This window comes from Xenopus tropicalis, chromosome 2 (genome assembly GCF_000004195.4).
Source record: "Xenopus tropicalis strain Nigerian chromosome 2, UCB_Xtro_10.0, whole genome shotgun sequence".
In the NCBI taxonomy this organism is placed as follows: Eukaryota; Metazoa; Chordata; class Amphibia; order Anura; family Pipidae; genus Xenopus; species Xenopus tropicalis.
The window spans coordinates 154201045-154273133 of record NC_030678.2 but is presented as its reverse complement, the minus strand read 5'-3'; the positions used below and the strand labels follow the sequence as shown (position 1 = coordinate 154273133).

At 40.5% G+C, this 72089-nt stretch overlaps 1 protein-coding gene across 2 annotated transcripts; it reads right to left on the bottom strand.

The window, feature by feature from the left end:
- Nucleotides 1–16332: 16332 nt before the first annotated feature.
- katnal1 (katanin p60 subunit A-like 1) lies at nucleotides 16333–50412 on the bottom strand. Of its 2 annotated transcripts, none has more exons than XM_002934015.5 (11): nucleotides 50245–50412; nucleotides 47699–47870; nucleotides 42731–42891; nucleotides 41610–41769; nucleotides 38286–38413; nucleotides 37471–37576; nucleotides 35337–35495; nucleotides 26845–26971; nucleotides 26085–26219; nucleotides 19591–19717; nucleotides 16333–18263 (listed from the first exon to the last, which is right to left on the bottom strand). In XM_002934015.5, exons 2-11 carry the CDS (start codon nucleotides 47858–47860, stop codon nucleotides 18065–18067), a joined length of 1464 nt encoding a protein of 487 aa, XP_002934061.1. In that variant the 5' UTR covers nucleotides 47861–47870; nucleotides 50245–50412; the 3' UTR covers nucleotides 16333–18064. The 2 variants fall into 2 exon arrangements, with proteins under 2 accessions (XP_002934061.1, XP_004912098.2); XM_004912041.3 differs by lacking the exon at nucleotides 50245–50412 and adding an exon at nucleotides 49975–50238.
- Between the last annotated feature and the right edge of the window lie 21677 nt (nucleotides 50413–72089).

The window sequence follows — 72089 nt, the reverse complement described above, 5'->3', positions numbered from 1 at the left end:
ATTTGAAAATGAAAGTGACTGTGGCTAAAAAAACTACAATTGTAAACGGTAAATGTTGGGATGCTTCATATAGTCCATATGTACAACAGTAAAGCTTCCCATATAACATTAGCACTCGCCCGAGGCTGAGTAAATATAGTGAGAAACTAAATTAGAAATCACAATTTACAAATATCTGACCTAAATAATAAATCAGCATCCTGCAATGCTTTCTGGAGGACGCTGCCAAATGCACCAGCCATTTATAAACATAATGTGGAAGGAATTATCAAATGATTGCTATTTACTCCCACATTCTAAGAATACTTGCTGGGGACTGAGTGCTGCCTGGCTGCCATCCACCTCCATCAGTATGCCAGTCTGTCATGTGGGTAGTGGAGCTGGGTGAGGAGCAGCTGGGCCTGGGTGTGGATTTCCTGAGTGCAAGAAAGCCATGCTGCTGACTAGATATACATATATATATATGTTATTATACATGCCAGCTTCTAGGAATACCCTCTGCTGGAACTGCTTTGTGCATTCCCATATTTCCCTGTTGGAAGGTGCCAAAGACATTTCTGCCACATCTGTGTTTATGCTATAAGGAAACCTGGTTTTGATAAACTGTCATTTCTTCTGTGGCATCATCGCCACTTTATTTATGGAGAATACTGAAATGTTACCATAGCTGGTAAAGAAGAACAGGAACAGCACCTCTTGTTTCAGGTCACAAGACCTTTTATCAAGCTTGATAAAAGGTCTTGTGACCTGAAACGTTGCTGCTATTGTTGTTTGCCCCCAAAAAATGTTGCAATAAAGGCATTTTAATCTACAAAGACAAGAGGTGCTGTTCCTGTTCTTCTGTACCAGCATATGTCGATGGAAAGTGGCCATTGGGGAACCTGCACTACTTCTAACTAATCACAAGGCTTGGTGCTGACTACTACTCTCCAAACCATAGCTGGTAAATGCATATAAACTCAGAGGAGCTTAGAATTGTATTAAGAAGCAGGTGCAAGTGGGGGCCACTGCCCCATGCCATAGACATAATAATACAATAAGGTTTCTTCTTGACTGTTTCATGCAGTGCCTGCTGAGCTATCCAGTGTTAGACTGGGGAAGGTGGGGCCCACTGCGCCAAGCACTCTGGTCTCCCAGCTAAGGAAGCCCCCCCCCCCCCAAGATTCCTACTGCTGATTCCAACGCATGAAGATTACCAGTGTTGGCCCCCTTTGCGCTGCACTGTAAAGGCTGTCAATGTGTCAGTGAGGTCCAACCTGGGGCCCACCTGGTTTTCTCCCAGTGCCCTGACCCTGAGCTATCAAGGGGAGAGGGGTCACTTCCCTGAAGAATTTGCTTGATACTTGCATGATCTTCATGACCCATCCCAACCCTCCCAAATGGCACTATTTCTGAGTCCCTCTCCTCCCTATTCTCCTCCAGTGGTTGCCTGACTGGTAGCCTTCACTTGGAATTCAAGAGGAATCTGTTTTGTGTGTAGCCCCTCCATATTAATATAGTAAAAAGTGAAGCTTACATGGTATACACATGGAAGGATTGAGAGGCTATTAGTGCCTAACATGAGATGGCCAAAAAATTATTTTGGTAAGAATTACAGATTATTACAGTGAACAAAATGTAAATAATTCAAAACCCACAAATAATAGAAAAGAAGCCCAATTTCAAATTGTCTCAACATACTTGAATTGAATAAACAATCCCTGTAGTGCTGGTATCGCTCAACAACATCCTAACTGCTGTGCTCATGACCAGGGCGGATGGAAACTAGTAGCCTAATATTAGGGGCCTGACTCTACCTTGCAAAAATGTCTGGGACCCCCATCCCCAGTGATCACAAGATTGCAAATCATCCATAAACCATGCTGCCGGGGTCTCTATATTTTATATTTAACATTAAGTTTAAAAACATGAAAATAGGCAGGAACATGAAAGGAAATCTTATGGCTTTATGCTGTCAGTTGCACTATAGTGACAGCCACACAGGGCACATTGCTATCGCCATTGAGCAGGCACTGGCTGCATGTTTTCCATGTAATATCCATTAGCTTATCCTTGACACGGAGTTGACATTTCTCTTTTGTACAGGCCAAGAGAGTCACACAGGGATTCATGAGCAGCTATTCTGCAGAAAATATTATTCCTTGGAGGACATGGCACTAGGGCACAATGCCTTTATTATTGAATTTACTGGGGAGGCATGTACAGTACATTTGGTATCTGAGCTCAGTTATCCAGTGCGGCTCATCTAGTATATACTGCTCCATCTTGTGGCTTTCATCTGTCAGTACTTGTAAAGGCCCTCAAATGCTTATACAAAAATCAATATATATTTATATGTTATTATTCTGTTGCCTTGGTGTGAGAGTGTAAAGGTTTAGTTCATAACATCCTTTATCTTTTTTAAGGTGTCCAAATAATAACCTTAATTTCCTAAAAAGATGGTGGGAAATCTCTTAAACAGGCAGCTCACTGTTGAGGGGAATATACATGTTAACATGTTAAGCTGGTTTGAGGTGCAGACTGCAGCATAGATGGCCACAAGGCAGCCCCCTGTCTTTAACACCTGCTATAGATTAATGCCCAGAGTGGATCATTATCACTAATAATATGGGGTTAGTTGACATGTCTGGAAAAGGCAGTACATTCATTCTATAATGTCTCACCCACCTTATGCCGAAAATAGGATTACCAACTTTCTGCCGAAATTGCCCAATGATGTAGGAGAGGGGGTGGAGCTGAGGGGGTAGGCAAATTACATCATAGAGACGGGTTAGGACCTAATTCATCCACCAAGATGGAATGCAAGTGTCTCTGACATTTAATCAGATAAGTCCATGAGTAAATAATTCAGGTGATTCTTGGCCCCACGGAAGGGACTTTGGGTATGGCCCCACGGAAGGGACTTTGGGTATGGCCCCACGGAAGGGACTTTGGGTATGGCCCCACGGAAGGGACTTTGGGTATGGCCCCTCGAGTGACTAAGCCCATGAACATTTTCTCTCTCTACTGTAGCAATGACACTGAACAAGCTACAACATGGCTTCTCTGTGGTTCTGACTGAAGTGAAAATAGATGAAAGAACCAATAAGGCAGTAATACTAAATAAAAACACAATAGAGACAAGTGCCTTGGGAGAACATGACATAGATACCAGAATTGGAGTTTTGCAGAAATGTTATTAAGCGCCAGTGAAACAAAGAAGCCATAAAAGCCGAGAGAACAATGACAGGAGAACAAACAGAGTTTGGTTCTGTTATATTGCAGACAGAAAGACATGCTTTGTAAAAAGCAAGCTAGAGAATGAAGAAGAAATATAAAAAAAAAGATCAATTTGGGGGAAACTCAAAGTAAACCATGGAATGTTTAGTTTCCTAATTCAGCAAGTAGCCGTGACACTGTCCCTCTCACAGGTGTGATCTGTGGCCATGGATCTCTGTGTGGGCAGCTTATAGTGTGTAACAATTGCTTGACATTTCTGTATATACAATGTGGGGGGTTAAACCTGCAGTTTTCTGTCTTTTTCTGTACAATCACTGCTCTCAGCACCTACAGAATAGCTGTGGGAATCAGGAATATCCTTCCCTGATATACACGTTGGACTGGGCCGCTACCTTTGTGCATTACTTGCATTACTTGCCTTTATGGCTAAAATGTCTCAGAATGTTCTGCAACCAATACTTTGTAGGCACCCTATAATGGGAAAATGAATGGCACCAATGATTCCCAATGCATGAGGCATAATGTACCAGCCCAGGAGAATATGGGCGCTCACATGCCGCTGGCGTGACTGTTAGTGCATTGATAACACTAAGTGGATGAGAGCGGATTGGCCTTTTCTCCGCCTGTGGTTCTACTCAGGAACAGAAAACACCTGGTGTACCACTGGTCTACATCATATTTAACAGGGAAAAGTGTAAATGCAACTTTGACAATGAAACTGTGCATAGAGTGCTGAAATTATTGCATTCATCTCTAACACAACCTGACATTATTCTCACTCTTTTTATATTGCAAAGCATGCACTTTATTAAGGGAGGAGAGATTGAGTGCACCATGAGATGTCAAGTAACCACATGTTGTGAGGCTTATAATGGGCCACTCACTGTGAGCAATTCTGAGACCTTATTTCATGTTTATGAAGAGGAATATGGTTTAAATAAAATCCAGGACTGGCTCATTATCTCCCAAATGACATACGGTTAGCTGGCCTATCTGGATATACTATTTTAAAGGAGATGGTTTGGAAGTTGTGCATTGGTATATTATATAATTATCTTCCAAAGGTTGCTAGCAGCCCACAGAGACTCTATTCTGCATTAGCATAGTCAGAAACACAAACATAATGCCAAACAGCCTATTGCATGTGCACTCCTTCCACTTCCTAACAGAGGCAACTAGAATTCATTCAGTACCCATTGAGATGCATTTGTGTGTAGACAGGTCTGCTGACAAAGTTAATAACTGCTTTAGAAGAAGCTACCCAGATGAGTTGGTGAAATGTTTTCAAGAAAACTCCAGTTGTTTTAGAGTTAAATCTTCTAGATACTGTATATCATAACCTGGATAAATGAGAACCTTAATAGACATAATGCTTTAAAAGTACAGAATGTGCACACCGAATCAGAATCTCAGCAGTAAAATATAACTCATAGGTTATGCACGGACCTGGATCCTAATTATACACCTTACGCTTGCCTTACCCTTAGCCCACCCATGCTATCATAGACACAAGGCAATAGCATCCACACCCACTGCGCTCTCTCGTCTTAAACCTTTCTATCTCGCTGCTCCTTCCCTCTGGAACTCTATCCCTGAATCCCTCCGTAGGGAACACTCACCCACTCTCTTTAAGGTAAAGCTCACCTGTTACCTTCTGGAGCACTAAAACATTATTTTGCCCAGTCCTGCGCTTAAGGGCAAATGCCCATACCTGGTGCACTCTTACCTTCCAGTTTGTGCCTGTATGTTACCCAACCACTTAGATTGTAAGCTCTACGGGGCAGGGACCTCCTTCCTACTGTGTCTCATACCACATGGCACTTACTCCCTGTGTATTTATACTTATTTACTGTATTTATTATAACATTTGTCCTCCCTGTGTGTAATTTTATATATTGTAAGACTGTACAGCGCTGCGTACCCTTGTGGCGCTTTATAAATAAAGTTATACATACACACATACATACATACTGTACATCTGGTTGGATAATTGTAAAAATACTAAGCTTAATAATGTGATGCTTTTAGTGGAAATTGCTTCTTATTTTCCTTTTGCTATTTTATTTAGTCACCAATTTGATTTCAGTCAGCCCTGAACAAATATGCTCATTTTTAGCTTTCCCATGAACTGATATTGCTTTTCACTCGCAGCTTTCCTTTGGAGAATATATTAGTTAGTATAGCTGGCAGGTTTTTGGAATCATTTGAAGACAGATAAAAATGCACTGCCAGGATCTTGCTCGGGCTGCTGGGAGGTGAGGTTCCGTCAGCCTCAGGGGTCAATCATTTGTACAACATCAGAATGATGGATGAATGATATGAGCCCTGCATTCTCCAGTCAGCTCTTCTTCAGTGTTTCTGTCATTTTTATGAAGAAAACTCATTACAAGCTGTGTATTGCAGTACATAAAAGCAGCAGCAATTGTTGGCACAAGAATCAGCTTGATTGAAAGTGAGGGAACATCTTCCATACCTCTTCTTTCTCCTTATCAACTGGATAATTACAAATTCTGTTTGCTAAAAATGCTTTCAGGTTATTAGACAGGGAAAAATAATTCTTCCACAAACAGGGCTAAAAGTAAAATTGCTCAAACCATTCTCAGAAAAGTGCTTTGGGAAGGCTGGTTTGGGATCCAAGCGGATAAAAGAGATGGACAATAGAAAGAATTGGCTTTGACAGCTTCTCTCCACTTGTCTGCCATAGCGATAGCACTTGCACTGACCCTCAGCACAATATAAAGGGAATTAATCCACAAATGGCTATGTACCTGTAAGTCATCCATATTGTGAAATCAGCACAATAATTCTACTAGGAAGACTTTTCAGGTTTAATACCAATAATAATAATACAACAGTTGTGTGCTTTCTACTTTGTGGCAACAATTTTGGGAAGGCCCCTATGCTTTAAGCCTTAAAGGAGAAGGAAAGGTAAAAACTAAGTAAGCTTTATCAGAAAGGTCTATGTAAATACAGCCATAAGCACTATAGAAACACAGGATTTCTTGTCTGTTTGTTTTCCTGTGCCAGAGACACGCCGCTCTCTCCCCTCTCCTGCTCCCCCCTCCCTCAAGAATTCTAAGAACTCCCTCCCCCCCCCTTAGGAATGTGGATCTGAGCCAATCAGTAGGAAGCTTCCTCATAGTCTTACTAACTGAGCATGTACAGAAATCTCTAATAAATAGTCAGCTCTTCCGACTATGAACTTGGATTTACTTTAAATGGATACTGCCATGATTTTTATGGTGTACATTTTATTTCTAAATTACACTGTTTACATAGCAAATAATTCTCTCTGCCATTTAACATTTTATTCTTGAACCAACAAATATATATATTTTTTAGTTGTAATATTGGTGTGTAGGCTCCATCTCAATGCATTGTGCCGGAGTCTGAGCTTTCAGAAGGAGCCAGCGCTACACATTAGAACTGCTTTCAGCTAACCTACTGTTTCTCCTACTCCCATGTAACTGGAGGAGTCCCAAGCCGGACTTGGATTTCTTACTATTGAGTGCTATTCTGATACCTACTGGGAGCTGCTATCTTGCTCCCTTCCCATTGTTCTGCTGATCGGCTGGAGGGAGGGGGGATATCACTCCAACTTGCAGCGCAGCAGTAAAGTGAGACTGAAGTTTATCAGAGCACAGGTTACATGGCTGTGGCACCCTGGGAAATGAAGAACATGGCTAGTGAAATTTTAAAATTAAATAATGGAGAAGCTGGGGAAGCTCTATTAACTGATGGGTTTTGAAAAAAAAACATGTTTTCCATGACAGTGTTCCTTGAGGAGGACCAATTTCGATGCCTCCAGGACAATCTGTATTGGTCAATATAGGACTTCTATACTTTTTCCCTTTTATTTTTAAACTGTTTGTAATTATTTTACAGTATGTCCTTTTTGTAAAATCTTTTTGCACTACTGCACTGTTATACCTTTTATAATATTAAATATAAAATGTAATAAGTTTTGTCCTTGGTGCTCTAAGAGAACCCTAGCCTGAAAGTGTGTAACTGTGCGCCTTGTGCATGCTGTATGCTGATTGACCAATGGGCTGCAAGAGTGCTAGAGCGTTTGGCATCTCTCATTGACAGTGTAAAGTATAAGAGTAGTGGCAGCAAGTTTTGTGGGTGCTGGTTAATCTTTGGGGTACTGTGACGCTAGTGTGTGAGAGACGCTAGTGTGTGAGAGACCGGGCAAGTGACCCTATATAGCCACGCCTAAAGTCACGTGCTTCTGGAAGTGCTGTAATTGTGACACACTCTTTTCCTATAGTTCCAAGTCTAACACAGGTTAGTCGCCCAGGTATTAGACTGGGAACCAAGAATCTAAAAGAAAGTGTCAAGAACTCAGATATGGCTGGCAGCTTTTGCAGTAATGCCATTTGCCAAGGATCTTAAAAAAAAAAAAAAAAAGTCCTTGTTTGCTTTAACAGCATGCGCCACCTAGTGGCAGAATCTGTTAAAACAAGTATGTTATTAGTTGGTTGCAAAAATACAAATGTATGAAAGTAATGAACATAAAAAATGAGTGAAAAACAAATCTTACAGTTTTTATTAAAGTGTGGCGCAGACATGGGGGGCCCTTTATAATATACACAAATTGCAGAAAGGATATGTCATGGGAAAACATGTTTTTTTTTTCAAAACCCATGAGTTAATGGAGCTTCTCCAGCATAAATCTGTTTATAAAACACAATCAGATAATGTTTGTATTTAATTTTGAAATTTCATGTGGGGCTAGCCATGTTTTTCATTTCCCAGGGTGCCACAGCCATGTGACCTGTGCTCTGATAAACTTCAGTCACACTTTACTGCAGAGCTGCAAGTTGGAGTGATATCCACCCCCTACACATGAATAATACTAAAAAACTAAAAAAAAAATACATTTGTTGGTTCAAGAATATAATTTAGATGATAGAATGAATTATTTGCTATGTAAATAGTGTAATTTAAGAAAATGTATACCATAATGTAATAGGAAAACATGTTTTTTACAAAACGCATCAGTTAATAGAGCTTCTCCAGCAGAATCCTGCATTGTAATCCATTTTTCAAAAGAGCAAACAGATTTTTTTATATAAATTTATGAAATTTGATTTTGGGTTAGACATATTCTTAGTTTCCCAATTGCCCTCAGTCATGTATCTTGTGCACTGATTCACTTAATTCTCTTTTTACTGCTGAGCTGCAAGTTATATCACCTACCCCCTCCCAGCAGCCGATCAGCAGGACAATTGGAAGGTAACAAGGTAACAACTTCCTGACACCTGCATTGCTAAAAATGCTCCCATGCCCCACCTAGTGGTACATATGGCAATAGCACTAAAAAGCAAAAATCCAAGTCTGGCTTTTGGCAGTTCTAATGTGTAGCGCTGGCTCCTTCTGAAAGCTCAGACTCAGGCACAATGCACTGAGATGGCGCCTACACACCTATATTATAACTAAAAAATAGATTTTGTGGTTAAAGAATAAAATCGTAAAATTAAGTATATGCAGTGTACACAGTTTAATTTAGAAATGAAAACTACACCATAAAAATCACGAGAGAATGCCTTTCAGAATGTAATTATGTTTTTGTAGGCTAGTAATCTATATACATTTAAGAAAAAAATAGTTTATTACAAGTGACAGTATTTTTAAAGAAAAAAGAATAGTTGTTTATAAAATATTAGTTTTACTCTTTTTCATAGCTCTGTATAATTCTACATCTCTATCCAATTCTCTGACATTTTGAAGTATATTGTACACATACAGCGCTTCAGCAATCAGCAGTTTCCGTGCAAGCACATTAATGGGCTTACTGAATGTATCATATACTCTGTCCTATTGACTGTGGGAGCCCTGAAGCTTATAACCAACGGTATTGCTTAAATAGTTATTGATAAAGTGCCAGACACTGCTGACTGGGTCATTTGATACCTGCTGGCTGTTGTGAGATGCTGAATATACAGTGGAAAGGAATCACATTTAAGGCAATCATTATGCAATTCAGAAGAATCGTCTTTAAATCAGGAATGTAGTGCAGCCAAAATGTGGAATATAATATGCATTCTGGGTACACATTTATGGTATTATGTATTATATTTCCATCAAATTTAATGCAATAGCCAACAAACTCTCCTAAAGGGAAACTACCTACTGAAGCAGCAGCATTTACAGGCTTGTCCTATAAGGCAAGTGATCCCCAACCTTTTTTGTGCCAAGGACCAGCGGCAGGCACAAACATTTTTCCATGGACCGGGGTGCGCACATTCATTCACGCCTTTATACGTGCGGCGCGTTCAACTACATCTTTATACATACAGTGCTTTCCTACAAGCCTCTATATGTGATCGGTGCCTCTAAACCCCCATGTCTTTATAGGCGCGACGCTTTTATACGCGCATATTCGCCATGGCCAGGAACAGAGACGGGCCACTAGAAAGCAGCCCGCGGACCGGCGGTTGGGGACCCCTGCTATAAGGTCACTAGTAGCAGTGTAGAACTGGGAACTAGTAGTGTAGAACTGGGAACTAGTAGTGTAGTTGAGAATTGAGAACTCCTGACTGTATAACCAATGCCATGTGATAGGGTACAGGCAGGGATCCCCAACCTTTTATACCCATGAGCCATGTTTAAATGGAAAAAGTGTTGGGAAGCAACACAAACATGAAAAAGGTTCGTAAGGTTAGAAATAAGAGCTATGATTGGCTACTTAATAGCCCCTATGTGGACTGGCAGCCTACAGAAGGCTCTGTTTGGCCTTATACTTGGTTTTTATGCAACCAAAACTTGCCTCCTAACCAGAAGTTCAAAAATGAGCACCTGCTTTGAGGCCTCTGGGAGCAACATCCAAGGGGTTGGAGTCCAACATGTTGCTCACGAGCCATTGGTTGGGGAACACTGGGTATAGATCTTCAGATTTTGGGGATTAAGCCCTTGTGGCTCAAAAATTGGTCAAGCCACCTTTTACTCATAACAGGAAATGTGGACCCAAAAAAGTTGGACTTTAATTTGGACATTGGGTTATTATCCTGCTAAAACAGCCTAGAACCTTCTCCAAACCATTTCTTAGTAAGAAGTAAGAAGAATAAAAATGTCACTGTATGATGCAGAGGCACCTGTGTTGGCAATGATGGGTGTGGATTAAATAACCAATTAAGATAATAAAAGGTATTAAGGTAGTTTTGACCATTTAGTGTATATGTGTGTACAACAGCGGCTCACATGATGACATTCTCTGCAATAGCATGGCTGCATAAACCCACGAGGAGCAACTAAAGGCTTAGGAAAATATTACAATGATTTGATGCCAATATCTTATTTTAGTTGTGATGTATAATTAGCCCATATCGGAGTGAGATGGATGTAAGGGGCTGCTCTTTGTCTGTAACAATACAGCTATTATCCAATCAGTTCTTATGCAAGTAATGGCTATAATGATTCTCAGGCACACAACCACACTTATAACATTAAGACATGATAAAATGGGTACTTTCAACTGGTAACTCTATGTTATATAATGCTGCTCATGGGAACAAAATGTCAGCTTTTATGACAACTCAATATCTAGGCCAGGTATCATTGGTGACATTATACACCATAAAGAACTCTTATGATTATGACTCAATAGTTAAGCTCCAACTTAAACAGAAAAGTATTACTACCAGCGTCGCACTGGGCCGCCGGGGTACTAGGAAAAAACCCGGTGGGCCCCGGCCCTAGTGGGCCCTGTGGCCAAGATCCGATCCCCCCCAGGGCGCTCCCGCGATCCGCCTTCTCCCTCCCCCCAACGCGCAGCAGCTAAGTTTCTCTTAGGAGCACTGAGGGGAGGGGGTCAGAGGGTGTTGGTGGTAAGTGAAGGCTGTGGGGGCCATTGCGGGGTGCAGGGGCCCCTGAGGCAGAAGCTCTGGTGGACCCTGCACCCCCCCAGTGCGACCCTGATTACTACTAACTACCAGTACAAAGATGTGGGTACAGAAGGAGATGGGTGCTTTAAGGTCAACTAAAATCTCTCAACAGAAACAAAGACTAAATGATCTGCAGCCTAATCTATGCCTGTAATGTGTGCGCTGGTTCTTGGGCCAGCCTGGATCATGGTAGCCTCTCTGATGAAATACATGGATTTAACTGATTCTATATGTGAACAAAAAATTAACACTAAATGAGGTTTGTGTGTAGTTACTTATGATTATTTCAAAGCTGATTGGCTTATTATGAAACCCTGCAAGACAACAAAAATCTTGATGGAGAGGGGCCCAGGCATTCTTAGCAACAGTAAGCTTTAGCATTATATTATCTTCTATTTAAAGACAAGAGAATGGTCATTTTTACCATTTACAAAGCACCAGTAAAGCCTCATATAGACTTAATTGGACCATACACATATACATACAGTTTTGTATTATTTTTGGTACATGTATGTCCAAAAAACAATTAGAACAGAATCCTTGTATCATGGATACCAGCCATTTTGTTTATAGTCAATCTGACAGCAAAGATAGACTGATTGTGACAAAGGTAATGGGAAAATAGGCCACAGAAGGTGTCAGTTTTTTTCACATGCTTAAAGGAGAAGGAAAGGCTAATAAAGGGTTAATCTCAAGCTGCAGGCATACCTTCAGTTCTCTCAATAGTGCCCTTAGTCTCCCCATATTTCACCTGTTCAGATGATCAGAAGCCAAACAGGAAGAAAAAACGCTGAGCTGTGTAAAGAAAGTTCCCATAATGCCTCACTCCTGCATAGACACCCAGACCAAGTGAACATGCTCCGTTTGTAAGACTATGAGGAAGCTTCTTGCTGATTGGCTCAGATCCACAATCCTAAGGGGGAGGAGTGAGTTCTTAGCATTCTTGAGGGAGGGGGGAGCAGGAGAGGGGAGAAAGCAGAGAGCTTCGTGTCTCTGGTACATGAATTACAGACACAAGAAATCTTTTGACAGAGAATTCAGTGCAGCATTTCTGTGAGTGCTTATGGCTGTATTTACATAGACCTTTCTGATAAAGCTTACTTAGTTTTTACTTTTCTTTCTCCTTTAATTTTTGTCTCTGGAATCGTTCAAATGTAAACATGCAAACTGGGATTTGGTTGAATCCTTCTTTGATGATTCAGTATTCTATACATCCCTAATATTAAGCCTCTTGGTACAATGTCTACCCAGGACTGATCCTATTGCCAGTTTAGAGTCAGGAAAGACCAATAAGAGACAGTTACAGACAGTGTCTTTCACCTCAGATAAACTAGAATTTACAGGGTTTATTTGAGCAAAAGTTTGAACCTGAAACTTGTCATTTTTGAACCTCAATTATCATTCAACTATTTATCTATATATAATTCACTAACCAACACATTTTGTCATGTTCTTATCAGTAGCCATCCACCAAAACCAACTAAAGAGACTTAACCCCAGAATGGTGTAGTGCGCCAAGTCCACAAACAAACGGGTCCTTTCTACCTTTATATTCTGCTTCTATGCACAATTCAGATTCATTCAGGGTTAGGATAAGAGCAAGAATTTTTTCCCCTCTGTGGCAAATTAGAGAGGCTTCAGATGGGGTTTTTTGCCTTCCTCTGGATCAGCTAGCAGTTAGGCAGGTTATATAGAGGCATTATGGTTGAACAAGATGGACGTGTCTTTTTTCAACCTAACTTACTATGTTACTATGTTACTATGTAAGAGCAAAATTACTGAAGGCTGATGAATAATAAATAGGGGTCATTCCTTGGGAAACACTTTGGACAGGAAAGAGCAATGTATTGAAGCTCTGAAGGACCTGGTTATAGAGATAAATGTAACAAAATTAGGTTCCAGAGATAGTAAGGTCATTGGGAAAACTTCGCTTTCACCTCTATGACTGCCATTTACCTAAATGTCTGCATTTGGGCTTGTGAGTATACAATTGTGACTACAATCCTCCTCTTCTGTGGTGAAAGATCTAATTATCTGCTGCAATCCCTACAGCTAATAAGGGGGAGGGAAGCACAGGGCAAGACAATAACATGGCGAATGAGCCAAGGTGCATATTATATGGCATTACAGAGTTGCACAAAAAGATAATAAACAATAAAAGAGCTACAATAACAATCTTCATGCAGCGATAGCCCTTTGCCATCCTTACACATATCTAAATCATACAGAAGACTTTAATGGATGGAAATGGATGAACAAAAACAAGCTGTCCGGCAGTCCACAAGAGCAATTTAAAAAATGGGCCAAAAATCATTAAACCCTAACTTCAGTCATCGATCTGTAATCTAACAAATAATAGTTTAATGCCAGAGCGACGCAATGAAAGAGGGAGCGCTAGCCGGGGAAACAACAATGAATCGGCAGCCTCTGACGAGTAATTAAGTGTTCCTCCAAAGCATATCTGACAGCCTACACAACAGAACTCCTTTGCTTTAATGCAGCATTACAAATGGAACCTCATAATTGTGGCTGAGGTCATGGAAACCAGCTGCGATTGTCATGTTAAATTTGCAAGTCACTGAGCCACAGTACAATAAATAATGCTATATTTATGTTGTTCCTGTTACGCAGCAATTAGAGAGAATCTCTCTGTGACACTCGGTAAAACCTGCTACCTCTGTCTGATGTCTCTGACGCAGTGCCATAAAATGGCTTCATTAGATCATGAGAAACCTACACTGGCTTCCATCTTTCTGGCTCCCTGCAGCTAGCGAAAAAAAAAAGACATACGAGTCATTGGTAAATTCCAAATTATTTCTCAACACAAATGGCAAAGCTTACAAGATATCTAGGATGATCGGTATAACTATAAATTGCAAAATGCAATCATATTGTGCCTTTATTCTTTTCAACAATATTCTTAGCAACAGCCATTTATCCAAATTCCGGTTGTGCAATTTACTTAGTATAACTGAAGAACACCTCTTCACCAAGGTAGGCAGTCGCCACCACATGAGCAACGTCAGGGACTTGAAAAGAGCAAAAGACCAACCCGAAGAAGGGCTCCGCCCTAGAACATTCTGTGAGTTGGTTGTTGCCTCTCAATGAACACAAGAAGACCACATTCACACCTACCTTTGCAGTGTTGCTCTTCTGTCACTTTTACTTTATATAGACCACACGATACATACGGTAAACTTGGACCCAGGGCCAAAATGAGCACCTGTACCAAGTGGAAGGAAGTTTGAACACAAGGAGTGAATGTGCATACACTTGGGGGTTTTCTGGATAAGGGGTCTTTCCATAATTTTGATCCTCATACTTCCATGTCCACCAAAAAGCAACTTTTAATTTAAACATTAAGTAAACCCAATAGGATTGTATTACCACCAATGAGGATTAATTATCCCATACTTGTACATCTATTTATGAATTGATGTTTGTCTGGTTACTAGGGGTTGCGCTGGGTAGGCTCTAGCTTGCATGAACTAGACTACCTGTTGGAATGGATCAGCAGGCATGTCATACCACTTACTTATAAAAAATAAACCAACATTTATTCTATGCTTTACAGAGTGTTGTTCTTAAGGGCTATATATTGCAGCATATTTTTTCCATGCCATGCAATGACAGCCATTTTTAAAGCAGTTCTGGTTGCCTGTGGCTTGAATATTATATATCCAGTTATATGCTCTGTGAAGCCCTACGATTGGAGGTCTTGCTTGTGACACCACAACAAGGCAACTAATGAAAGGGAATGGCATTGACAGCTCATCTGTATGGGATAAACCCATCTTGTAGACCCTTTAACCCAGTGCTGTACAAGTTCTTAAGTACTTAGCTGCTGTAGGCACGTCTCCCAGCTGACAATGGACACTTTTCAAGCCGCAGTTCTTCCTCTGCTAGTCCCGTGTCTCTACTCTTCAACATTTTTCTTTTTATTCTCCTGTGCATTTTTCCCCTTCTTCCAACCTTTCCTCTTCTCCTGTGTTTCTCTAGCCTAGTTTTTCTCCTTGTAACAGTTTTCCCATTTCTTATCTTCTATTACTGAGCCACTATCTGCCACTTGACATGGGGTGGACTCAGGGCCCCTGTGCAGAAATAATTACACCCTTCTATTATTGAATATCAAAGTACTTTACTGATGCAAATCATCCTGGAGATGACCTGGTTGTGTGCGTTAGGTAAATAATTAATGAGAAGTAAATGAAAAAGATTATTTTTGCCTACAGTAAGTCTCCTATGCTGTCCTCTGAAACACCATGGTTTGTTCTTACTAAATTGCTTCCTGGAGCTGTGTAATGCTGAATTGTTTGCAACCAGGATTTGAAAGTCTCTGTTGGGCTTTGTCCATGATGTGCAGGCTTCCCACTCCTTCACTGGTTGCTCTGACCTGCCTCACATGGCATTTCTTACCTCCCAGTTAAATCAAATTACAGAGCAATTTTTACTAAACCTTTTCAATAAAGGATAATTGGGCCTTATTCTGAGTATATATTTTACTTCCCTGCCATAAAGCATCATAAGATTTTTGTTTTCCTGTTTTTGCCAAAAGGAAGCAGAGTATATTTATATACAGGCACCCAAGGGCTTGGGCCTAGCGTGGTAGCCCTAAGGAAGGTGGTCATTGGGTGTCTATATATTAAAAAAAAGAAGAAACACTAAAAATTGTAAAAAAAAATAAACTTTGAGGGGGGGGTACATAAATGTAGTCTGGAAACTCTACAAGCGCTAACAACTAGCCCTGCATATAATTAAAGATCCCCCTTAGAAAGTACAGGCTGGGTAGTGCAGAGCAGGGATTTTGCTTTGTTTTGCTTAAAGGGGAGGACATTTCCTAGTAGCTTATGCACAGAATGTCTTATGGGCTTAATTACCAATTTTCGAGTTTGTGAATTCGCGTTTGTTTTTCTAAATCGAATAAACTCCCTCCCAGACTAGGATCCTATGTTCCTCATAGGAAACAGGGTGACAAAGAACCAAAGAGGGATGTGCTTGTGTTGGAAAGAGGAGGAGCTCTTTTTTTCTGCCTCCTAGACAAAAGTCCACATTAACCCTTTGGTAGCTATGCTGCAGAGGAAAGCTTTGAGATGATACAGTTCAATTCCAGAAGGCAACTAAGGGATTTCAAATCAGCTCTGCTTTCCACAATGTTTTATGAGATGAATAAACACATTTTATTCTGCAGACAGTATCCCTTATTAAAACAACAACAACAAAAAACATTTTTTTAAATAAATCTGTTTAAATAAAGAAATAATCTGATGTTATAGTTTAACATTTAGAACATCCACACACTCAGCAACACAAAGCACTTGGTGTACAAGGTCATCTATTGTGTTCTATACTAAGCCTCTGTGCCAGTTCCCTGAGTGCCAGTCACCCACTTCACACCCACTGGAGAAGAAGTATGTTTATATTGGCGATGTGCTGGTTTGGGCTTTTGGCTCATGTTTTTAAACAGAATAGCACAGGGAGCAAAAAGCACTCTATATCCCCCTAGTGGATTCCAACCAAAGGAAAATGGCAGAGAGGAAGCCACAATCAGCCATTTTTGTACACTTTGCTCACTGCATAGGACATTGTGTGCTGTAGCATATACAAATAACAGCCTGGCATTTTTAAGGGCTCTGGCACACGGGGAGATTAGTCGCCCGCGACAAAACTCCCTGTTCGCGGGCGACTAATCTCCCCGGATTGCCATCCCACTAGCGTGGGATGGCATACGTGGCGGCGCGATTTCGGTGAAATCGCACAAGTTGCCTCGAGAAGAAACTTGCGCGATTTCACTGAAATTGTGCCGCCACGTATGCCATCCCACCGGCGATTTACATTTTCGCCGGTGGGATGGCATTTCGGGGAGATTAGTCACCCGAGACACAGGAGATTTGTCGCAGGCGACTAATCTCCCCGTGTGCCAAAGCCCTAAAAGGACATGTAAAGTTTACTGGGGGTGCCAAAAATTTTAGGGTTCCTCCCAGGGAAATAGATTGCTAAAACTGTCTAAGCGCAGCGATGGCATTTTAGTAACCTTCACAGGCATCCCTTGCGCCAACTTCTGTTCACACATGTACAGTACAGTAAAACCCAACAGGATTTACTTACATGAACGCCAAAGGAGCAAAGATCTTAAGGCAAGGAGATGCCAGTGTTTTTCCATGGGCTGGTGCAGTTCACTCATAACAGGAGCATTGGCCAATGGAAAAATTTAGCGATCTATTTCCCTGAAGAGATGCCTAACATTTTGGCACCCCCAGTGAAATAGATTTTACATGTCTTTAAAGGCTAAATACTGACTAAGCAAGGGTAGAAAATGATGTGGCTGCTATGAGACCTGGAATCTAGCAAGGACCCAGAATGATGTGCAATATATGCAATGTGTGTATTTGACATACAACAGTTAGAGGCACATCTATCTGATCAGAGAATGCTCCCTGAGCCAGGAAGGAGCCCCTGAATTAAAAACAGTCACCCCCAGTGTGATCCCTGTCGTTAGGCGTTTCTATCTGAAATATCCAAGTAGGCACTAAATGCTGATGTGCTAGCGTTTTGTACTTCCACTTAGCGTCTGTAATTATGAAATCTGTTAAAAGGTTATGCTTTGCTGGTCTTGTTAAGAATTAAGAAGTTTAGAGGCAATCTTCTCCGCTGACCTTACCTAATTATCCTTTCCTGTCTAACGTGATTAATTTAAGATCCACAGCCTTATGGTTATCATAGTGAAAGCTAATTTCTGCTCACAAGCCATTAACTTAAAGTGACATGAGTCCTTGTAATGAAAGAGACACAGTTATTCAGCAGCGGATGAGGAAGATAAAACGGTCTCTGAGTGCTGAGAAATGTAACTAACACACAAGTGCACATCGGCTTTGGGTTAAAATGGGGTTAATTCCAGTGCAAGCAGGACGACACTTCTTGTATGTTCACTCTGTAAAACACAGGACGAATATTGCAGCTTTTTAGGCAGAACCAAATTCAGCCATCCATTTTTCATACTTTTCCAAATCTGCAGCGGAGACCGACTTGGATACTTTTTTTAGCGCTAGTTCAAAGTCCATCACGGTCACGGGCATCTGCAACTCATCCTTGGACAGAGCCCGGATCTGTTCTGGGGTTAAACCCTGGATACGGCGTCTCATTGCCATCATGGATGCATCCCTGAAAGAAAGAGATGGATTTTGGTACCACAAAAGTAATAGAAAGGACAGTTCAAAAGGTTTAAGCTGCTGACCTATGGAAAATCCTCTTGGTCAACAATGACAACTACATCGGCTGGGTAATTTATATCCCCAACTGCATACCTGCATACCAACTGCATACCTTTTAGGCCTATGGCATACTCTCTATCAACATTTCCTAGCTGGTGGAGAAGCCCCCAAGCCATGGCCAGGCAACTTGTCATCCACTTGAGTGAAATCCAACACTGAAGCGCATCTCCAGGGGCTGAGATGTGGCAGTGGAGAATACACCATATGTGCCATTGGCCTGTGAGACCTGTGGGATCAACAAGCTTTGTGCAGTATTATAATCCCTGATGCTGCACTACGATATTTATATCATAGGCTATAGCTGCCAACTGCAGCTATAGCCTATAACTGGCAGCTAAAGCCTATGATATAAACAATGTACCCTAGCCATAAGGTCTTTGCACAATCTATAACAAACAGCATTAATGTATTTATGATTTTCCCTGTGTATGTCTGTTTATGTGTGTCTTACTCCTTGACATGTGCCCGGGGTATGCCTTTATTGCAGTATGTGCCAACTACAAACATCTAATTGCAGATAGGTACCTACACAAACAGCAGGGAATTGATTGGTGGGAAGGGGCTAAACAATAAGTGTAATGTGCTGTTGGTGTAGGTTAATGCATGCAGTTTTATTTAAAGGAGAACTAAAGCTTAACTAAAGAACTAGGTCAGATATGTGTACATTATGTGTTGGGCTTCAGTACCAGCCCAAGGCAACCACAGCCCTTTAGCAGGGAAGATCTGTGCCCCCAAAGATGCCCAGTAGCCCCCCATCTTCTTTTCTGCTGATTCCCTGCACATGTTCTGTGCTGCTGTCACTTACCTGAGCTTAGGGACCCACTCACAATTAGTAATTCATATAGATAACTACTACATGGCAGCTCTGAAACCAGTCCTGAAGAATCTGTTTATATTAAAGGCAAACCTCATTTTCTGCTGGATAATTTGTAAGAACCCCTAAGCTTAGCTTCCCAACAGCTGCTTAGAACACACTGAGCATGTTCAGTGTCACTGACACTCCTAACAAAATCCAAGATGGGGAGCTCCAGTGACAAGTTTAAGGGATTGGATCATTGCTACTATAAAGATGCTGAAACTTTAGGCTGGACAGTAAGTTCAGGATATAAAATATGGCTTTTATAGCCATATTCATTTTTAGGGCTTAGTTCTTAATTCTTTAAACTAGACTGAGAGGCTTTGTTGACATAGTCCCTTTCCCATTTCAGCCACTGTACCTGCAAACATTGGTTATATCTGCTCCGGAATAGCCTTCAATCTTCTGAGCAATAACTTCAAGGTCGACGCTCGGCTCCAACTCTACTTCCCGTAGATTTATTTTCAGCAGCTCTGCCCTTCCATTAGCTGGGAAAACACAGCCAGAATGTTACATGTCAACATATCCAACTAGAAGCCCAACAGTGTAACCAGATCAATCAGGGGACTGCCTGTCATTCTCTCAGCCAATCATCCCGTATTTGTGTATTGGAAACATAATTAAATTAAATGTTAGCTGGCATGTATCATCGGTGGAGAGCAATGTCAGGTTTTTAACACAAGCCAACTGACAGAGCAGAAGGGATTTTATCTGGAGCAATGAAAGGTAGCAGTGGTTAAATTCCTATGGCAGTATCAGCAATATAAACCCGGATTTATGGCTGCTCAATCAAATAACTACTCGTACAGTATTTCAATGCAGATGTCCCTTTTAAATCTGTGATTAATGTTATATACGGTTACAAGACAATGTCATCATAATTTCCTCGATACATTAGGTCCTTCAGAGGATATTGGTTACATTAAAGACACTTAAGAACAAGCCTGTGCGGCTCAGACACTCATTGGCCATGCAGTCTGTTCCCTGCATGTAATTGTCCCAGGTGGAGGAAAGTACATTGAGCTTCCATAATTTATACTTTTATTCCTGTCTGCTAGTAAATGTCCTTGAACTGCAGGAATATTATGGGAAGCAGAATTAATAATAACTGTCCTAATGACTTGCGTCTGGCCAGTTAAAAGTAATGTGCTGCCTATGGAAACCAGCGGTGTCCTACATCCCGCAGCTACTCGCGTGCTACCAATCCACCGAAAATGTCACTGTCAACTGAAAGGGAATGTGCTGAAATATTTATCTTTACCACATTTGTGTTTGTTTCAAAATCCAAAATGAAAATATAAATACTAAATATATTTTATTAAAAAAACAGATTCTCAATCTTGTCAATCAATAGGAAAAGGCTTGGTTAAAAGGGAGCCACCTGAAGAGTTAAGGCGGTGTCACAAGTGCCGCGTCTACGACAGCGGAGAAAAGGCTGATCCGCTACTGTCTTTCTGTGTATGCATGGGATCAGTCTGCCAGCACAAACACGGCCATATTGCTACATAAACACATCCTTTTGTGTTTCCATACATACGCTTGTGTGTGTGCTGACAAGGTAGAAAGGAGCTGACCAGCATTTTCTCCACCAGCATTATCTGTTCCAGCAGAGAAAATGCCAAAAGTGCCATTAAAAATAAAGGCCTGCTTTCAGCAGAACAACTAAATATATCTGTAGGTGCCAATAAACCTGCACAACAAATAGATAAGGGGATTACTGCTGGCGCTCAGCATTTACAGGGTTAAAGGTGGCTATACAGGGGCCGATTGCAGCTGCAATTTGAGTCATTTAGACCCATTCAGCAGCTTATCTGCCCATGTATGGGAACCCCTGACTACCCTGCCCAACCGATATCTGGCCAAAAATCAGCCAGTTATCGATCACACAGGTTTGATTTTTTTAGTCGGATCAGGGACCACATTTTGATGCGGTCCTCATGTGACTTTTCATATACCCTACAATGCGATTGTTTGGCCCTAGGTGGGCATATCGGGGGAAAGATTTTCCTGTTTGGGGACCTTGCCAAACGAGCGAATCTTACCATGTATGGCCACCTTAAGGCCTAAGGTGCATTCTTTATTCATGCGTTCTGCATTCTGCATGAAGGGAACTTTAGATGTTTTGCCACCTGTGCTGAAAAAGATTAAGGGGCAGATGCTTGAGCCCCTAAGTGCAAGGGGCAAAATACCCTGTGTGCCTCTGCCCTAAAGCAGGCCAAAGGTACAGGGTAAAAGAATGCAAATGTAGTGAGCCATTCTACCTATGGCACCTAGCACAGTATCTGTCTGTTTGGCCCAAGGGGACAATTAATCAGATACAGTACAGGATCGGCCAATGTATAGCAGCCTTCTGCTAGAGGGAGAGAATGCTATCAGATATGAATCCCTGAGCCTAGCCAGCTTAGAAACTGTTCTGGTACCTCCAGAAGCATGTAATAAACTTGCACACAATTAGACACACAAATACTACATATATCTATTAATGTACAGGTATGGGTTATATTACCTTGAAACCCATTTTCCAGAAAGTTGTGACATATACAATGCAGTATGAATGCCTATTTAAGCAAACATTGTTGCTGTCTAAGAACCTTGCAGCTGATGGAAACTAAGCTGAATCCATATTGGGTTTATCTAATATTGAAATTATATGGTATGGTATTTAAAATTATGGAAAGATCCCATATCTGGGTAACCCAGCTCCCAAGCATTACAGATAACAGATCCTATACCTGAACACTTAATTCAATTTAGAGCTTAAAGTGTTAAAATCATCACAATCAAGACAGATCTCTATTAACCAAGTTCTTATACGGCATTAAGCATGATCCTGGCAGGCTGCATTACATACTGGGTACAGGCATGGTGGCACACACACGTAACACAAGGGCTCAGGCTGTTGCATTCTGATGCAGCTGAAGTCTAGACAGTTTAGTCACAATGTCCGACTCTCAATGAATCACAATGATCCTGGCCTTTGAGTAAAAAATCACCAACTTATGTGCCTGGGGTTTTATCATTGCAACTTAATTGTCTTCGGTTGTTTCAGCTCATCTTGGATTGATGCTCTGCTTAACAGCCCATTGACGTGCCAGTAAATATGTCACTGAATCAGAATTGGATTCAATTATTTTAAAGCATCCGTAGTAAAACACAGCAAAATAGTAACAGAGATTCTCTTGGGGCGACAATTCCATTTCAATGTTTAATTTCACCTGCTTGGTCGTTTCCACTGTCGCACTGCAGTCTAAAAGTTTGTCAGGGGCGTGAGTACTTGTTGGGAATTGTTTTCATTTACTTGTTGTTTCCGTACGGCACTAATGTGGCAGTGGCCATTAGAATGTTAATAATCTAGAACTGGCAGCAGGAGCTTACAATTAACTTTAAATTAATATTATTTATATTACTTATTTATATTACTTCTCTTCCAGCCCTCTCCTATCAATCCTCCAGGTGGTCGTGCCAAACACCACCTAAGTGTGACCTTAAAGGACAAGGAAAGGCTAAGTCACTTGGGGGGTGCCAAAATTTTAGGCACCCCCAAGTGACTTTAATCGCTTACCTTGTCCCCCAGGCTGGTGCCCCTGTTAAGAGAAAACCACACCAGCCCGGGGTAGCTGTAGCGATGCGCTTCCTCCTTCCTGCTTGTTTTGCCGGCAAATTCCCGGGGCAATCACATGCGCAGTAGAGTGAAAAGCCGACTTTATAGTTTAAGTTCAGCTTTTTCACTCTACTGCGCATGAGCGCGAGCGAAGCAGGAAGGAGGAAGCGCATCGCTACAGGTGCCCCGGGCTGGTGCTGTTCTCTCGGAACAGAGGCACCAGCCCGGGGTAAAATGTAAGCGATTTAAGTGACTTGAGGGTGCCTAACATTTTGGGACCCCCAAGTGACTTCGCCTTTCCTTCTCCTTTAAAGGGGTGGCTCACCCCGTTTAGTTTGGTATAGAATGCCACATTCCTAGCGACATTGCATTTGGTTTTCTTTATTTACTTTTTACAGATTTTTGATTACCGTATTTGCCTTCCCCTTCTGACTCTTTCCAGCCTCAAATGGGGGTCACTGACCCCAGCATCTAAAAACTATTGCTCCATGATGTACAATGTTATTGCTATTGTTACTTTTTATCACTAATCTTTCTATGCAGACCCTCCTCTATTCATATGCCCAACTCTTGTACAAACCTCTGCCTGGTTGCTAGAGTAAATTGCTTGCACCCTAGCAATCAGATAGCTGCTTAAATACCAAACTGGAGAGTGGCTGCACAAAAAGCTAAACAACTGAAAAACCATAACAATAAAAAAATAAAGGCCAACTGCAAATGTAATATCAAAGTCTATGTCATACTAAAAGTTAATTTAAAGGTGAACTACCCCTTTAACATCCAGATAACAGTTCCACACAGGAGAGGTGAACCACGTAAAACTGACCAATACAAAAAAACGACTAACAACTGCATATTATATTAGGCCAACACTGAGTGCATTAGAGGCTAACACCTCTTTAATGAGTAAATTGACAACTACAGGTATGGGATCCGTTATTAGGAAACCCGTTATCCAGAAAGTTCCAAATTACGGAAAGGCCATCTCCCATAGACTCTATTATAAGCAAATAATTCTATTGTTTAAAAATGATTCCCTTTCTCTCTGTAATAATAAAACAGTACCTGTACTTGATCCCAACTAAGATATAATTACCCCTTATTGGGGGCAGAACAGCCCTATTGGGTTTATTTCATGGTTAAATGATTCCCTTTTCTCTGTAATAATAAAACAGTACCTGTACTTGATCCCAACTAAGATATAATTACCCCTTATTGGGGCAGAACAGCCCTATTGGGTTTATTTAATGGTTAAATGATTCCCTTTTCTCTGTAATAATAAAACAGTACCTGTACTTGATCCCAACTAAGATATAATTACCCCTTATTGGGGCAGAACAGTCCTATTGGGTATATTTAATATTTAAAGGATTTTATTTGGAGATCCAAATAACAGAAATACCCCTTATCTGGAAAACCCCCAGGTCCCGAGCATTCTGGATAACAGGTCCCATACCTGTACAAAAGGAATATCAGAGAAACTGAGACACACATACATATGAGAGGCATTTAAGTCTTCAAATTTAGTTAACATCCCCTATATCATTTGCCCAATAAATGTTGAAACCAGAAAAGAAACTTTTGTGCTGCAGTTAAGCTTCATATACGGGTGATAAAATCACTTGGTCTCCAAACATCTTTTTTAGACAAAAAGAAAACACATATGCTGGTCTCTTAAGGTGCCCATACACGTTAAGATTTGCTCGCTTGGCGAGGCCGCCAAGCGAGCAGATCTTCTCCCTATATCCCCACCTACAGGTGGCCGATATTGGGGAAAATGTAGGCTAATTCTAACGGTGGCAATGGCACAGTTGGTTCGGGGACCGCATCAGTGAGCCGATGCGGTCCCCAATCCGACTGAATCTTTTAACCTGCCCGATCATAATCTGGCCAATTTTAGGCCAGATATCCAAGGGACCGATATCGGTAGCTACAATCGGCCCGTGTATGGCCACCTTTAGACCCCACTATTCTGTGATAACTATGATAAACCAACATTTTCAGAATGAGAAGAAGCAAGCCTTATACATGGGGGCTTTGCCATCCTTTTCTCATCAACAGTGAAATTCTAAAGGTGATCTCTCAGAATGGCTTTGTATTGGATATCCTACACCAGAGCCTTAACTTTCAACTTTTTACTTCATCTATTCAAGACTATAGGCCTTATCAGACATATCTAGTCATGATAATTTGCCTTTTAAGGACAGGGTGGCTTATGTTTTAAGGTGGCCATACATGGTAAGATCCGCTCGTTTGGCAAGTTCTTCCAGTAAGCGGATCTTCTCCCGATATACCCACCTACGGGTGTCATAATTGTAGGGATTCAGTTTGGCTAGAGGCATGGATTCGGCTGAATCCAAATCCTGCTGAAAAAGGCTGAATCAGTGCATCCCTAGTTTTAGGTTGACCAATGACACTGTTCTTTGAAAAATGTAACTAGCAAAAATAATTTGAGGTGTAATACTGAATTTGTGGACTAAAGCCCAGTCATTGTATGTTACTCTGTGAAGATTTTAATAGACTGTACATGAAGACACTGCCTGCTGATTCATTCAGTGTTGCTTATCAGTTTAATTGGTAATGTGCACTTTCATACCATATTAAAGCCACTTAGTGTTGCCATATAGGTAAGTGTCATGAGAGGCACTTTCTGGGGTATGCTCCAAGTATGAACTCCCATGTGGCATGTGTTTGTAAAGTTCTCATATCCTGCTGCTGGCCTTTTGCAGATCTACATTGATATTAAAGACACTAGTACTGGACTGCACCAGGATACATGGTGGTTCAACCAATCTCAATGATCTAGTGAGTCCAGTGTACAAGCTGGTATTATGTCAGTACACTTGCCCTTTCAGGGTAATTACAGCTGCACTTCCAGTGGCATGCAATATTTCAAGGTGGCCCTATGGTGGACCCCAGGTACCCAAGTCTGGCAACAGTTTCTTTTGTGTAACTAGGCATTAAGACTGCGTTTGCTGCTGAAGATACATAAACTATCACCCATTTGTCTTTCTTTAAGAGAGTAAAATAAGAGGAGGTCAGAGGAGGATTCTGCTGTGTGAAAGCAGATGAGCCATCATTTTCTTGACTTTCTCAATATAAAAAGAGATTGCATTTTTTGGACATTATGTTCAGTCTGAAGAATGTTTCTAGTTAAATACAATTGCTAAGTGATGGTGCTGTAGTTTAGGTAAAAATGTTCTCTATTCATATACTAAGCTCTGCTAAGCAGGCAAGTCATTAGCTTGCAGTACCTGTAGGTAAGGGAATATAGATCCTTTTTTCTAATCTCCTTCGTAAAGCCTCATCAATGTCCCATGGGAAATTTGTGGCAGCCAACACCATAACCATTTTTGAAGGATCATCATTTTCTAGAGCGCCTCCAACACCTTGGGTATAGACACAAGAACAAGAATGAAAGGTAGAAAGTTGTTGACAGCGGTGCAAGACCATCTGTCATTTGCATTCAAAACACAGGAGAAATGTTATTTCCGACATTCAGAGCATCCCTCACACCGATCCGTCAATCTTTGCTTTCACAGCTTGGCTTTAATAAGACAAAGAAGAGAATTCCAGGCAATTTCTAGCCTCCCACTTGTTTCTTCAAATACAGGTATATCCAACAGGGAAAATATTGGTGCTGAATGTCCCCAAACAGAATAGCTAGTTTTGCAAACTTCTCCAGCATTTCTGGGCAGTAGCTTATTCCATAATTTAGTGTGACTCTAATGCAGTCACCATAAAGTTGTTTTCTTTAACTTAAAAATATGGAAATTCAGCCAAGAGTATAATTTTGGAATTCTGCAGACAAATAACTTTGTAAACTGTTATTAACCTCAAGATAGACTCTTGGTGTGTTATTTTTATTGAAAACCCTACAAGAGAATATAACTAACATAATCCAGACCGACATTCTAGCTGACAATTTTGCAGGGTGGGGGTCCTTTTTCTTTGGGAAGTCTAGAACTATAGCTATAACTAGTAGCCAATTTAACTTATTTCTTGTTAGCTTACCATCCATCTGAACGAGCAGTTCCGACTTGACCCGCCGACTTGCTTCGTGCTCATCAGACGTTCCTCTGCGGCTACAGATGGAATCAATTTCATCAATAAAAATTGTAGTTGGTGCATAAAATCTTGCCTTGAAAGCAATAAGGAGAAATGTATTACACATACATATTTAGGGGTTATAAAGAATACAGAGAGAGTTACTGTCCACCCGCAGTTATGAACTAAAACAACCCCAACATTCCCAACAGATGAAGGCTTTTTCCCCTTGCCTCTGCGTGCTTCTTTTTCTGCACTCAGGTCACAGCTACAGCCTTTCTCTAAAGGTGGAGCAATATTGTAGCTAAAGCCCAAATCTATTTTTGCTCAATGCCTAGAATATATCACTTTTCATCACTTTAAACTATATATGATACACATTTATGTTTTCTACGTTTTCTAAGATATTCAGTTAGACGTCACTACCATAGCTCCTTTTGCTTCTTCCTCACAAACCTTCCTTTTTGCAATAATTCTGATGTTATTCCAATTCCAGTTCCTATGGGCAAAGATACTTATGCAAAAAACAAATCTCTCCTTATTTTCTCTCTACTGATATGTAAAAATTCCAAGGGGGATGCAAACTTATTATTCATCAGTTGTAAGTACTGTATTGACCATGATGTTCTCCTTCTTATCTTTTAAGTTCTTGATTTATTTAAAATCCCAAACACCTCATCCTTTATCTCTCCATATGATCCTGGTCCTTGTCTTCTTTTCTATGAACCTGTCTGCTTTCTACACCACCCACTCCACCTGTTCTCTCAGCCTGTTCTCTCAGCCTTTCTCGGATTTCTCCCTAACACAGTAAGTTTATGCTCCATAGATGAAAAGGAAACCTTATAAAGCAACAGCATTTCTGCAGCCTGTCACTACAACTGCACCAAGAAATGGAATGAGCATTTCTCCAACACGCTATCAGCCATGGTTTTACACTTTGCACATAGGAGAATTCCATAGGGCAGTGATCCCCAACCCAATGGCCGCAAAGCAGGTTTTTATTTTTGAATTTCTGACCTGAAGACAAGATTTGGGGGGCATAAAGACCATGTGTACTATCAAGCAGAGCCTCCTGTAACCTGCCAGTCATCACTGGGCTATCAAATAACCAATCACAGCCCTTATTGGTAATCCCCTAAGAATTTTTTTCATGCTTGTGTTGCTCCCCAACATTTTTTACATTTAAATGTTGCTCACGGGTATAAAAGTTTGGTAACCCCTGCCATAAGGTCTCTGTGCTACAATATGGCCCTGTGTTTGCCCCACAAAAACAGACCTGCCTCCCCTACCCTTTATCTACGCCCGCTGAGTGCAGCCAGACCCTGAAACCCAATGCTTAGTACTCTTGCCCCTGTGTCTCCATAAATGTCTGTTTATGTTTACCTATTTCAAAGAATAATCTCCTTGAAATATTAATCTTTTTGTACCTCAATGCCTGGCACTTATTGTCCACTTAATTCCCAAGGTTTGGATTATAATTACCTATCCCCATTTATAATTGCTAATTATTTGTAATTAATTTAAAGAATTACCCACAAACTCGATACTACATACTTTGACCTACTGCTCTAATACTTACAAAGTGAGTTAAAGCACATAGTGTGCCATTCTAAATGCAATCACTGTAAAATGCATACAAAAGGACAGATGGTAATACAGATTTAAACAAATTAGAACTTCATTAGGAAGTGACATTAACGGAAGCTGTACTAAGCAGGGCCCACTAACCTTCTCTTGCTTTATTTCTCCTTGTAACATGTTAGAGGGAAACTATATGCTTGAACACTGCAAAACTCTATAAAAATATGGGGTTATAAGGAAAAGGGCTCTTTCAATAATTTGGATCTCCATACCTTAAGTCTACTTAAAAGTCATTTAAACATTAAATAAACCCGATATGATATTAATTAATTTTGATGCATAAACATGTTTTTACTCAATGACCAGACTCTTTGGGGGCCATTTACCAAGCACTGGATTTTTTTTTCTGATTCGCATTTTTTGCGCTAAAACACAGAAAAAAAAAGTTGTGACTTTTCCAAGATTTTCTATTCATCAAAACAGCTAAAAATCCAAATCCAGCAATTCCTCAGCTAAAACGTGCTGAGATCGTGACAGATGTCCCATCCATTCCCTGGAGTCTCCTTCTCTTGCTTCGAAACTTTAGAGGTTTTGGTTTTCTGACACTTTTTTTGTGTGCGACAATTCACACAGTCGCAGTCGGAAAATTTTGAACTTTTATAAGATTTTTCCCACATGTTCTTTTTCATTTCAGATTTCTTAGAAAATGCCAGACATTATTGGAATTTTAATAGAGAATTTTAGTAAATCCAGTTGGATATTTTCTTGCTGAGAGTCCAAACTAAAATACTGTTCCAACTGCACTTCCCCAGTACTAGGCAATTAGCTAGCTTAAAGGAATACTGTCATGGGAAAACATGTTTTTTTTCAAAGCGCATCAGTTAATAGAGCTTCCCCAGCAGAATCCTGCACTGAAATCTGTTTTTCAAAAACATAGATTTTTAAAATTTTAATTTAAAAATCTTACATGGAGCTAGCCATATTCTTCATTTCCCAGGGAGTCACAGCCATGTGACCTGTGCTCTGATAAACTTCAGTCACACTTTACTGCTGTGCTGCAAGTTGGAGTGATATCCCCCCCTCCCAGCAGCTGATCAGCAGAACAATGGGAAGGGAGCAAGATAGCAGCTCCCAGTAGGTATCAGAATAGCATTCAATAGTAAGAAATCCAAGTCCGGCTTGGGACTCCTCCAGTTACATGGGAGTAGGAGAAACAATAGGTTACCAGAAAGCAGTTCTAATGTGAAGCGCTGGCTCCTTCTGAAAGCTCAGTCTCAGGCACAATGCACTGAGATGCGCCTACACACAGATATTACAACTACAAAATACATTGGTTTGTTCAAGAATACAATTTAAAATGGTAATGTTCATGGATACAATAGCATTACACTAAAAAGCTACAAGTATTGTTGATGCTGATGAGGATCTGGTATAAGTCAATGCATCATTAAATATGTACAGTATGTCAGAACATGGGGGGATATTATATTTGTGCAAAATGTCTATAAAACATCAATATTAAAATCATGATGCAAAAAATCATATTGGTAATGTCAGCATATACCTGAAAAATCCGAAATTGTACAATGTCTTCTGAGACAAAATCAGGCATTTCATTTTGATATGAAGTTATAAAAGAGTAGAGTACAGGAGTAAGAACTTGTAGACATGCATAGTTCTGTACTGTAAAGCTATTTTACCTGAATCAAACTTTTCCTCTGGCCTTTGTACAAAATGAGAGAATGTAGGCCAACTAGTGTGCTTATAAATGAGCTTCCCTAGGGGCACATTTACTAACCCACGAATCCGAATTGGAAAAATTCCGATTGGAAAACGAACATTTTGCGACTTTTTCGTATTTTTTGCGATTTTTTCAGCGCCTTTACGACTTTTCGGAAATTGTCACGACTTTTTCGTTACCAATACGATTTGCACGAAAACACGCAAGTTTTTCGTAGCCATTACGATTCGCTCGTATCTTGTCGCGACTTTTTCGTATTGATCGCTCGTAAGCGGCGTGCGAAACTTTCAGACTTAGCATGATTTTGGAAGCCTCCCATAGGACTCAATGGCACCCTGCAGCTCCAACCTGGCCCAAGAAAAGTCACCATACTGAAGCTTGAATGAATCCGAATCTTTCGTACTCGGCGCGAAGGCTACGAAAAAGTCGCGACTTTTCGCGCAAGTAGTAACGCTACGAAAAAATCGCCAGATTTTGCGCAACATTCGGAATGGCAACGAAAAAGTCGCGACAATTTTCCGAAAAATCGCCAAATACCGATCATTACGGAAAAAACGCAATCGGACGCATTCGGCCCGTTCGTGCGTAAGTAAATGTGCCCCCTAGTGTGCTGGGACCTATAAGGATCAGACCCTTGGTGGAAATTTGACTCAAAAGGTTTCACTTTTGCATCACTTGCTAATCTGAGATGTTCTCATATGTTTATTGATGCTAAAAAAAAATTATATACAGGTATAGGATCTATTATCCAGAAAACTTTGGACCTAGGGATTTACAGATAAGGGATTCCACCCGTTACATTCAGCATAGTGACTACAGTGGAACCCTGCTTTTATGAATGCACAAATTACATTTTCCTGAATATGACATCCCTTCTTCACCCATTTGGCGCAGGTAAGCATATTTTTTGCAGTCCATGGAAAAATGCATTTAGACAGAAATTATTTTTGCTGATTTTTTTTTCCAATTTTGGCAATATGCATATGTTAATTATTGGTTGGAGAGTTGAGTTCTAAAATTGTGCAATCAGGGAATGATTACTATAAAGGCATTTACTGGTAAAGTCCCATGTTAAGATAAATATATATATATATATATATATTTATATTTATAAAGTATATAGACAAGATGTAATATATAGCATAGCCTTACAAGAGAAGAAAGACCAGCTTTAAAAATAAAAAAAAATGTTTTTGGTAATAACGCCTAGAGACATAAGCAGCACAATTGTCATTATGGATGAAAGCAGATAGATAGATGACAGACATACAGGCATACAGGTTAATTGCCCCGAGTAAATAGTTTGGGTGAATGTAATAGGGAACTTAGCTCCACTGTGGCACAGACTGATTACAATGATCACCAAGCACCATTGGCACAATATAAAGAACAACAAGATAATAATCAAACTATAGTATTGTATATTAATAAACAAACCTAGCATGACCATCAAATTTAAACTCTTGGATAAAGCCAGAGAGGAAGGAATCTTATATAAAGACAATTGGAAATATATTTTGACTGAGCATTCATTAAGGCAAGCATTACTGTCTAATGAATCCACTAGGAATACCTAGTATCTGGCATAGATTCAATTATATGAGTAATCTCGTTGAATACTTAAATTAAATACTTATACACACAGGTGTTACAGGAATTGAACTGGGAGTTTAGATTATTTATTGCCACATTAGGTGTTACATCTTTATATCCATTGACTGAATACGGCCAAGGATGACAAGCAGTGGCGTCTTACCTTGTGTGGAGGATGGGGAGGGTTTGAGAGGGAATTTATTCCAAAAGAAATAACATTTATTTTAGAAAATAATATATTTTTGTTTTTGTGATCAGTTTTATATATAAATCTGTGGCACTGATATGGGTATAACCTTCAAGCCCATTTTATTTTTTAAGATTTTTGGAGCTACATTCTAAACCGTTGCTGCTGGGCATGGGCCTTTATAGTGCAGTTACCTGAGAGATATTATTGTAATATCTGGGAAACGAACAGTAGAACTGGAAAAGAGAAATGTAGGCTGAAAGAAATAAAAAAGTACATATACTAATAATCATATTCTATTTGTAACCACACATAATCCAAAGTAGAGGGAAATTCTAAAGGAAACTAATATACATTAAGTTCTGAAGGTAGATGATATTCTAAGAGCTATTACTAAACCAAAAATAACATTTAGAAAAAAAATGTTGGCACATAATATTACTGCAACAAAAAATGGCAAAATCTAGAAAAAAGCAAAAATTAGATGGAAAGGGACTTACTGCTAATATAACAAAATGATTGTGCCAGATTGAGCCGGGTATTAAATGCGCCACTAAAGATGATGAATATTGTGTGGGATGCAGATGGGGCTTATAGCTGTATTGGGCAAAGACAAAGAGGATGTAACAGGATTGAATAAAACAACATATTGGGAACATAAAGAAAGGGTTGGAGACATATAATACCTCTAGACATTTCAAACTGTCATAATAAAAACCCAAATGGATTAAAATGCTAAGGAACAGAAAAGGTGACATTAAAAGACAGGAGGTGAATAGAGATAAGAATTTAATGAGATGAGTTTAACAATAACAGTAACAAGCATCAAACACTTACGGTTCAACTACCCAACTTGTTACTTGTAAAAATACAAAGGATGATTCTACTATGGGACCCCGGTAACACAGGGGTACCCCAAATATTAATGGAATACTGTCATGGGAAAATATGTTTTTTTCAAAACCCATCAGTTAATAGTCCTCTTTCAGCAGAATCCTGCAATGAAATCCATTTTTTAAAAGAACAAACAGATTTTTTTATATTTAATATTGAAATTTCACATGGGGCTAGCCATAATCTTAGTTTCCCAGTTGCCCTCAGCCATGTGACTTATGCTCTGATAAACGTCAGTCACACTTTACTGCTGCACTGCAAGTTGGATTGATAAGAAGAAGACACCTGTGCTGAAGGATTCAGTTGCCTGAACTGATAGCACCTCCGTGTTTCTATGCTGCTGTCACTGCTCTACTTTGGTCTAATAGCACTGCTGGTAGCAAAACACTCTTGTATTTTAGTGACTGGAGAACTGGTCAAAACTTTCAATACTGCCTTCCATTACTTTAGGGTGATGGCATACAAACATACCGGGAAATATGCACTACTTGCTGGCAACAAATCTTCTGAAAATACCTTTGACAGGACATCACCAACACTTAAACATATGAATCAGGAAACCTCCACCTGATTTTTATGGCGGGTATGCAATTTTTATGCAATATTTTACCGCCCGCAATTCACACTGACACCAAAGAAAACGTATCTTCAGAATATTCGTCACGCATAGTGCAAATTTCCCACATGCAACAAATCTCCGAGTGTGTCATAATGCTTAAGGGTAATGGCAGACCAGGGGATTTGTTGCCAGTGATAAATCTAACAAGGCAACAAATTTGGAAATACCTTCCCTTTAACATTTGGATTGCTGCACATTAAACAAGTTATGTGCTGGGATTGAGTTTAATTGCAGGAAATTGCCTTCTTTTGCTCGATTGGGTGACATCCCAAATACATTAAATACAGTAAGAGACAGTGGGAACTGTATCCCTGAATACATTAAAAGCAGTCAGAGACACTTGGACCTGTACCCCACATACATTATATACAGCAAGGGGAAATGGTTCCTGGCACCCTAGATAAACCTTACCCATCTGAAAAGCAGGTTTCCTTGAAGGCTGAAGAAGATTTCTGCATTGTATAGATCAGCGATCCCCAACATTTTATACCCGTGAGCCACATTTAAATGGAAAAAGTGTTGGGGAGCAACACAAGCATGAAAAATGTTCCTGAGGGTGCCAATGAGAGCTATGATTGGCTACTTAATAGCCCCTATCTGGACTGGCAGCCTTCAGAAGGCTCTGTTTGGCATTATACTTGGTTTTTGTGCAACCCAAACTTGCCTCCTAACCAGAAATTCAAAAATAAGCTCCTGCTTTGAGGCCACTGGGAGCAACATCCAAGGGGTTGGGGAGCAACATGTTGCCCCTGAGTCACTGGTTGGGGAACACTGGTATAGATAAAAAAGAAATCTTATGCCCTACCTAAATATAAGAATAGCATCAGGAGAAATAGTAGAAAAATCCAAGTCATGACAGGACAGCAGGGTGTGATTGTAACTGTATGAATTTATTTTTCCTCTTTCACTTCAAGGCACTCATCTCTCTTGTATTATATCAGTTGTGCCATTGGGCACTGGGATACGTTCAGCAGGAGTCACTAAAGAACTCTCTAAATCTACACTTGATAATCCTTGTATAATCAGTCTCCAGCTGAAGCTGAGCATCTGCCTTGGTGCGTCATGTGGGTTTAACACCATCACTAACCTATACTGGAAAATATTACTAAAGATAAAATAAGAGTTCTCCTAATCTCTCTCATTCCCTGTATACTTTCATGCGATAACAGGCCTCAGGGGTGCATATGTATCTGTAGCATATTTTTGAACAATTATCACATCTTCTGACAAGCTGCAGAGAAAACATGTCCCATTCTGACAGCCTTAATTTGTAACATAATTGTCCTGTGCCCTTTATTAATTTCACTGCTCAGCCCTGTGATGTGTAATTAAGGTACAGTTAATGATTTACAGAGGGAAAATGTAGCCGGGGGTGAATGGGGAGGTCAAAAAAGATGACAAATTATCATGGTAATGTTAGCTTGCATTTTCTCCTATATGCTGTGGAACCACAATGGGGGCTAATATTTGCATTTTGTTTACATTTTACTAGATGCTATTGATACAATAATTCTGTGTTCTTGCTTTAGTGCTCCTTTTAAATCTACTTGTTCATTTTCAACCAAGCGAGCCAATAGAAAATAACCTTGAAACCAACTCAAAATGAAGCGCTTACATGTTTAAATCTCTGCAAACTGAGCACTTGTACTGTAAGATTCCTGAACAGCAGTGTATTCAGCTTAAATATACATGTAAAAATGTCTTAATAGCACATAGCGGCACATAATAATGGCCACCATCGACCTTAATTGAACTTTCTAGAGTGCTTGCATGCTATCATTTTCGATCAATATAGTAATCACAGCCAAGTGTTCTTGACTCAAATTATACAGTGCGGCACTTACCATTTCAAATAATAAGCGGACCAGCTTCTCAGACTCTCCCCTGTACTTAGACGTTAATGTTGAAGAAGACACGTTAAAAAATGTTGTTCCACATTCTGTGGCTACGGCTTTAGCAAGCATGGTTTTGCCTGTTCCAGGAGGTCCAACCATTAGAACACCCTAAGGGGAAAAAATGGTTTAGAGTAAGGTCTAAAACACACTGGGGTGACTATTCAAATGGATAAAATAACGAAAATTATGCAAACAGGCAAAGCGCTGTGCAGAACAACTAAATACAGCAACATAGAATCAGTATAAAAGTATGGGATCTGTTATCCAGAAAGCTCTGAATTACGGGAAGGCCAACTTTTTAAAAATTATTTCGTTTTCCTCTGTAATAATACAGAAATATGAAGAGAGCCCTTATCCGGAAATCCCCAGGTCCCATGCATTCTGGATAACAGGTCCTTTACCTGTATAAATTTCTATTCACTTTATAAAGAACAATGACAGAAAGATTTCACAGTTAAAAAAGCTCTCCCCTTCCATGGTGTAACAGTAGAAAAGGTATTTTTTGGATATTTTCATACAAGTGTTTGAAATTTCTTTTTTGTGTGTTTTCCTGTGGATGAATATTTTTCACACATATATGTTTTCCTTCACCGCACTATTAGCAGAGCCTCCAGCAAAAAAATATTTATTTTACCAAATGAAAATAATGTGACCCTGATATAGGTCACTGGACTTGCAAGCAATGTGCTCCGATTCTGTTCTGCATTGGTGCTGAGCTTTGGCGATGTGCTCACCTGGAACCAGTGGTCCTAATGGATGTAGGTCACTGGGCTGTGTGGCTGCTATACTATATGCTTGCTCCAGGCAGCAACTAATTTAAGCTATGTATTACATATTGCTGTTATTAGTTTTATCCATGTCTAACTACACTGAAATGTGTTATTACACATTTCAGCCAAAAGCAATGCTCTCGGGATAAGATAATGCTTAATCAATTAAGCAATTAGATGTATGTATTTTACTTGGCAGGGTTCTCCCTGGGTAGGTATGCTTTATCATGGCTCAAAATTATTGCCTCTGATACATACAGCAGGAATTTCTGAAGCCAGCCTGTTATAATGATTGCTTAGTCTAGAAATAAGACTGTAGGTATTTATTATATAACCCAGTGTTTTGTACCCTTGATTGTTCAGGCTACATCAGGCAGCCTGATGTTTCCAATTCTCTGGGCATGAATAGCATGCCAAGCAATGGGTTGCTTCTACCGATCAGATGGTAGTGTATTTCACTAGCCATAGCTGTGCCTCTGGGTTGGCCAGAAAACATTATGCCAGAAAACATTATCTCAGGGCCCTGACAGAGGCATAATTATAATCTGCCATTATATATAACATGCTGTTTAGCACATGCTAGCACCATGGCTCCACTCCATGTATGTGGGTTCTAAAGGATGCTTTTCACTGTTGCTCTTATATGGTAAGGATGTCTACAGTCATCTGTAGAATATACAAGGTATGCCTAGGCTTATCCTAAGGAAGTCTATACCTTCAGACCAAATGCCTTCAGTCTATGCCTTCAGTCTATACCAAATGCCAAAGTCTATACCTTCAGACCAGTGGTAACCAACTGTAATGTGCATTTTTTTTAAAGAATCTTATTAAACTAACATTTTTAAATAAATAAAAGAAAAAAATATATATATTATCGCATTTAACATGGCTGAACATGTCACAGGTCCTGCCTGTCCAATCTGGAAGCCACACACAGGTAGTGCAGATCATCTAACATCTATCCTTCTATTCCTTCTTCTATTCCTTCTAACATGTAAGTGGTTTGCTTTTCTCTATATGGTAAAATGAAATATAGTAGAACCACAGTTTTATATTTCCCAGGAGGTGGCATCAAAATGGCGTAAATTCCGGGAACACGTTAAATACAGGAGAAATAAAACCGAGCTTTTCTGCAAGAGACCATGAAAAAAATGGCGTAAATTCTGGGAAACTGCAAATGGGAAAATTTAGGTAGGTAAAATCAGGGCTCTACTGTATACTATTATAATTTTAAAGGTTCACTAAAATCATTTTCCAGCAACAACAAGGACACGTGAATGAAAAGGAATTACAACAATGTAATGTATTCTTACTTTCCATGGTCTTCTGATGCCTTTAAAAAAGTCAGGCATCCACATTGGCAGTACAACTGCTTCTCTCAGTAACTTCTTTGCATCTTCCAGATCAGCGATATCTTCCCTATTTAGAGAGGAAATTAAAACATGAGTATTTGCGGTGTCAACGCAATGGGTAATTGTACAGATCCTTTGGTGTCCTCTGAGGCAAATCTGTCCCATCTGTAAACCATGAAGGAGAGGAGGTAATGGATATTAGAGCCCAAAGGGACCAGACCAATAAACCCCTATTCATTTCTATGAAGATCTTCCATGTTTAAAAGCAGGTTCCAGTAGTTGAGTGACACACTAGCCCCTTATTTTCAGCCACAACTCAAAGATGCCCCTTTTGCCCATTTAGTAAAGTGGCCTTGAGGGGAGAAATGGGGTCAACACTGCAAGTAACAAAGCTACTCCATTAACAGTATAAGAAAAGCAAGAAGTAAATAAATTAAATCAAAAGGATATCAGTAAATTACATGTTTATAAAACAGAATGTAATACGTCATTTATGCATTAATTTAAGCTCCTGAGCCCTCTCCAAAAAACAGAAAGGAAAACGTTGCTTTCAAACGCTATTTGAGCCGTAATAGAGGCAATTTAATGTGGAAAAAACTCTTAAATCTATCTTTTATGGATTTTAAAATCAGTGAATGAGGTTTACACATAAAACAGACTACAGCACTGCCGTGTTCTTTTTAACACTGGTACGTCAGCCTAAATCCAATGCTCGCTCTATAAACAGGCACAGGGGTAGAAGACATCATTTCAAAATAAAAAGCTATTTTGCCTACCAATGTACATTAGGATTCCTGGAGATAATGTCCCTCTCTAAGGCCTCCACCAGATCCTTGTCGTAACCTGCTCCATCAAACTTCTTTAGCTCTCCATCTGCCCCAGCGTCTTGCTGATTTTTCCTTCCCTAAAACCAATAACATAATCATTATAATATATGTTAATTCTAAAAAATTTTTACATTGTTAAGGTTAAAAAAACATAAACTATATCTATCCAGAACAGCACATTAGGGGTGGTTCACCATGAAATTAACTTTTGCATATTTGCATTTGTCTGCATCCTACTGTGATTACAGTGAGTCATTTAAGGTCGTTAAACTAAATTACAAGGTAGAGGATTGTCAGTGGTTTTTGGTGCAAAAAACTAATACAGCATAACAAAAGAAAGACTTTTCATTCAAAGTAGAGCTGAATGCTTCTCAGCTGAGGTGTAATAGGTCTAGATGGACAGTGTATGGCTGCATAAATACCAATTCAGTGTGTAGTAATCAGCTCTACAGCATGGGAATTTTATAGGCATTTGATATTTAAAGGCGGAGGTTAAAAGTAAAGTACATGTAATGGTTTTGCAATGATCAAACTTGCAATTCTGCAAGGCCCCTTCTGAAGCCATCTAAATTGGTCAAGACTATTCCTGTTGATGCTGTTGAAAGAGTCTTTCTTGCACAATGGCATAAAATAAAGACTTATTAACGATACCAGCCAAGAGGTTCCACAGCCCTATAACAGTAATGGCCCAGGCTTGCAAAGTTGTCCAAAGCAGCCCCCTACTTTAAATCATGTTAGGCCACATGTTTTGAATATCAGTCTGTGCAATTGATAAACAGACCTGGCTGAACTTTGCACCTTTTATTACATTACCCCAAAGTGCAGCATTTCTAGCATAATTCTATGTTCTTCTCTTTTGCATTATTTAAGAGTTTTTCAATTCAGCTTTGGATGTAGCGAGTGCTCTTTCTTAATAACATTCCTTCCTAAAAAAAATGGTCTGCACACTAATAGAGGGAGAATGTGCTAAATAATGACTGTACTTGCACAGAAAGTGACAGGCAAGCCCTGTAGACAGGTTGCGTGATGCAGCGTCTGACAATGATCAGGAGAGATACGGTGACTGGGGCACATATTGGGTTGCTAAGCCAGCCTGTGTGCCAGTAATTTGCCCTAATGAGCAGCCTTTCACAACATGCATGCTGTTGTCTGACACATTTTCTTTTGAATGTCAGTGCTAAATGAGTGCGTGTGAGAAAAAAACAATATAAATGTTTAAAGGACAACAAAATTGAAAATCGTGATTGCTAACCTTGGACTCTGGCTGCTGCTCCTCTTCACTAAAAAATGTACCAGCCCAGGCAGAATAGGACTGGGGCACCTGGGGCCCACCATCGCTCCCCGCTCTGCTCCTGCTCCATAGCGCTACTTACTTGCTGTTAAGAAATAAAGATGGCAATGCATTTCCCTGTGGAATGCATGTCCATCTCAGGCAAGCTGGCAGGGCCCAACAGGGTCGGGCCTGACCAGAATTTGTCCTGGTATCCCAGTGGGCCAGTCTAACCCTGGGCCCTGAGTATATTTCTATGATTTTGTTACCAGTTTATTCCCATTGGTTCCTTTCTGCATTACTGCTCAGAAAGAAATGTTACTATATTACTATATTGTGCACTTGTGGGGCCTGAACAGCTGAAAGGGATGGGAAAGCAGCTGAACACAGTGGCACAGTGCTGATTGCAATATATCTTGGTCCGGTACAATTTTTAACAAAGAAGAGCACTGGCCCGAGGTACAAGGTTAGCGATCATAATCACTGGGTGGTGCCTGAAAAATATGCACCCCCAGTGGTTCTTATTTATCTTGTTCCGTAAGCACTAATATAATCGAAAAGGATAGTGGTGTACAAACTAATGAAGTGCCAACAAAATGGAAATCGCCACGGTGCTTTTTCACCCATTTTATAATTGCAGTTAACATAGAGCACCAGGACAGATGCCGGCTTGAATTACAGGGGACCATTCTCTCTTTCTGCATATCAATGATCAAAGGCACCCACGCTGCTGCCCAACCTAAAGCAATGATATGGCCACCTCAGAGCATTTATTTCAATACCACTGTACTTGCAAAACATTCACCCAAATAGAATCCCAAAATTAAACCACCATTATTAAAAACTGTAATCATCTATACCTGTGAGCAATAACTTTTCTAAACCCCAGACATGCAGCAGATTGGTGGAATCCCAGAAGGAAGGTGCAAGCCTTACCATTGTCTATTTCCAGCTTCCTACAATATGATACTAAAATATTCCAACATACTGTTAATATCCAGCTGCACAGACAAGCAAGCTCTCTGGGGTTATTTAGTCTGTTGTCATCCTGGTTGAAGGATCTTTCTCTAAGGAGGAATTATACCATTTTATAGCTGCCATGTACCCTGACATATGCACTGCAGTTCCTTTTCTGCACACACTGCAAGGAGCTCTGCTTATCAGCAGAAATCTAAGAAACGCAGCTGCCGAAAATAAAAAGAGCATTTGAGACAGTCTTTCTATGAGACAACTGCAAGCGTGTTAGTATAATGGCGCCTATGTCCAGATTATTCCATAACTGGTGCAAAACAACTTAGTAATAGTAATGTAATCTGCAAAAGTGCTCAAAGGAGCAGTCTGTTTAAGTTTATATTCATTTTTGCTTTAAATACCCTTTAAGCTTTTCTCCAGTTAATGAAATGCCGGTCCCTATTTGCACTAGAAGGTTGAGTGAAATCACAGGACAAGGAAAGGCAGATTCACTGGGGGTGCCAAATTTTTTAGCATCATCTAGTTAATTTAAAAACTATGTTTTTACCCAGTGTTGGTGCCCCTTTTAGGAAAAAATGCAATGGCCTGGTTGAAAAGACATATTCAATGTCACGCTGACATATTACTTTATTCCCAGGTGTCCCCTGCTTGGGCATCTACAATACAGTAACATTATCCAATTGCTCTACTGCTCATGCATGAGTGTAATTCCTCGCTGGGAACACCTGGGAGAGGTAAGTAAAATGGCTGAATAGCACTGCTGATAGCTTTTCCCCAGGCCAGTGCATTTATTTCCTAAAGGGAACACCAGCCCAGTGAAAAAACTTAGTGACTGGATTCATAGGGGTACCTGACATTCTGTCCTATAAATCCTGCTAACATATAGGGAATTATATAAGGGAAATCACACAGCATAACTGTGATACTTCTGTTGCCAAAAAATTACCTGGAATTTTGGGGGACACCTTTAAATTTTATTATTGAGTCCCATAGATATAACTGGATGGTGATAGCACTGGAATGTTCCTTACCTTATCATCTTTACCTCGCACTCTGCCGTCTCTGTTTGAGGGCCTATCGCTTTTTGATATGGGCTGTGCTCTCCCGACAGGTCCATGAGGTTGTATTCCTGGAGATTCCTTCCTCAGGGGCTTTACCTCCCTGTTAGGTCGTCTGACTTGAGGAGGAGCCCTGCAGAACCCAAATTACAATAAGTAAACAGTAAAAGAGTTGTATGATCATGTTTTCTAGTTACAGTCCCCGAGAAGGCTACAACAATCAAAATGCCACATGTGTCAAAGTGACCATATAGACATTTCTCTATCAAAGAGATCTCTGTCAGATCCAGACTATTGAGATAGCTCATATTAGTCAGTAAATAGATCCCAATACATAAACAGCTGATGTTACTTTATAATATAATAACTCTCTGATGTTAACAGTTACGTAAGAAAGTTACGTAAATTGAATTGAGTTACGTAAAGTTTGAATGTGCATATGTAAGTTATGCAATTTGGCTAATTTTGAACTACGCAGCCAGGCCCCGCCTTCAGATCAAAATTTGACCAGGCCCAGGACAACAGTGGCACTCTCTCCCCCCAAGATATCAGCTCTGATTGGCAGCTTTACAAGTCAGATAAAGGACCACAACCTGTTTCGTCTGTGAATTGTGCCAGGGAATGCTCCAGTGTGAACAGAACAACAAAAAGACATACAGTATGCATTTGCTTTGTTTATGACTAAATTGTTAATGCTAATGTGATTGATGAACCCAGCTTGTAGTTATTTATTGAAATAATTTATGAATATTTATAAGGAATATTAGGGGTCATTTACAACCCACAAATGCAGTTGCAGTCGGGAAACTGAGCCTTATTGAGTTTACTGTCCAATGCAATATACTCTGCATTGGCGGGCTCTGCTCAGGCTCAAGTGCAGGTCATAAAGGAGAAATATAAGCTGCAATTGGTCGTAGCTTTATAGGTTTAAACACCCTAGGATGGCGTATCCTTAAATCCATTTTGGTAGTAAAAACATTGAATACATAATAACATTCTGAAAATCGGCAGCCCTGGAATGAAATGCCGTCATGTTCAGTTCAATGTTTTGGTTATTTGCCTTTCTGTAAATGTATAGTGTTGTGTCCACAGACCTGTGTTCTGCTGGAACTGGAGGAGGCCAAACCGCTGGGTCCTTGACAGGTTCCTCGGCTACTGCAACTGGGAACTCTGCTGGTTTTTCAATTTTAAAGGATTCCAGGGTGCTAACAATACTCTTCACTTGCTCATACTCTTCCACTAATTCCTGACATACCTGAATAAGCACACGCAGAAAAATAACACAATAGTCATCCCATGAAATCACACACAGCTAATCAAGCATTTTGCCATGTTTCATGACAGTTTAGCCAGGGTAATGTTTCCCTGGATTCTATGCATGAGATTTGAAGGAGAAGAAAAGCCATAATCTGTTGGTCAGGGGTTACATTTTTGAGCTTGTACTTTTGTTCTGTAAAAACTGCATAGGCCAGGGGCACTAATGTAGGAGCACCACATTACATTTTTTTATTTTTCTGTTTTTTTGCATCTAGGTTAAAATTACTACTCTACTGCGCATGCACACCGAGAGTGCCCCTAGAGAGGATCAAGGAAGAAGATAAAGATAGCAAGGTGGCACTCCTACAGTAGTACCTTGGGTCGGTGCAGTTTTCAGTGAGCAGCTAGCCCAGGCATAGGCGGAGAGTGACTTTTTTTGTTTGGGGAGGCTAAAGATGGGCCATACATAGACTACATAGACTGTGGGTGTAAAAGTATTCATACATGCACTTCTGTGGGGGGTTCTCCGTCCATTTGTGTTTCTGATCAGTTAGCTTAAATGTGTTTTAGTTAGTTTTATAGAGAGAAAGGCAGTGGGTACTGACATCCCAGGCACATTATATACAGTGAAATGCAGTCTGTATTTACAAAGCCAGCACATTATATGCAGTGGGTATTAGCATCACAGGCACATTATATGCAGTGAGATGCAGTGGGTATTGATGCCAGATATTCAGGCATGCCCTCACACCACTGACGTAAATATAGAGGAAGCAGACCCCACGGAAACAACAACAACAAATATATAAAAGCACAATTAGCTTTTTCAGAGTGAATGACTTAATTTAGGACTGGAGCAAGGGTGATAATACCTGTGGGAGTGGGATGATACAGTATAGTACCTGTGGGAGTGGGATGATACAGTATAGTACCTGTGGGAATGGGATGATGATACAGTATAGTACCTGTGGGAGAGGGATGAAATTTGCAGCAAAAGTTCAGAGTTGGTGAGTATCTTAGGTAAAGATTACATCCTGCAGATGCTTGTTATTGGTCTTCATTTCTGCAGTACCTTCAGTTAGTAATATCTCCCTAGCCCTGCCCACATTTGTGCCTTGATTGGTTAATTTTACTGTCTGTCAAGAGAACTGTGCTCTTTTTGGAGAAGCTACAAGAAGAAAGATCCAATCAGAGCACAGCTGATTACAACAGAACTGGAGCTTGCAGAAATGCAAGAAGATTTCCCCAATGTTAAAATTTCCAGAGCAATGCAGAAACGGAGAGACTTTTTTTTTAAGGTGCCAAGCTGGCAATATGGCATAAAGATGCAAGACAAACAGCACTGCTGGTAAATTCACACAATGAGCTCCTGCAAGACATGATTACTACAGAATACAAATAAAGCACAAAATGAGTCTCTGTTGTAAACAAGTTTTAATATGATCCTTTAAAAGCCAAGTTCTCATCATGTGTCACTATATTAAGCTTGCCATCTTTCATTAGATACAGGTATAGGACCCATTATCCAGAATGCTTGGGACCAAGGGTATTCCGGATAAGGGTTCTTTCCGTAATTTGGATCTCCATACCTTAAGTCTACTAAAAAATAAAACATTAATTAAACCCAATAGGATTGTTTTGCATCCAATAAGGATTAATTATATCTTAGTTGGGATTAATTACAGGTATTGTTTTATTATTACAGAGAAAAGGGAGATCAGTTTTAAAATTCTGAATTATTTGATTAAAACGGAGTCTATGGGAGATGGGCTTTCCATAATTCTGAGCTTTCTGGATAATGGGTTTCCGGATAAGGGATCCCATACCTGTATTTGTTGCCAGTTATAGTGATACCACTCCAAAGCACTTAGTTAGCCACTATATGGCTTGTTTTAAAAACCTGACTGTCCCATTTAACTGCCATCTACTTCACTCCCTGTTTGGTCATGTCAATAGGGAATTATGGGAGAGAATATATCTGACAGCCACACAGTTCTTTGCTCGTTAATTTATTGGTCATCCAAGAGCAAATATTGGCACAGACCGTATGCAGTATTTATATGATGTTGGTGGCAATATCTCTTTCTAGCTACACATCCTATATTTTTTTTTTTTTTAAACAGTAAAACTGGAATGCTCATTTTCACAGCCCCTGGTTGCAAGTGCAAGAGCACACCCTTATTGCTCATTCTAAAAGCACTTGTGCGCAGGGGTGTGCTGGATCAATAGTCCGGCACGCCATGGCATTTTCAGAACCATGTTATTAATCAGCTTTTGGCACTAATGATGACATTGCCACATGGCTACCATACCCAAAACAGAAGCTGTGCTACTGACCAGCACACAGACTGGTTTTAGTTTTACTTTGGCAACTAAAGAGGTCAAGCACATTCCAGAGTTTGGCAATTTTGTGACAACTCCTGCGCACTTGTATTACAAACATAGTGTTCTAGAACACTGTGGGTGCGTCACCAGACATTTATACATCAGTTGTATAAAAGTAACTCACGATTCAATCAGAACTGCTCTATTTTTAGTTTTGCACTGTTCCATAAAAGAAAAGCCTGGCACTAGTGTCATTATGTGCAGCATTTTCTTAAAGGAACAGTAACACCAAAAAATTTTATTAAAATATAATGTACTGTTGCCCTGCACTGGTAAGTTTCATGTTTGCTTCAGAAAGACTATAGTTAATATAAATAAGCTTCTGTGTAGCCATGGGGGCAGCATTCAAGCTGGAAAAAAGCAGAAAAGGTTACATAACAGATAACCTTTGTAGAATACAATGGCTCCAACAGAGTCCTGCGTGGAACCAATTTTTGAAACCAGCGACCTGCTGCAGGACTCTACTCCAATAGGCCTAACCGACCGATATCTGCCTGAAAATTAGACAGATGTGAATTGGACAGGTGATTTTTCCTATCAGATTTAGAACCGCATTGGCTCATTGATGGCTCCTCACTTAAATAGCTTGTATACAGTTGTGTTTAGAATAATAGCAGTGTGTTTAAAAAAGTGAATAACGCTCAAAATCCTTATAATATCTTTTATTTCCATATACACAAATGCATTGGGAACACTGAACATTCTATTCCAAATCAAACATAAAGAAAAATCTATCAAATTTGTGTTATTCCTTTATAGAAAGTGAAGAAAAGGGAATATTAGGCTGTTCAAAAAATAGTAGTGTCTGCATTCTTCTTTACAAATGGAAACATTCACTGTATAAACTGAAAAATGTTTAAAGATTTTGCTTTCCTTTGAATCACTGAACTAATATTTAGTTGTATAGCCACTGTTTCCCAGAACTGCTGCACATCTGTGTTGCATGGAGTCGACCAACTTCTGCACCTGTTAACAGGTATTCCAGCCCAGGATGATTGGACTATATTCCACAGTTCTTCTGCATTTCTTGGTTTTGCCTCAGAAACAGCATTTTTGACGTCAATCTATAACATCAATCTTGTTGGTAGAAACCAAAATGTTGCTCATTTACTGGTGTGTTTGGGGTCGTTGTCTTATTGAAACATCCATTTCAAACGCATTTCTTCTTCAGCATAAGACAAAATGACCTCGAGTATTTTGATGTTTTCAAACTGATCCATGATCCCTGGTATTTAAAAATAAGCCCAACACTGCAGTATGAGAAACATCCCCACATCATATGATGTGCCACCATGCTTCACTGTTCACACAGTGTATTGTGGCTTGAATTCAATGTTTGGGGGTCATCTGACAAACTGTCTGCAACCCCAAAATAACAATCTTGCTTTTCTTCAGTCCACAAAATGCTGTGCCATTTCTCTTTAGGCCAGTCACTGTGTTCTTTGGCAAAAGTGTAACCTCTTCAGCAGGTCTTTTTTCAACAACGGGACTTTGCGGGGGCTTCTTGCCGATAGCTTGGCTTCACATAGGTGTTTTCTGATTGTAACAGTATTCACAGGTAAATTTAGACAGTCTTTGAACTTCCTGGAGCTGATCATTGGCTGAGTCTTTACCATTCCGACTATTCTTCTATCCATTCAAACTGTAGTTTTCCGTTTTCTTCCACGTCTTTCAGGTTTTAGTTGCCATTGTTAAATCATTTGAGATCATTATAGCGGAGCAGCCTATCATTTTCTACACGTTTACTGTATATGTATTCCCCTCTCCAATCAACGTTTTAATCAAAGTACGCTGTTCTTCTGAACAGTGTCTGGAACAACCCATTTTACTCAGCCATCAAACACAACATTTGCTGCCAGACTTCCTTAAATAAGGGCAGTAATTGACACCTGTTTTTTCACAGAATAAATGACCTCACTAATCCACACTGCTAATAATTTGAACAATAATCTATTATTATGAACAAATATTTGTGTAATTGAATAAATTAGTGATTCAATTACACAGAATCAGCAGCATGCATGTCATGACTGTAAGGTCTGTTGGTTGTCTATTACTCTGCTACACCTACTAGTAAAGGATTTGCCATGTAGACATGGCAAAAATAGTGATTGATCAGGTTGCTATTATTCTGAACACAACTGTACTTTGTAATGCAACTGGTTAGCCCTATGGCTAAATAATCAGAATAGGGTGTTATCCCTCATCTATGGTGCCTATGCCTTTCCACTGGCGATTCACTTTGTTGAAGGGAGATTAGTTGCAACTATTCTCTTCATAGGGAATTAGGCTGAGAGAAAACTATTGCAAACTATGCCCAGGATAGAAACAACTAAAATATCAATATTCTACAGAAATATGAAATCAAAACAAAGAGTAAAATGACACAATATTTATTGCATTTTGGGAATCACATTCACCTGTTGCCACTTCACTTTCACCACTGGGTCCCGTATTGTCTGAAAGTGCTTCTGAATCTGCTGGATTACGCCCTGGTAATACACCATGGAGGAATCGTAATTTCCAAGGAGAGCATATTCTCTTCCCTTTTTAGCATTATCGCATATTTCTGCTAGATTCATTCTTGCACACCTAGAGGCAGGGAAATTTGAAACAGGATTAGAATAATAGACACCTATGTTATACAAAAATTATAATACACAACAGTAGGAATGTATTTGTTCTAGCTTGTTTCTTCCAAATGAAGCATAAGAAAAATACAAGTACTATTATTAAATGTTACAGTGTAAGCCGAAAGATATAACAAAACGCTGTTTTCCGCTGCACACATTATGCAGGTATTTATCTTCTAAGTTGCTCCGTTCCCAGGACTCAGTGCTATTGTTTTATACCAAGCTGAAGCACATTTGTTTCCCAAATTAAAGAATTAATACACTAAAACATAATCACAGATATCCATTTTTCCAGTTTTGAAAAAAAAAAAAGAAATCAGTAGTATGGATTGGCCAGGACCAGTCATTATTATGCAGCAGCTGTGAGCCTCCAAAATGTCTCTCTTTGTGGTTCTAAAAACTAGAACACACCTTTTGGCCCTTCACGTAATAAAGTGTCACAAGTAATGCTGGCATTCATTAATATACGGGTTGTGGATCCATTATCCAGAAACCCGTTATCCAGAAAGTTCTGAATTACGGGAATGCCATCTCCCATAGACTCTATTATAAGCAAATTATTATAATTTTTTTTAATTATTTCCTTTTTCTCTTTTCTCTGTATCTACTTGATGGCAACTAAGATTCAGTTAATCCTTATAGGAGGCAGAACAGTTCTATGGGGTTTATTTAAATTGTTTTAATTGTATTTTGGTATATTTCAGAAATGGAGAGCCAAATTACAGAAGGCTCGTTTATCTGGAAAACCCCAGGCCACAAGCATTCTGGATAATGGGTCTATACCTGTACTGACCCACAAATTACAGGAACTGTGTGAGGGATTGGTGTGTGCTTGGCCCTGAAGGCAATGCCAACAAAGAAACACTCAATACCCCTATGTGACGCCTGCCATTCAGAAACAGGCTGTTTTATACAGAGCCCATCTCCAGTCTTTCTTATTTAGAGCTCGCTCTGACTTCGGAACCCATCTTTTGCCCATCTTATTTAATTCTTGCTCTTACTTCATTTACACAAGTATGTTGTTTGCTAGATCAACAAACAATTTCAACGATTTCTTCAAGTAAAGTTGTTTAAAAATGTGTAATGCTTCTGTTTCTTCAAAGAGTATCTGCTAAGCCAAGCAGTTACCATCTATTTGAATGACATATTTTGTCTACTCCAAAATTGTTCAGAAAGTTGCCAGTTGCCAGCCAGGTCCTCTCTGGTCTTTGGTAGAATTGTCTGTTTACCAAAATTAAGAAATATCTCTCTGAAGAGACGGGTTACACTATTTCTTCTGAAGGTGCTGCCACCACCAAGTGATCTCCTCAACCTTATCATTTTCAGGACATTAAATGCTCCCTCTCCTCACACTCCTCTGCAGCTTAATTCTAAATTACCCCATTGGTTGGTTCAAAGATTTATTTTTGGGACAAAGTATCTGGGGTAGGTATACTCAAAACTACAAATACATGTAGTCCTTTCCCATTTTTTCCAGTTAAGGGCTGCAATCTAATACTAAGGATACACTGACAATTTGAATCCATGCAAGGGACTATCTAACTCAACTCAGATGTACCTCTCACTCTAAAAGCTTCCACAAATGGAAACTATGACTGTTCTAGATGTGGTTCTAGATGTGGTTCTACCCGTGGTTTGGTCATGCCCTTATTCCATTCTGTAGGAAGATGATGAAAGTCTTCTCAGGAGGTCATGCCCATTCATTTTTCTTAACCATTATTTCAATAAAATATTTATTTATTCTTTTTTTTTTACAAGAAACTGCTGTCACTAAGACAGAGAGAACTGCTTGTTACCACTAACTGCAGTCATCCTAAACCTACAACTGCACCATCACAACATTGGCCCTGCGGCCTTATGGGCCACAAGTTGGGGAACCATAAGAATTTGTGATTCCAATATCGATTCCAATATCCACACCAATCATTTTCCCAGCAGAACAGCACATAATAACACTGTATTACCCTGATGGAAGCTATAACTATGTTAGCATCATTACACTGTATAGTACCTCTCTGTAAGGCCCACACCCACCCCCAAAAATGGTATGCGCCGCTGCTTACCGGTATCCCGTGTAGTTAGATGTGGGGCTGCAGACTGCACCACGATGGCAATAATAGGGAGCACCCAGTTTTACAGATGATTCTATGCCGCGCTGCCTGTTGGGGCTTGTAGTTCCATGTACGTTCACAGCTCCCTCACAAATACCCATTTACACTACATCTCCCAGCAAGCCTTGCCATTTTCCCAGCGGCTAACGTCACAGCTGATTATGTGCAACGGTGCGTTGACTGGAAATTCTAGAGCTGCGAACTGCCAGTTATTTCACTTACTGTCTCTTGGAGGTCGGTGCGGGCAGAGAGCTGTTATTTAAAGCTGTGCTTGGGTTCCGAGGTGGCTGCGGCTGCTACCCCGCCTCCCTGATCATCAGCCGTTATCCCCCTCCTGTGTTTGCCAAGTTGCCATGGTTGCTGTCGGATGCCTAGACACAAAGGACGCTTAGGGAGGAGCTGGGCTGCAAAGCCATGGCAGTAGGAACCTTCCAATACAGTGTGGGAGAAAATCCGCACAAAATCTGATGTAAACGACAAATTGTTCCAAATTAAACAAAATTCCATTCTAAGCATCTAGACTCTGTATATTCTGTAAACGTTTTAATTGGTAATAAAGTTATTAAAAACCTAATGATGTGTTGTGTGTGTGATGTCTCTGCATGGGGGGATGATAAACCCTTCCTTTCACCAGAATGCATGTAATATTCCTCCAGACCAAGTATGGGGCCCAACAATGTGGCTGTGCTACTGGCTAGAATTGAGCCAGCTAGATTTGAAATAATGTTGGACAAGGACCTATTGGTACATTGATATGATCCTCCCAGTGGTATAAAGGTCCCCATACATGGTAAGATCTCGCCAAGCGAGCGGATCTTCCCCCGATATTGGGGAGCTTGAAGTCGCGTCCCCAATCCGACTGGATTTTCTAACCTGGCCTATCGATATCTGGCCAATTTCATTTCAGGCCAGATATCGGTCAGCCAGCCCGCTCGTTTCTGCCCCTAAACGGGCAGATAAGCTGCCGAGTCGGTCCTTGGACCGATATCGGCAGCTTCTATCGGCCCGTGTATGGGGGCCTTTAACAATAGAGGAAGCAGACCCTGCGGTTGCCGGGTGAGAGGGGGGCCTAGACAATGGGGGTCTGCTGTAGGTAAATCTCCGCTCCCTGCCAGTCCAAGGTAGGAGAGCCGGCTGGGAGTGGACCCTTATGAAGAATTTTTTTGCAGGGGGGCCCGGCACAGAGTAGTTACACCACAGGATCCTTCATAGGCCATAGGTTCCCTACCCCTGCCCTATCTGCCCTATCTGATCCCCCATGTCCCTCTATGAGGGGGCGGCCATATTTGTGCAGTAGTAGGCCGTTAGCATTAGAAGCTATAACTGACGGGCTGAGAAGGGACAGTCAGGTTGGCAAAACAGTCAGGTTTAGGGACTTCAAAATAGCATTACATGCATTTATTGTATTTCCCTTCATTCCCAATTATAATGTTGAGGTCTGATCTTAATTTTAGCTGTTGGTATTAAGAGACTGATACCATTTTTAGTCCTTTATCGGGTATATATTTCAAACAAAAATAATATGGATATGATGCTCAGTAATTCTTCCATGAATTAAAAATATCCTGTTAAAGGGCGCCTATCACCCTAAAATTACTTCCCCCAATGGAGGTGTGGGCTAGTAGATCCTGCATTCTGGTTGGGGGAAATAATAGTCTTTTTTTTTTTTTTTTTTTTTTTAAATAGCCACCTACCAGGAAGGAGGTCCCGGTTTGGGCAGCCATGATGTGGGACATAACGAGCGCCACAACTCACATTATGCGCCTGCCTCTGTAGTCAGGTGAGTCGTATTCACCGCCCCTACATCACACACATATGCATAATAAGTGAACAGGGAGGCTCATTATGCACATACTGTTTTTGTTTTGTTTTTTTTAAAAACTAAAGGAAACATTTTGTGTAAGGGCACAAAAATTTATAGAAAATCAAGGATTTCAAGGTTTTTGTATTTGTATTCATTGCACGTTTATTAATGCTGAGTTTTTCGTGCTAGAAAAATCCACCAAAATTACACAAATTCAAATTTTTCTACCTCTAAGTGCCTTTTATAACATATGGGGGTAACTCCCTTGTCTCCAGGTCATAAACTTGACCGCTTTGCTATAGGCCCTCAGCAAAAGCACTTTCTCACGATTCTTAGTACTTCCTGCAGGAGCTGGCCCAGTGGTGTTTCTGGGGCTGCTGCTATATTGCTAAATATATATACAGTGGCTTGCAAAAGTATTCGGCCCCCTTGAACTTTTCCACATTTTGTCACATTACAGCCACAAACATGAATCAATTTTATTGGAATTCCACGTGAAAGACCAATACAAAGTGGTGTACACGTGAGAAGTGGAAGGAAAATCATACATGATTCCAAACATTTTTTACAAATAAATAACTGCAAAGTGGGGTGTGCGTAATTATTCAGCCCCCTGAGTCAATACTTTGTAGAACCCCCTTTTGCTGCAATTCCAGCTGCCAGGCTTTTAGGCTATGTCTCTACCAGCTTTGCACATCTACAGACTGAAATCCTTGCCCATTCTTCTTTGCAAAACAGCTCCAGCTCAGTCAGATTAAATGGACAGCGTTTGTGAACAGCAGTTTTCAGATCTTGCCACAGATTCTCGATTGGATTTAGATCTGGACTGTGACTGGGCCATTCTAACACATGGATATGTTTTGTTTTAAACCATTCCATTGTTGCCCTGGCTTTATGTTTAGGGTCGTTGTCCTGCTGGAAGGTGAACCTCCGCCCCAGTCTCAAGTCTTTTGCAGACTCCAAGAGGTTTTCTTCCAAGATTGCCCTGTATTTGGCTCCATCCATCTTCCCATCAACTCTGACCAGCTTCCCTGTCCCTGCTGAAGAGAAGCCCCCCCAGAGCATGATGCTGCCACCACCATATGTGACAGTGGGGATGGTGTGTTCAGAGTGATGTGCAGGGTTAGTTTTCCGCCACACATAGCGTTTTGCATTTTGGCCAAAAAGTTCCATTTTGGTCTCATCTGACCAGAGCACCTTCTTCCACATGTTTGCTGTGTCCCCCACATGGCTTGTGGCAAACTGCAAACGGGACTTCTTATGGTTTTCTGTTAACAATGGCTTTCTTCTTGCCACTCTTCCATAAAGGCCAACTTTGTGCAGTGTACGACTAATAGTTGTCCAATGGACAGATTCCCCCACCTGAGCTGTAGATCTCTGCAGCTCCCCCAGAGTCACCATGGGCCTCTTGGCTGCATTTCTGATCAGCGCTCTCCTTGTTCGGCCTGTGAGTTTAGGTGGACGGCCTTGTCTTGGTAGGTTTACAGTTGTGCCATACTCCTTCCATTTCTGAATGATCGGTGGAACAGTGCTCCGTGGGATGTTCAAGGCTTTGGAAATCTTTTTGTAGCCTAAGCCTGCTTTAAATTTCTCAATAACTTTATCCCTGACCTGTCTGGTATGTTCTTTGGACTTCATGGTGTTGTTGCTCCCAATATTCTCTTAGACAACCTCTGAGGCCGTCACAGAGCAGCTGTATTTGTACTGACATTAGATTACACACAGGTGCCCCCATACAAAGTTCCCCCATACACAGTGCCCCAATTGCCCCCATAAACAGTGCCCCCAATTGGTCCATAGACAGTACCCCCCACACACAGTACCCCCAGTTGCCCTTAGAGACAGTGCCCTCAATTGCCCCCATAGAACGTACCCCCAACAGACCAAGTCATTGTCGGCGCCTCCTTCTCTCTTATGCGGCGACAACAGGCCCTTGTATAAGGTTGTGCCTCGTTGCTGACGCGTGATGTCATACGCAGGGGTGCAAAAAGGTACTTTCTATGGGGGGGTCATCTCTATGGGGGCAATTGGGGGGGGCACGGTCTATTGGGGGTGGGGGTACTCTCTATGGGGCAATTGGGGGCACTTTCGGATTCGGATTCGTCCGAAACCGAATACCTTGAAAAAAGGTTGGATTCGGCCCGATTCCCGAACCGAATCCGGGATTCGGTGCATCCCTAGTTTTATGCAATATATTTTTATAGAGACCTACATTGTTCGGGGTTTAGTTTTCCTTTACAGGGGATCTATCATGAGATAACAGTAATAACTTTATCAATCTCTTTTGCAGTCTTATTGGCACTTCAAGAGTTAATCAGCTATTCTTTAGAAGCCAAGTCGTATTGAGTCTGAGCTGACTTATAGACCCTGCATGACTTTCAGGTGCCTCCAGGCGCAGTTCCAGTACTGCAAAACCCACGTGTAAAATCAGTCTACAGATGTGCTATATTGAGAATATTTATTTTATTTAAAATACATAAGCCAAGTAAAAGGGAAGAGAAGGAAGAAGTCTGCCAAATTTAATGTATTTCGTAATAACTCTAATGCAATGGTGGTAAAGTCCATGTAGCAAAATGAAGAAAGGACTGAGTGGCACCGAGTGCAACTATATAGAAGCGCAAGGAGTCAATTTTGATGCAAGTACCTTTAATATAAGTGGTTTAAGGTGCAACTCACTGCAGGGAGATTTGCATGACATGGGGACTCCTCAATTGACCCCACTTAACCCCCTTGTTACACATCTTAATGAAACACCAGGAGAGCAAATGGAGAAAATGGCCACAGCATTTATTCAATAAATAGGACCTTGCCAGCCTAACCTAAGGCAATATTCTAAAGCCAGAATTCCATAAGAGGTCGCTACTATGCTCTGCCGTTCTTCGCAGACTTGAATTTTACTTCCATAGTTGATATCAGCACTACGTCATTTTATCTGCCACTGAGTATTAGGCTGCCTTTACCTACAGAGAGGATTCAAACTCTGCTACCAGGAGGAGCTGCATCACCAACCATAAGAGATGTCTATGAAGATTCTCATTCATCCAGGTCATGAAATACAGTATCTAGTAGAATTAAGTCTAAAACAACTGGACTTTTCTGAGTTTTTCTTGAAAACGTTTCACCACTCATCCGAGTGGCTTCTTCAGTTCAAATGACTGGTAGGGAATTCCCCGGTATTTAAACTCTTGATGGTAGTAGAGTCACAGACATCCAATCACAATGGTTCCATTGAACTTGTTCAGTTAGGTGTTAGCTGAAACTGACAGGTGTAAGAAGGTATGATCCAATCACAATGGTTTGAAAGAGGTGTGAAAGAGGCCATTTATGCCAACCTGGAAAAACCATCCTTGAACAGAGGAGGGGGCCTGAGACACCGCTTGTCACCAACATACAATGGCGCGTTGACATCCTTACCCCGGCAGTTTCACAACAGTTCACACTTCCAGTCATGTACTTTGAAGGATTAACACCTTCATCAATGAGAATCTTGGTACCATTGTGATTGGATCATACCTTCTTACACCTGTCAGTTTCAGCTAACACCTAACTGAACAAGTTCAATGGAACCATTGTGATTGGATGTCTGTGACTCTACTACCATCAAGAGTTTAAATACCGGGGAATTCCCTACCAGTCATTTGAACTGAAGAAGCCACTCGGATGAGTGGTGAAACGTTTTCAAGAAAAACTCAGAAAAGTCCAGTTGTTTTAGACTTAATTCTACTAGATACTGCAACCATAAGAGAAGTTCAGCAGCCCTGCTGACGGTCTTGGATCTGCAGTGTCTCGATGATAGGAAATCCAAGCAAGCTGTCACCTAGTAGTAGTAGTAGCGTCTGTATCTATCAATCCACCGTGCAGTCACAGAAGAGAACCTCCTTTCTCCCTCTGCTAAAATTACATGTGCAGTACCCTGGCAAGGTCCTACCGCTGCTGTGACAAATAAAACTTAAAATACATTATCATATATCCACTGTTTTGATCCAGAGGAAGGCAAAAAAAACCCAACCTGAAGCCGGTGCCAATTATGCCTCAAGAGGGAAAACAATACCTTCCTGACCCCCATGGTGATCAGAAACATTCCTTGGATCAAGCAGTTGTAGTTAACTTGAATTAAATACAATGCTGACTCTCAAATTTATACTGAAAGTACAATATAACAATGCATTCAGGAAAACATCCACATTCAGTTATTAATAGATAATATGAGAACAAAAAGAAGAGAAACTCCTGGCATTTCACAAAATATCCAAAAAAAAGTGGAGGATGGGTGGGATGTTTCTACTTGCTCAGAAGATAAGGAAGTGAGTGCTTCTTTTCCTGACATCACATCCCTCTCTTTCTCCACCCCCCAGACCAGCTTTCTCCTTTCCTTCTCACCTAATCACGGTTGCACCTGGTTCTGCTGGTCAGTCGGATCCCTTGTCATGCAGCCCCTGCGCTTATAGCTCCAGGGCTTTCCTGGACTGATATTGCATTGGGGATATAAATAAGCCCCTTTGTATGTGCTTTGCTGAGTACACATTGTTGCTGCACACACACACACATGTACCAAGGTCTGTTCAGTAAGAGATCTGGATCACCTGGTGCCTGACTTTTGTCCAAACTGAATCAAGACTAAGTGCTAGCAACATGGACATGCATGAGAGTGTGCACTGTACAAAGAATGTACAAAGGTGAGTTGTGGCTCACACTGGTGCAGATAGGAGTGTATACAGCAGAACTCTACTTACAACAACACAGGGGGAAACAAAACCATGGCCTCGGTTTCATTTAACTTTTGTCCAGAGTGAATATAAGAATATCATATTGGCATGTGTAAAATGTGTTGCTGAAACATAATGTGGTGTGAATTCAGATCAAAACTAGGACAGTTGTTAGAATGCACTGATCAAAAGTTCTTTCCCTTTTATCATCTTCAAACGCATTGTAAATGAAATAATTGGAGATGTTCCTCTCATTTTTCAGTATATTCTAGGAGGGCTTTAGATCTTGACATCTAAAGCTGCTTACTGCCTGGAGGTCAGAATTTCGCAGCGTTGGTAAAGGTGGAACACTCACCCAATACTGAATCTCAATCTGATTCCCTCTCCAAATGTTAGTGAACTAAAACTCCCTGTTCCCACAGCTTTTCTGATGCCCTCTCCAGGACACTACTGGAGTAACCATATTACCTCCAGGCCTGGCAATCTGTGGGTTCTGGCAGATGCCAGAGGGGCTGCTGTAAGATGCCATAGTCAGTCACTATTTATTGGGCTTGTGGGGGGGCTGTTTGGGCCTCTGTGTATGTAAGAGGGTCTATTTTGTATTCACGTTCACACCTGTTTACCTCTAATAGTGATAAGACTGCTGCCTGTCCTTCTATAAAACAATTTGGGAGCCAAATGTGATTTTGTGTGATAGGGTCAGACTGGGCTGGTGGGACACTGAGAGAAATGACAGTGAGCCCTGATGCCCCAGACCCACTGCCTGCCTGGACATGGGAGGGGGGGGGGCAGGAACACAATGGGAGTGTGGGCCTCTATGGCTGGGCTATGGATTTGCAGCAAAATTTCACATTTTGCCACAGGAAAATATTTTTGAGAAACCACTGCAAAAAAAAAAAATGCAGTGACAAAACGCCCATAAATAAAAGTATACTTCCCAGAAAAAAGTCACTGTGAAAAAATGCCCATAGACTCCAATATATTCTGCATTGAACAAGTCACCATTTTGTAATTTTTTTGTGGTTTTGCAAATTTTTTTGACAAAGCAAAAAAAAGGACAGATCACTAGTGGTGGAACCTAAACACTCCAGTCTGACACTGATTTTAGTTTGTGGATTTCTAGATTGGAGGGCTGGCAGCTGAAAAGTAGCAAATATATCAAAATGTGCACTTCCATATACAGTAGCTGCACTTGGCACCACTCAGTCCTTCCTGCCTCCAGTTAACTCAGGAGAACCCTGGAGCTACTGCCACCGCCCAACCAGAAAGTAACTCCAAGGTCCCCTTGTCTCCCAGTGTCAATTGGCGCAGCCCATTTGCACCTGAAGAATCAGACGCAGGTGTCACTCGCACGCTGAATACCGAAAATGACTTCAGGCTGACTTTCACACATATGGATCTAATTTGTGATGAACTGCATGCAGTCATTTTGGTGAATCAGACACTATTGTGTAAGGAGCAGCGCAATTCTTTAAGTGCATCACAACCTTGCAACTGCAATGATGCTCAAATTTTGTGTTAAAACTCTGGATTGTGTGTAAAAAAAACATGGTGATTGCACTTTGCTCAATGTACTTGTGAACATAAATGAACACTAGATTCTCTTTTTGGGAGGGCTGCATTATCAGTGTAGCTTTTACATGCACTGCATTGCTCAACCACTAGGTGGCACTGCTTTATACATGCAATATTTAGTTTTTTTGATCAGAGCAGAAATTTATTTTTAATCTTGTTTATTATTAAAAGTAAATTCAAATTCATTAGTTAAGTATATTTTGTTACCTTGGTTATATTTAGACAGAAATGTTTGTTTACGCAAATTCATTTAAACGATTTTATATCTTGTTAATTATTTTATTTCTCTGCTTTCTCCTTTTTATACCCTTACATGGATTGCTTTGTCTCTGGCATTTCCTACACATTTGTTTACTGTTTAAAGCCAAAGTAATAGCATTTCTAAACTGTTGACTAAAGGGTTTTCGTCTGCAGCCCGTATAGAAAGACGAAACACCATAAATATTATGTAGAAATGTAAATGGCATAATACATTATGATATTGGTTAAGGGCAATTAAAGTGGCAGTACACACCAACTAAAGTGTCCTCTCTTCCCTGTACACACATAGGGTTTCTATATACCATTCTATTTTCTTTAAAGCAAAATAAGGGAGTGCGGGACACGGAGGATGGGAAAAGATCAGGGGTTACCACTGAGGTATAAATAGTAGCAAATGCTGTTTGGTTTTGTTTTTTAGGGGCACAGGAGGGAGAAAAAAAACCCAGCAAAATAAAAGGAGTTTCAGAATTTATTTTGATCTATAATGAAAGACCTCTAAAAAATGCAATGTCAATTCCAGCTATTTCTTTCTTTATCTCTGCAGAAATTGTTCCTTTCAAAGGAAATTCTAATTTTATCGCAGTATACTTGCTACCAGCTCTTTTATCACTGAGTCTGGTGTGTTTAGTGGACCCCTAGGCTAATGCCAAAGAGGATCTGGCTCCTCTGTCAATACCCACAGAGGAACTGCAAAGAATTATGTGTGGCATCATTTTGACACCGGAAATGACAGCATCTGAACCTTTTGCATATTGGTGCATCGGCTGCCATTGTGTCAGACACAGCTCTTCCTGGTGATGTTGGAATTAGTGTGCACTGCATTTGTGTAAGTAAATCAGCCCTGATCTATATCTATTGTGCTATACAGTTTTGTGTCATCCCCAAGCACCTCTCAGTGCCTCCTAATAAATAACTAAAAATTGAAGTCCCAGTGCAGAACCTAAAGAGATAGCATGAGTCTGTTCTAAGCACAATTCTGCAGGAATATATATATATATATATATACATACATATATAAATATATATCTCAAACCAAGGGTGGCACTCCGCTTCAATCCTTATCCTGGGTGCAAGGTAAATGGTTTAAATATCAAAAAATATTTAATCTTGTTATTCACAATTGTACGGTCACACAGGTAATTGGGATACTGCGAGATGTAAAGCAGTATGTATTAATCATGTACTAATGTGGTATTTTCACATTTTCATGTATACATAGATAACTGGGACACTGTAAGATGTATAGCAGCATACTACGGAAATAGGGGATTGTCTGTTTCACTGTATCACTTTATTGATGTTTTATGTTGTTTGAAATGACATGGATCATACTAGGGCACTCAGTATGCATTTATTACATTTTAATAATAATTTATTGTATGGATCACTTTGCAGCATGGATTGTTCACTTCACTGCAACAGTCACTTTATGGCATGTCTTCACTGATGTCACTTCCTGTTGGTTTGGTCACTATGAGTATAAATAGGTCATGGGGTTAAGAAGCATGGTTGCCTTGAGAAAGGTCCCGACGGGGACCGAAACGTGATGTTGGCTGTTCATGCAATTTTTAATACACAGCTAATTTTTTTACAATAAATTTGGTGTTGCTGATCTTTTTTTCCATATATATATATACAGGGTACAGTGGCTCTTCAATCTGAAACAGGCCCTATCCCCCATACAGCTAACAGTTCAAATCTGCAGACGCTTTGTTACAGCGGTTGGTTTTACATTCCCAAGTTGCCTGTTGGGCTAGCGCTCTTCCGTGCCTTTCCAGAGTAGCTAAATTACACAAGCCCAATGGGAGAATCACACTTTCTTCTCTCATTCCCACCAACTCCTATAAACATACGTTCCAACTGCGATCTGAAAAAATATTCCAGCAACAATTATTAAATGCCATTCAAACGCCATGTAATGGGTCGGTGCCATCTGTCGGCAGTCAGCGCTGCATCTCTTTACACCTCACTGAACATCCAAATATAGAAAGTTGTCGCAACAGACTTCTGGTTCTGACACTCGGCTTCTATTTATGTTTTCCCCTTGCTTTTCCAGACATCGTTTCTATTGCGCAATGTTTTTTAGGCAGAATATCCTCGAAAGAGGAAAACTATTTATATCCTTTAACGCTGATGAAAAGACTATAAAGAAATAAAGGCAGAACATACAGTATATGTGCAGAACATACATAACATATAAGGATATATAAGTTCCATGACCATATAAAGGAATGAGGCCAAAGGCAAAGGATAAATGACCAATTATGCTTGAGCTTTTTTATGTGTCAATCCATTTGCCAACACTTTGGGCAGATTTATCAAAATTCGAGTCCATGAAAAATAAAACGTGGACATGAACAAAATAACTGCAACAAAACTCTTCTTCTCCAGTGCTAGCTTATTTAAGAAAAAAATGCACCAGTTTTGTCTCAGAGAAAAAAGTTGCACGCCAGAGGGAATCATATTGTTCCACTCATTTTCAGTGAGGCTAAAAACTCGAACGTTTTAATAAATTGGGGAAATACATAAATTAAGTTTTTAGAGACAATTCTTATTGACTTGTATTGAACCTCGCCAGATTTTTCTGGTGACTTTTCACTGATTTTTTTTCTTTAAAAATAAATATATAAAAATAAACCGGTCCCTTTGTGTGCCACACATAGGGCATTGATATTAATATTATCATTGATAAATATTACAAGTGGTGACAGTCAGGCATAGACATATTAGGGATCATATACTGTACATCCACTACGACAGTCACAAAAATATAGAATTATTTGCTTATAATGGAGCCTATGGGACTTCCCACACTTTGGAACTTTATGGATAATGGGTTTCTGGATAATGGATCCCATGCCTGTACTTGCCTAACGGGTGCTCCCCAGAGGACAGTAGCAGTCAAAATAAGGCCCACTATTAGAAGCTTTTGGGCCCAGTACAAGTTATTTATAAGCCCCCCCCATGAACACAAGTGTGCAGTAGCAACATTTTTGGCCACACTACACAAATGATCAGCTAGCAGTTAAGCAGGTTGTGCTGGGGCAAAAGGTTTAACTTGATGGATGTGCTACTATGGTACAAACCCACAGACCATTTTACTGAAAAGCAGGGGTGTAACTATGGAGGAAACTAACCCTGAAACTGCTGGGGGGCAGGAAACTATAGGGGGCCCATGGGACTGATAAGCAGCTGCAATATACAGTATGTTTAAGAAAAAACATCCTGTTCCCAATGTTTATGGGGCCCAATGATTTTGTGTGGGGCCCAATAACTGGTCATGTCACTGTTGGAACGTTCATGTAGGAGATGGCCCATTAAGCAAATAGATCCCACTATAAACAGCTGATGTTACTCTGTAATAAGCAATTCCAGTGCCATTGTGCCAATGTGCTAAGGAATCAATCAGTTCATTGGGGGGCAGTGGAGTTTGCCCAAAGTTAAAACCCCATACCAGGGTGATCAGATCAGGGACGCGTCTAAAAAATACATGTTGCAGGGTAATCATTGCTTGATGTATATGTTATGCAAGCTTATGGGCTAGAAAGTTGCATAAATTGTGTACATTTTAGCATATGTTCAGCTTTAAGTTATGCTATTTACATAACTTTACTCTATGTAGCTGGGCCCCTTCCCAAAATACTCATGTATAGTTAAAGATAAAAACAATTCCAAAAAGCCAATAGGTGCTATCTGAAAATTATTACTTAGGAAAGGTGCACGTTCTGTTTAATATACATAAATAGGCAGGTTTTAATGGAATTGTGCCAGGTATTAAGGGGTTGTTCATCTTTAACTTAACTTTTAGTCTAATGCAGAAAGTGATATTCTAATACATTTTGCAGTTGGTCTTCATTTTGTATTGTCAGTGTTTTTTCTTATTATTTAGCTTTTTATGTAACAGCTTTTCAGTTTGCAATTTCAGCGGTTGTCTGGTTGCTAGGGTCCAAATTACCTTATGCATTTATTGAATGAGAGACTGAAATATGGCCTTAATAGAAAGGTAAGTAAATAACAAATAGTAACAATAACAATAAAATTGTAGTTCAAAGAACAATTTTTTTGGCTGCCAGGGTCAGTGACCCCCATTTGGAACCTAGAAAGAGGCAGAAGAAGAAGAATCAGCCACTCTGTTACATACTAAAAGTTAGCTTTAACCCATGACCTGCTGCCCTGGCATACCAGTTGTTGGTTTACAGGAAAGTTCATTACATTCTTGACCAAACTAGTGTCTGGCTCTAGTTCTCCCCTGCCCAACATGAAGTACCTAAAGGTACATTTAACTTAAATTACAAGGAATGAATGAGCAGGAATCTCTAGTAACTTGCAGTTACTAGAGCACGCCCAGACCTCTAAAGGTGCTAATAATGCCTGGGGCACAGCCCCTGGGGAGACGGCACTCCTCCATCCAAGGGGAACAAAATAGGTACTGGCACTCAAGGCAATGCAAGTGGGGGACTAGCCCCTTGTGTTTAATGAGTCAAACAAGGTGATTAAAAAATCACCAGATGAAGGCACACTCCCCCGAAACGTTGTGTTACCTTGTTTGACTCATTAAACACGAGGGGCTAGTCCCCCACTTGCATTGCCTTGAGTGCCACTGACCCTGGGGCTTCTATGGATAGTAATGAGCCCATTTCTCAATTTGTATCACTGAAAGGGTTAAAGTGTGTTTATATGTATGTGTGACAAAGAAGCAGCTCATTGGTGTGTGGGCCATGTGACTGTGCGTATCCATGGCAGTACTCGTTATTCCTGAATAGCAGGGTCAATGACTGCAGCATGAGAGAGGATGGGAGTCTTGTCAGCTTATTTCCAGCTGCTGCCTCAGGGCATTCTCACCTCCGCGCCGTCTCCTCTGACACTTTTCAAGGTTCCTGTTCTGGCACCGCACACAAAAGTTTGAATATTTTATCAACCGGGAGATTCTGCTTCTTGGAGACAAGGGATTGTGCAACTGACACAAATATGAGAAGCCTTTGTTGTGGCACGACTGCGTGTATGGGAGGGCTGCTCTATTCCAAGACTGCCTGTCCCTATTGCTGCAATTGGCTTCTAGCACCAGAAACCCATAGTGCTTAGCTGAAGGGCTATTGTTTTTTGAAATAATAAAAGATACTGTGTGACTCAATACCAAGGGGTTATATAAGCCGTAGCACATACAGTAAAGAGAAAGAAAAATAAAGTTGAGCGGGCATTGTTCTGCACCTGTATTAAACCAAATATATAGGGAATGTATTGAAAATGTGTTCTGCTAATTCCTCTAATCTAAATAGTAATGATAAGAACATATCTGGGGTATACAGGGTCCAGGAATATCCGAGCCGTCACCCATCCCCGTATAAGGGGGGGATAATGATCCAGTCCCAGTTTTTTAAGGCCTGAATACCTCTTCACATCAAATAATAATATAAAATAAAGTCTTAAAATGGCCTATATTGGATCACTATCTCCCTCATAAAATGAGGTTGGATGGCAGATCTGGAATATCAATAAGGTGCCTTGTTAAAGGGGATGGTTTTACTAGGAAATCGCCTATTGGGGCTCATTGACTAAGCACAGGGCAGGGTTTAAAGTGCAAGAATCAACCCCCCCCCCCCATACTTTTCACCCTGCCATTAGCACCCATTGTTTTGTTCATGAGGGGAGGGCTGCGGGCGACAGATGCGTGAGTTGACAGGCGATAAGTATATTCTGCACTGGATTCAGCACAAGGTGCACGTGAAAGCTGCACTTGAAGGGGTTGTTTACCTTTAACTTGGCTTTTAGTATGATGTAGAGAGTGCTATTCTAAAGCAATTTTCAATTGGTCCTCATTTTTCATAATTTGTGGTATTTGAATTATTTTGCTTTTTTGTGTAGCAGCTCTCCAGGAATTTCAGCAGCTATCTGGTTGCTAGCATCCGAATTACTCCAACAACCATGCATTGTTTTGGATGAGAGACTGGAATATGATCAGAAGTAGCCTTTCTATAGCATACTAAAAGTTAACTTAAGGTAAACCACCCCTTTAAATCCCCTTCTACGTACCTAAGCACTAAGGCCTTAGTAAATGACCAGTATATACACACCATGGGGCCTATTTGCTAATGCTCAGAAATGTTCATTTCTTGCAGTCATTCTCAGATCAAACAATTATTATTTACAAGATTTCTCAACCATCGTTATTTTTGCCTTTTCTACGCTAGTAAACAGGCCCCAATGTGTTCAGCATTAGCCCAATAAAATGGGGTCCCTGTAACTTTGAAAATAAGACATTTATCATAAACATATATTGATGCAGTTTATCAATCAGCTCAATCCTGGGGCCCCACATAGTCATAGGATCTGCCCATGTTTTTTCTTCTCCAGACCAATTCTGGAAGCAGCTTGGTAAACCTCCTATAGAGTAAACTCCTCCTTATCCGTAAGCATGAAACATAGTAATGAGGAGAAAGACTGGCTCCTTATACAGAGCTCTTTATCCTAGTAGCCGAACACTAGGCCCAAAGCCAAAGGGGGCAGTTAAAGGAACAAGCTTGCTATGTCCCTAGGGTTTGGTTTTAGGTTGTCATGTCACATTGCAAAATATCATAAGACCTTAAAGGAAAAGGAAAGTCATTTTGGCTTTTTACTGCCAATAGATTTGTCACATTAGTGCCACCTAGAACACTATATTTATTCTGCAGAAAGCATTACCATACCTGAGTAAACAGCTTTAGAAGCTTTCTCCATTTGCTTAAGATAGAAGCTGCCATTTTAAGCAGCTTCCTTCCTGCAGACTCTAGCTGTTATAGCTGAGATCACACATTGCTAAGGGAGGGGGGAGGGAGTTCTTAACCTTCTGGTGGGAGGGGCGACCAGGAGGGGGGAGCAGGAGAGGGGAGGGAGGAGAGAACTGCGCAGACTCTGGCCCCTGGAATTAAGGATGTTTCTGAGAGCGGAAGTCAGACACTGGAACATCATGTTTACAAAAAAGAGACAAGAAATCCTGTGTTTCTTTTGATAGAGGACTCATTGCAGTGTTTCTGTGAGTGCTTATGGCTGTATTTACATAGACCTTTCTGATAAAGCTTACTTAGTTTTTACCTTCCCTTCTCCTTTAATGCAGGGAAGATATAGTAAGGGTGAGAAGAAGCTTGGGTAAGATACGTTGCTAAAGGTGGTGACGCCACGTCAAGGCATTCCTCGGTTCTAGTGAAGCAAAAGGCATGCCAGTAATTTACAGGTTTATGCTAGAGGAATTGTGATTCATTTATAAGAATGATGAGAGTTTATCCTGTAAGTTTACTCATGACTCCTGTGCAATTATTTGCAAACAAAATGATTAAAATCTTCAAAAAGAAATCTTTATGTAATCCGGTCATTCAAGTTCTCTCAGCTCCAGCTTAGTGATCTGCATGGCAGGGTATAGAAGGGCGGTGGTGGTATCAGGTAGGCATGAGCTGACAAATGTACATTTTTAATAATCTAATCCCCTTTAGTCGGGGGGGTGGTGAGTCAAGTTTATGGGTAACACTTAAAGGGGAACTTCACCCAAACACACCTTAAGCTTTTTGAAAAGTAAACATAATTTCAAGCAACTTTACAATATATATAATTAACAAATATGCAGCCTTTTCACGATTTTAATGTAATAATATGGTTTGGAATAGTTCCCTAAGCCCCGCCCCCTGTTCCCCTGCTGATCTGGCTGACTACTTTGAGACTCAAATAAAATGTAACAGTAGTCGATTGTTCTCAGTCTCCCTTCAGCCAGCATCCTGCAGATCCCACAATTCCCTGCACACGTGATGTCAATAAGGAAAGGAACATCACAGTGCAATGCATTGTGGGTTATGTAGTTCCTGCATGTTGCCTGTAAGCTGTGGAGGAGTTGTTACAATTTGTAACATCAATGTTTTAGTCCCTCCTCCCCTGCCATATCAAATGATACAGAAAGAGACAAACTGTTTTGCAGCTGGATTTCAGCATATAAAAATGGTATTTATTTATACTTTTTGAAGGAACAGATTACAGTGATAGGTATATTAGAGGTTTATTTGTTGTGTGGGCTCTTTAACAAATTTTGGATTGGAAGCCACAGTTCCCCTTTACATTTAATAACATATTCCTCTGTACCCAACCAAGTGTGCAGAAAGGGAAAGACCACCTAAGCAGGGTGGTGGGAAAGAGAACCTGCAGATGATGAATATATTACACTCAGCACCACCCATATGGTGCAGGCAATACCAACTCCCATTTTTTAAGTTGATCCTGTATTTTATCTTACCCCCACCAGTGGGTTCAGGTAAGAAGATGCAATTTAAGTTTGCATGCTGTATGAATAGCTGCTGGATATATATACATGCATATTGATGCTGTATCATGGACATAAATGCACTAATACTGAGAAGATATAGATATAGAAGCATATGATGTATTTATGATAGGAAACTGTGATGCACAATATAGCAGTACCTTTGATGGAGCAGTTGCGCTGCACACCGTTCTTGTCACTACTGAATTATTAGCCTTTCAGCGCACAGCATACATTTTCCTGGCAGCACAGATGCGTCATGCAGCTCATTCAAGGTTACAGAGAGGACTGGATGCCTTTTAAGCAAGCAAGAAAATATAAGGCTAGAAATGTTAGTCAGAATACTGACCCTGGGACTGGGCTGATTTTTTAAAGATGCACCCATTAGGATCAGAGCCCACCCCCAGCCCTCCCCTAGTCTAGCTAAGAAGATATCCAGGCACTATGTCTAGAAGAAATTGGCAACATGGGAGCCTTTTTTCCTATGAAGAACAGCATAGTGTAAATGAGCTTCTCTAACAACATAGGGCAGTGTATATGCTATTGCAGAGCCAAAAATGCCTTAATTGCAATTAAGGTGTCTGTGTCACTAGTGCACCAGAAGAGCCAAAATTTAAATTTAAAAAGTTTTGGCTCTTGGAGTTACCAGGAGCGTCTTTTTGCCTCCCCTGGTAACTCTAGGGGTGCTGCCGCCTGAGGCGAGTTTCCCAACTTACCACATGGCAGCAGCGCCCCTGCTTGCCAAATGTATTAACATTTCTGCTAATTGTTGCAGTTTCTGGTGCTTCTTGTTCTAGGGCAGTGCTGTCCAACTTCTGTTGTACCGAGGGCCGGAATTTTTCCGACCTACGTGGTGGAGGGCCGATAATGGAAGCCAGTTTTGACCACTCCCCTTTTTGAAACCACACCCACTTGAAACCACACCCATGTTATCACATGATCATACCCATATTAATGGTTGTAGTACAGCAAACACCTGCCATACTCTGCCTGCCCTACCCTGCCTGTGTGCCATACTCTGTCTGCCCTACCCTGCCTGTGTGTGCCATACTCTGCCTGCCCTACCCTGCCAGCGTGCCATACTTTCACTGTGTGTGCCATTCTTGGCTGGTTTGTGCCATACTTGGCCTGTGTGTGCTATACTCTGCCTGCCCTACCCTGTCTGTGTGTGCCATACTCTGCCTTCCCTACCCTGCCTTTGTGTGCCATACTCTGCTTGCCCTATGCTGCCTTTGTGTATGGCACACACAGGCAGCCTACAGTGACACAATGCTGGCACTGCTCCTACAGTCTGCACAATAACTATATATTAAAAAACGTTTTAATTGCAGTACCACCTCAGTATATGTTCTTTTTGTAGTATGCAGGGATTATTTGTGGGTTTCTACTGCTCCTGAGGTGTGAACAGGGGAACAATGGGGGTGATTACAGCCTGAGCCTGAGGTGTGAACTCTGCAGGGGGTGAACAATGCAGAGATTAAAAGGTGTGAACAACACAGGGGATTACATATTTAAACAATACAGGGGGATTACAGCTTGAATCTGAGGTGAGAACCATGCAGGGGGGCAGTTAATCACAGTACTGATACCATTTAAAGCTTACACAAGAGTAAGCCATCAAAGCAGCCAGACAGGTCGGGGGCCACACAGAGGGGGGTCGCGGGCCGCCAGTTGGACAGCACTGTTCTAGGGAATAGTTTCCAGTGCTGCAAGTTTCTCTGAAGTCAGAAGTCTTTCTACAGTATATAATATGTGTTCAGACAGTGTCAGCACAAACATTCATTTGCTATGTAGTGCTCTGGAGGGATGAAGAGCTTCCACATGCCCAACACAGCTCTCATATAATATGGCAAGTCCCCGTGCCACTTGGGATGAGTTGTGTCAGCTGTTATATTCTCACTAATTGTACTGTAACAAGCACTCAAACAAAGAAAGGTTCTCTTCTCACCAGGGTTGGACTGTGGTGTCCAGGGCCTATCAGGCCGATTTTCGGCCAGATGTCAGTCAGGTAGGCTCATTGGAGGGTCCCATACATGTGTAGATAAGCTGCCGAATCGGTCTGAAAGACCTGAATGGGCAGCCTAAATCTGTGTGGGTATAGCGACCTTAAGGCCAAGAATCAGCCCCTACCCCAGGAATTAACCCCAATGCGGCAGTGACATAACAATAGAGGAAGCAGACCCTTGGGGGCCCATAGGAAAGGGGGACCCAGACTGCAGGGTCTGCTTCCTTTTTTGTTGCATATAAATTTCTGCTCCCCGGTAGAAGAGTGGGTGGGCAGTGGGGAGTGGGCAGAAAAAGTTTGTGAGTGGGGGGAATGGGGCTGGGTAGGCCTGGCCTGGCCCCTCCGAAGATTTTTTTGCAGGGAGGCCTGGCACAAAGTAATTACACTACTGAAACATGAAATATCCCTCTTGACAGAGAAATGCTGTGTTACTGTGGCTGCTGGGCGGGGGGGGAGGATATCACTCCAACTTGCAGCTGAGCAGTAAAGTGTGACTGAAGTTTATCAGAGCACAGGTCACATGGCTGTGGCACCCTGGGAAATGAAGAATATGGCTAGCCCCATGTGACATTTCAAAATTAAATATTAAAAAATCAGTTTATGCTTTTGAAAAATGGATTTCAATGCAGGATTCTGCTGGAGAAGCTCTATTAACTGATGTGCTTTGAAATAAACATGTTTTCCCATGACAGTATTCCTTTAAGGCATTTAAGTAGTAGAAACATTGATAATACTGTATTCTCTAGGTCTTCCTAAAAGAGCTGCAAAATTCAGAAAACAGTGGCTCCATTTGAAAACAATTCAGTGGCTTTCAAACCGCTTAATGAATTGCATTGGTTGTCTAGGCAATTTGCACTTCAAGCAATTATAAGCCACTAATTGAGGTTTTTTAGCAATATAAGAACTCTGTTTCCAAATACCGCTACAAGACACTCAGTCCGATATACAGAATCACGTTAGACCTGTTAAATGATGTTTTATCAGAACCAGCTTTGTTTTTTTCTCTTTTCCTGAGAAAAAAAGCATCTGACACGTCTTGCTCAGGGGAAAATAAATGAGAGGACTGTATATCAGAGATAGCATTTCATGGAGTAGGAAAGTTAAGAGTGTTCTGAGCACGAGTTCTCAAGAAAACAGTCAAGTGAATATGTTATAATATCATTTATACAGCAGCTTGTGTGCTGATTTGGCAGGCAAATATCCTGAACACACAGCACAGGAATAGCTGGATTTTGTATGTGTGGAAATAGGATTTTGGCATTGAGTGAATGAAAAGAATACTATATCTCCAAACTGTAGGTCTCTATAAAAAATATTGTGCATAAAATAGCTCATACGTAAAACCCTACTTTATCTGAATAAAACTTTTCATAACTATATACATTTTTTAATAATATGTGCCATTGGGTAATCCTAAATAGAAAACAGACATTTGATGTAGTAAGGGCCGCCCCCTGGGATCATACGCAAACAAACCAAGGCACACATTCATATTAGGCCCCATCACCCAATGAATGGGCAGAGCTCTGCCTTTTGCTCCCACACTACTTCCTGTTACAGTCAGAGCTGCATTATTTCCTGTCAGCTGATCTCTGAGGGAGCACACAGCCCATCACTAAATGGCGGCTCAAGGGAAAGGATGCCAAAGGGCAATATTTACTGATATATATACTTTGGTAAGATTCGTTAATAGGCAACTTAATATGATATAAACTGTTGGTCAAGTATTCATTCTGGAGATATAGTTTTCCTTTTAAGATCTCTGCATAAAACACAAAGATTTCTTTTCTGAAAGAACTGTGTAGTCAGTACATTACAATGACTTCAAGTTTGCAGTATGTGAAAAAGAGTAACAAAATGTCACATGTTTTCCAAATGTTGTGGAATTTGCTCTTCAGCTTCAAGACCAGATGGAAATAGCAGGGACGTTCCCAGCATTCAGTGCAGACTGTAGCATGGATTCATTTTGAAAATGCTCTGAAAAACACAGCTATGGACCTGTGTAGAGAAGAACCATGTGGACACGGTCAGGTGAATCAATTGTTAGCAGCTTTGTGAGGGTTTAATCTGGAGTTTATTCAGCATAGGTAAATTCCAAAGATCACAGATAGCTTTGTTCCTTCATTCTTTACACACCTCCTGTTTTATCACCCATAAAGGAGAAGGAAAGGTAAAAACTAAGTAAGCTTTATCAGAAAGGTCTATGTAAATACAGCTGCACTGACTTCTCTATGAAAAGAAACACAGGATTTCTTGTCTCCTTTTTTGTAAACATGTTCTTCTGTATCAGACTTCCTCTCTCAGAAAAATCCTTAATTCCGGGGCCAGAGTCTGCGTAGCTCCTCTCTCCCTTCTCCTGCTCCCCCCTCCCATAAGAATTTATAAGAATTCACACCCCCCCTCCATTAGGAATGTGTAATCTTAGCTATAACGGCTAGAGCTGCAGCAGAAAGCTATGGAGACAAAGGTAAAATGGCAGCTGCAATTGTAAACAAACAGAGGGAGCTTCTAGGGCTCTATACTCTTTAACCCTTTAAGTGCCAGCCGAATTCGTCATTTCGGTTCCCCCCAGTGCCAGACGTTTTTTAAGCATTTTGTACTCATTCACTTTAACAATGTTTTTTGGTAGGAAAACCTCCATGAAACTAGGGAAATTATATATCGTTTTTTTCATCACTAATTGGGCTTCGACATACATACCAAATTTTATAACTTTTCTGGAGATATGATGTGTATTTTGGGTGAAATATGTAAAAAAAAAAAAAAATTATGAAAAAATGTTTTTATTGTTTGTAAAAGCCCTGATACTCCCAAGTCCAACGATACCAAATATGTGGTGGTACCCCACAGTTCCTGTCCAGAAGTAACCCCCAAACTAAGGCAATACTTAGTACAATATCACACCAGAACAAAGCGGAAAAGCGCTTGTAACAGTTGATGCAGCATAACTTATATGTAAATCTAAAATATCCCCTCATGTTTGGTATCTTTAGAAACTACAGACCTTCAGGTTTCTAGGTGCAAAGTAGTTTTCACTCAAAAGCCAAATACCTTTTGTCAGTGCATTGTGAAATTTGGAACTTTTTTTTGACATTTTTTTTTTTTTCTAAAACGTAAACGTGGACGCATGATCAAATGTGGATTTGACAAAAAAAAATCTCATAAAAATTTTCTAACAAAGGCAAATTTGAAAGACAAACTTCTCCTGAATAAAATGATGCCCCGTATGTATGGGTGCACATAAAGACATGGGCACCAAACACTCCAAAGCAGGGGCAATGCACAAGGGCAATTACAGCTAAAAATGTGGGGGCTGCGCTCTATGTGCACTACCTGCAGTTTTTCAGTGTTAACCCCCCCTACCTGTGAAATAACCCCCACAAACTATATATTTCTGAAAAGTGCACACCTTCAGCTATTCAGAGACACCACTCTTCT

Coding starts and splice junctions, on each gene's coding strand:
- katnal1 (XM_004912041.3), bottom strand. CDS start 50,123: ATGGGTATTTGTGAGGGAGCTGTGAACGTACATGGAACTACAAGCCCC. Junction 26,220..26,844: donor ACTGCTCGTTCAGATGGATG/GTAAGCTAACAA, acceptor TCTATACCCAAG/GTGTTGGAGGCGCTCTAGAA. Junction 18,264..19,590: donor GATATAACCAATGTTTGCAG/GTACAGTGGCTG, acceptor TCTTTCTTTCAG/GGATGCATCCATGATGGCAA.